This window comes from Bidens hawaiensis, unplaced genomic scaffold (genome assembly GCF_021521415.1).
Source record: "Bidens hawaiensis isolate Kalapana, Puna unplaced genomic scaffold, B.hawaiensis_p1.1 tig00029082_1, whole genome shotgun sequence".
NCBI classification, from domain to species: Eukaryota; Viridiplantae; Streptophyta; class Magnoliopsida; order Asterales; family Asteraceae; genus Bidens; species Bidens hawaiensis.
This window is the reverse complement of record NW_027494798.1, coordinates 150,567-222,655: the sequence shown is the minus strand read 5'-3', so window position 1 is coordinate 222,655 and position 72,089 is coordinate 150,567.

Genomic DNA, 72,089 nt, shown 5'->3' with positions numbered 1-72,089 from the left:
TGTAATTAATATTTTCTTTTCTTTTATTTTAACTCAAGAATTCCTTTCAAGTATATAATTTTTTTCCTTTCTTCCCCTATCCACTCATATCATTTCTTATTCTTATATTTTAAACCCGGGAATGCAGTGTTAGTGTTGTGTTGATGGCCGTGTATTCAAAAAAGATGACGACTTATAACAACTAAAGCAAAGTGTACAACTATAATGCACAAAAAGAGACCACCGACTTTTGAAATTGTAATATATATAACTAGTAAATTACCCGGCGCGTTGCGCCAGGACTGGTTAGATATACTTACATACATGTCATGTTACTCTAAATCCTAAGACACAAGCGTTAAAACAAAATAAATATTTGAAACGACATTTATTTGGCCGTTAAAACCCGAACGTTGGTAAACCCGAGCATTGTCGGTACTCGGCGTTGTGACGTTAAGTCGACACGAATTTGGTCGGTTTCAGTTACGGTACAAAATATAAACAATGTTGGTAAAGAACCTTAGCATTAACGGTACCCGCGTTGTGGCGGTGAGTCGACACGAATTTGGTCGGTTTCAGTTATGTTGTTACGGGACTGTATAAACAATGTTGGTAAAACCTAAGCGTTTAAACCCAAAAAATAAATTCGTCAACTTAACATATAAAAATATATAATATCTAAAATGTCGTTTATTCGGTCGATAAAACCCGGGCGTTAAAACTCGAGCGTTGTCGGTCCCGACGTTACGGTGGTAAGTCGAAATCAATTCGGTCGGTTTCGGTTACGTTCTTTATGGTTCCGGAACTAAAACAAAAATGCCCTTAAAATCCGGTCGTTGGTAAATCCCACACGTTGTCTGTTCCAGACGTTGTAGTGGTGAGTCGACACGAATAACCGTTTAATCATCAAACTTAAACAAAAACTAAAAAAATATATAATACTTGGACAATCAGGCGTCGCCAAATGGACCAATCATAGTCCAGCGGCGCCAAACTTCCTTTCTATTATATATAATAATAATATCTTTTGAAAAAAAAGGTTTATTTTAAAACGAAAGGCTGATATATGTATTAAGGCAATTTCAAAGTGGTGCTAGTTGTGGAGCATTATACAATATATACTTATTTGAACCAGACAAAAGTTTATAATATTTTGTTTGTTCTCATTCCTTTTTTCTGCCGTAGATAAAGACTTCGACCACAATTCTTTCACTTTCAAGAGAAAATAGGCATATTAATTTAACAATAATGCATATACATTTGCAAATTAATGAGAAGCATAAGAAGGTATGTATAGAATTAATTAAAGGAAATATCATAGAGAGATGGTATAATGGTATCAAAATTTTGGAAAACGATTAAAGTCAAGTCCTTTATAAGAGTTAAATGCGATATGAATACGAGAGTAAAGCTTGGTGTCTTCAACGTGTCCCCTTCAATTTTTTCTTCATATCTAAAAGTAAAAAAGTTATAAGTTATTAGAGTTTCAGAGTTCTTTCTTTATTCTGGCCTCTTCTGATTGTCCCAACCTTGAACTTAACTGTTTCGGTGCCATGTCTGGTTTTCATGGTACTTTTCCAGAAAAATTCAGCTCAAGGCTTGGCGGGAAGGATCGAACTAGATCTTAGCATTTAATGTCATTGACCTTTGTGAGAGAGGCCTATTGTGATGACTTCTTCTCCGGCGTGTCTTACCACATCATTTAATTCTCTAGTTCCTTCCGTGTTTCTTCTACCGAAAACCATGGTTTCCGATTTCGTGGTTAGCATATGGATTGGCCCTGGAGCTCTTTGAAAACTTGCATTGGGCTCATTTGATGCGAACTAGGCCTGTTCATCCAAACACAAGAACATCTGCTGGTTAGAGGGTAGACCTCCTTTCACGTGGACCCGACAGGAAATTCAAGGGAGCCTCTTTTTTGTCGAGATCCCCGCTCGTTTTAACACATCAAAAAGAACATCCTTGACCAAATCATGTCTATATTTAAACTCCGACAGCTTCTTGCAAAGAACTACATATTCACCAAAGGTATCTAAACGAACTTTACAGCAGACCGGACATAGCTGATCAATTAGGAGCATGGAGATCATTAAAGGATAAGACAGTTATTTCATATTCGATTTACCAGTTTTTGCTTGATTTTGCAGTGACATCCTATTGCCAATAATTATAGTTAGGGTTAGGGAAAATACAGGAAAATGAGTTATCTTTGGAAAATCTAAGAATAGTGATACCACACATTTTAGGTAAAAACTATTCGTGATTCTCAAAATAACCAACAATTATTAGTTTCTAAAAAACATGGCGGTTTATACATATTGTGGATGGATTTTACCCTCCAATCTATGTTCAATTCAGCATAGATATATTTTGTGAGCACATGCTTCTTTGTTCTGATTTTATAGCTTCTTAGTTCTTCACTCCTTTTACAAATGTACTAAAACATTTCATGTAGCTCAGTGATTTTGTTATTTAATAGACAATAATATATTCGAATTCCTAAAGTTTAAAGATTTACACACGGCACATAAGGTTTTATGAATTTGAAATACTATTTCGGGTGATGGTCAGCCCATTTCCTTTTTATTTACAATTTTGTGACATAAATCATTAGACCCGTTAGAGATAGAATTTGTGACCCAGTTGTATGTTATCTGGATGCAAAACAATAAGACCTAAATTTTTGTTTCTACACGCATCAATTTGCTATTCTTTTTTTTTTCCTTTTAGTAAGTGCAATTGGCTTAACTGGCATGGGGTGATGGTGATTCAGGTCTGTAGCGTCAAAATCAGTATTGACGGTTGGCATCCCATCTAATGAACTGACTCACTAGGGTACTGGGGTAGTTCCAAACGCTATTAAATAAATTATAATAAAAAGAACAAATAAGTTCAATTTAAATCACATAAACAACAAAGCATATATTTATCCTTTTGATTAGTTTTCAACAATTTATGTATCTTTTGTCTTTCATCATCCCTCAACTAATGAACACCTTTTTTTAAGATCTAGTACATTAGGATGATACATCAAATTCACATTTTATCTGTATAATAAAAGAATAAGAATATAGTATTTATATAGTCATGACACCAAGCCCAATATGACGTGTACCCAAAAGAGTAATGGGCTTGTTCTTGTTCGCAAACAAAGAGAAGACGTGAAGCTGAAGGCCAATATATCAAGGTTTTGTTTTTTTGTTTTTTTTCCTTCTAAGCACTTTTATTTTAAACCTTTGTGGCTAGAGCCGAAAAAAGGGGCTCTGAAACTGGAGCCCGGCAAAAAACCCGACTGGAATTGTTTGGGAACCGATTTCGGCTTGGAACCGACCTACTCAGGTATAGACTCGTTTCTATTTCATGGGTGTGGAACCGGTTATTCCGAACCGGGTATGAAACTGTTCCATAATGGGTTATTATGGCTAAAATATAGTTTTTCCATATAGTCGTCATTAAATGTCTTTATAGTCGTTTTAGCCATTTTTTTAATGTTTTTATACCCTTCTGTCCAATGTTTTATAAACCGGTATTTTACTTATACCAGATTAAGCTAAAAATGGGGTAACCGGTTGAATCGGGTTATACTGGGAAGTTCAACCGGTTTAATAATATCCCTATATAATTTCCTATAATTTCATCTTCAACTCCAAAAATAACACAAAATTAAATGATTGCATAACAAAAAATAATCCAAAAGTTAATCTACATTAGAAAAGAATAAAAAAACACTCAATTTTAAAAAATAGTCATAAAGTTTACACGTTTGAATGTTAGTATTGGGTTAAAAGTAATTTTAGAAAAATATGGACCACAAATATAAAATATTTCTCGTACTTATAACCAGTTTGCCGGTAAAAACTGGTATTTTGGAAAAAAACCGCCGGTACGATATTCTAGAAAACGGCAAAAAATACCAGACTCAAAATATCGGCCTGCTGCGCGTAATCAGGTTTAACGGGTGAACCGGCCGGTTTAAACCGGTTTTTAAAACACTGTTTCTGCCCTCATGTGTTAGTATAAATAGATATTGTATGTGCTGGTTTAATATTTTAATCACAACTTATTCTCTTTGATATATAAATGAAAAAAACATAACACTCATTCTCTTAAATCTAAAGAACGACCTAAGGAAAAAAAAAAGAGAACACTCCTTATTCTCATACTGGATGTGCTGGTTTAATATTTTAATCACAACTTATTCTTTCTGATAATTTTTGTTAAAAAGAACAATCTTTATTCACTTAAATCTAAAAAACGATCTAAAATGGTGAAAAAACACGGATCTAATCATTACGGAGTTAGATCAATGAGTCCACAGGGTACGGGTCGAACAATTACCAAACTAACGATATAAGCTCAATCTCCCAAGTCCAATGACGAAAACCTGCAAAACAACCACCGTGAGCTCGTTACGGGAAGGACAAGAGGGGGGGGGGGTCTTCCCGTAACCACCCTCCGGCGTGAGAATAAGTACACTTCCGGTTGAGAGAAAAGTATTTTAAGTATTTAGAGTAGATAGTGGGGAGTGAATGAATACCTTGTGGAGATGGTGAGAGTATTTATAGCCGAAGGGTTTAGGGAATATTATTGGCCCAACTGTCCTTCTTCTAGAAGATGTTTGTTATAACAACCTGGACACGTGTCGGCCTATGATAATACGAGCTAAATAGCCATGTGCATGGTTATAACAACCTGGACAGGTGTCTGCCTATGATAGGACGAGCTAAATAGCCATGTGCGTGGTTATAACAACTTGGCCATCTGTCCTCTTTCTATTGGCTGTTGTCTCTCGTGCTTTCCAATAAATGATCTTGATAAATTTTCTAGAAAGAAGTTGGTTAATTACAGCTTTCCTCTGATGTCACCTTCTGGTCATCCTTATGGGTGAGGACAGTACCCTGCGGATGACTTTAGAGGGTGTAAGGATCCTCCCGCAAATAGTCTCTGGATCTACTATTGTTCTTCCTCTGACTTTTGTTATGTGGGAGATTTATATATCCCGCGGGTGCTTATTGAGGGAGTCCTCTTCCACCTGCGGATGGTCCTTATTGGTATTTGGGTCTTTTGTTACGCTACCTCTATAAGTCTCCCTGTCCATTGTTTCTTCCGCATGAAGTTTTATGTGGGTGAAATTTTGGACTTAAGATATTTTTTGGGGATATTTTGAATATTTTGCGGTTGGTGGAGATATTTTTTTTGTGAGGATAACTATGGAAAAGGACGACGGGACGGTCTACAGTGGTTGCACAGTTGAAGCGACGTTTATGCCGGCTGTCAACTGTACGTGACTGTACACTTTTTCGCTTTCTCAGTTTTCCCAAGTGATGTGGCATATTTCCATTGGACCCCCCGATTTCTCTCTCCACAGTCAACCTCTCATCGCATTAATTGCGATGGGTATAAATCTAGCCGTTCCCTTCATTTTTAACCTTACATTGCCTTCGTTTTCTTCCTTTATTCTTCAAGCAGATCTGAGCTCTTACATTATCCACCATAGCTCGCTGCCTTCCATTACCATCGGAAATTATGGCCGGTGAGAAGAAAGGAAACCCGTCAATAGACAAGATTGTCGTTAGTTGGAAAGAAATAGAATATGAAGACATCGTTACGTATATGGGCTGGCTCCGGAGTGGGAGCCGGAATTTCCGGTTGCAGGGTCAACCGCGAATAAGTCACCGAAGGGCAAAATGGCTCTCTATGCCGAAGATTTCACGACCGGGAATCTTCGATTCCCTATCACAAAGTTCCTTGGGAGCATTCTAACGAGCTATGGGGTTCATCTGCCCAGATGCATCCATTCGGATTAATGAGGATCCGTCATTTCGAATTCTGTTTTCGTGCCAACAATTTGGTGTCGTCTATTGATAAGTTTGCCGTTTTTTACAAAATGGCAAGCCGTGGTGGGTGGTTCAACTGGTCAACCACGGGCAAGGGTTTTATCGGGACCGAGCCATCACGTAGTGCGTATGAATGGCGCACCAATTTAGTCTGGATTCGGGAAGATGTCATTCCATTTGCGATGGTTCGTCGTTCCTCGAACGAGAGGTTACTGGAGATACACACTGCCGCACATGCAAACCTCCCGTGCTTTGTTACCATGACCCGCACACAAAATCCTATGCGAGCGATAAACGAGGGTGCTCTCGTGCGTGCTGGCATGAGCCGCTTGTGGCCGTTCCCGGAAGAAGAACCGTTCTACCAGAAACCTGATGAGAGTAAGTCTGTCTTTTTATTTTTTGTGGACTTTGTTTGTGTGCTAACTGCTTGGTCGTACAGGTGAGGGATCGATCCTATGCGTGTTGCTGGATCGTGTGTCGGCGTTCATGGCACGCCGCCCTCGAGATCCTAAGGCACTTCCGTTTCTTGATCACACCCGCTACAATTTTTTATTTTTTCCGCTTTGCGCCCGGAGCCTGTGGTATCTGAGGCCATGTTTGCCAAAGGTGAGGGAGTCTTAAATCCTCTCCCTGTATAGGTGCTCACTTCTAGCGGGGTGATCGTGCTTCTGACTTCTAGTGATGAGTCATCACCCTGTGAAGAAGAAGAGTCATCCGTTGATACTACTGATGCTGAGGGTATCATGAATACTATTGCAGGTCTAAGCCGAAAAAGGAAACAACCTTCCTCAAGCAAGGTGATGGACGAGGCTAAGAATAACTCCGAAGCTGTGACAAGTGAAGATGAACACGCCACCTTTGATCCAGATATTGTTGATGTTGATGCCCCAAAGCCAACTGGGAAGGGCAAGTCATGTTTATCCAAACCTCCCGTCCTAAAAAATCAAAGAAGGTGCGGCTAGGGGATCGCATCAACCTTGTTTCCTCCACCAAAATCATTACAGGTATCACATTCTTATAGCATATGTACCATTATCATGTGTTTGGAGTAATACGTTTTCTAATTTAGCGTATTTTCACAGATTACACTAAAGATCATCCCAAGGATCCGTTGGACTAAGGGAAAGTATCTCCGCCTGCTTCTCCACCTGCATCGCCACCAAAATCCCTTTTTGAGCCTCCGCCCAAAGCTCTACCGAAAATGTTGGAGAGACAATTATTTCAGGAGATACTCCGGGCGAAGGTGAGCAAGGGGGTAATTCACAATTTTTAAGGACCCTTTTACTATTTCGCCTCCCAACTCTCCTCCTCGCTCTACAGATCAAGGGGGCCAAAATATTCTTTCTACTGGTCCTCAAGCGTCTTCCTCTCAATTCAATGAAGACAAGGGGCTTGCGGGATATTATGGCCAAACAAATCTTCATGAGGATCCACTAATTCACCACCCGCACTGGTCTGTACGCCAAGGCTCACTCTTCACTGACAACGACGTATGTCATGAATTCCTTCAACAGGGAATTCCTCCCGCGGAGAGACAACGCCAACGCAGGCGTCCTCGTTACGAATTGGCAAACTCTTTTTCCAACAACTTGGCTAACGTAATATCCACTAGTCAGGAGATATATCGAGACTGGTTAGACATAACTGACACATGGGATGAGTTGGAAAATGGCATCGCGACAGCGAAGAAGGAAGCGGATGAATACCGTGTAGCTGCCAATACTGCAAAGTGGCAGTTAAAAGATGCTGATAAAGCCTTGGAGTCTGAAAAGGCCTGGCAAGCTGCTGCTACCAAGGGATGGGAGGAGGCGTGCAAGCACCAAAATGACATCCTGGAAGCTTCTCACGAGCAGACCCGTGCTAAGGAGGGTGAGCTAGTGCGGGCTATGGAGGTTAAGGCGGTCTTGCATAAGCAAGTGAATGATCAAAACCATCTTATCTCTTCTTATCTTGAAGAGATAAAAACTTTGAAGGTTGATGCGTCTAAGAAGGATGACCGCATCACCAAGCTTGCTGAGAATAATAGGAAACATGCCTTAGAATGTGCTGAGCATAAGATGGCTGCTGCCCGGGCTCTGGCGGATAAAAAATGGTTGATGTCAGAAGGGATACCCCAAGTAGCACTTTCTTTCTTTTGACAATTTGAATTGAAAACATTCACTTGAATTACTTTCTTATATTCATTCTCCATAGGTTATTGAGAACATTCGAGACGGTGCTGAGCTTGGGGACTGTGTTACGGAGTTACTTGTTGCATCATCCCAAGCTGGTCGGAAACCTAGTTTCCAAGAAGGTCTAAAATTTGCGGAAGAAAAACGTCATGTTGAGGAGTTTGACTTATATGGCCAAGATACCGCGGAACGCAATGCTGAAAAGACTAAAGCTTTCGACAACTTGACATTCCTGATTCAAGAGGCGGTGGAATAGCTTGCTGACCAAGACGACAGTGTTGAAAAGCTAAAAGCATACTTTGCGATTGATCAAGAAAATGAAGATGTTGAAGATCCAGTCGATCCGGATGTAAATGATGATGATCAAGATCGTCCTTTGTAACTTTAGATTGTAGTTTTTTCGTTCTTTTTTGAAAGTTCTGTATTGTAAACTTTTCCATGTCTTATGTAACCATCTTTTGAATAGTACAAGAAGTTTTTTTATCCTTCTACACTTTGTTTTATAAATAATATAAGTGCTATAACTTAGGATCTTCTTGTGTTTCAATAAAGAGTACTACTCATTATCACTTTGTTTTGACCTGCGGGTCACTTCTGGCACATAGGCCAGGAATTTGTTTGATCCGCGAGTCACTTCTGGTGGGTAAACCATGAGTTTCTTTGTCACGCGATTTGCTTTTAGCGTGCAGGCCAAGAGTAAAATTTAGTACTCCCACATCGTATGTTTCAACTTAATTGTTTGCTTTGATAGATATGGCACGCATGCCTATTAGATTACATCATTCTTTACTAACTATCGGGCAAGCATACCAAAAATGAAAAGTTATTCAAAGTACGATTTACATATAACATCTCTTCAAATGTGCAACATTCCAAGTTCTTGGGATTTCTGTTCCATCTAATTTCTCCAACTTATAGGCGTCTTTCGATAATACTTCCTTTACCTTGTAAGGCCCTTCCCAAGTGGGGCTAACTTTCCTGATGGTTCTTGCCCCGATGCCTCGTTGTTGTGAAAAACAAAATCTCCTGCATCAAAGTTACAATTCTGAACCCTTGAGTCATAATATTTTTGCAATTGACGTTTGTAATTGTGCTCTCGGATGAGTGCCAATTCTCGTCTCTCCTCAAGAAGGTTAAGAAATTACCCCAAGCGGGTGCATCACCTCATACCCAAAGCCGGACGCAGGCGCATGAATTGGTCTCAGCCTCGCCTTGTCTTCCTCGTCCAGTTGTTCAAAACACTGCTCGCACATTATATCTGACGTACACCCCGTATCAAAGAAAACATACTGTGAACGATAGTGACCTATCAAAGCAGTGATTATCAATGGATTTTTGTTACATAGACCTCCTTTGACCCCCTGGAAGATTACAGGTTCACTCTTCCATTCTTCCTCATATCACCTGTCTTTTACCCCAGCTAACACGTCCTCCTTGAATCATATGAATGTTTAAGTCTCTGACCTGCTTTTTAGGCGGACCAGGATTGACTTGTGCGGGGACCTTGCTAGCTCCTTGCCTCACGTTTTTGACTAAGTGTTCTAGCTTTCCAGACTTGACTGCCGCTTCAGTCTCATTTTTCAAAGTTATACAATCATTAGTGTTATAACCGATGTCATCATGAAAAGCACAATTTTTTTAGGATTGAGATGCATTCTCTTTGCGAGTGGATGGGGGAAAATTCACATTCTCTGTTGTTAAAATTTCAGAGGGAGTTTTTGTTAATGGAGTCCAACTATTGGTATTCTTCGTTGAAACATTTGCTTTATTTTGTTGCCATTCAGTGATCTTGCATCGAATTGCTTCGAAGTATCCGTAGAAGGTTGAAGTCTTGACCAGATTGATCCTTTGGCTTGCCTGTTCGGCCGCAGATTCTGAAATTCTACCTTCAACGTTTGTTTAGGACTTTCTGACCCCAAGGTTTTTTCGGTTCTTGCAAACAATTATGCAACAGACATTATGTCGTCCCACGCTTTCGGCATTCCATCTTTGCCGATTAAGTAGCGGATCAAAGCATTACTCCGCACGTTTTTGCGCAAGAGTCCTCTCAACATGTCCTCGCAGATTTCTCCAATATTTAGGCCTTCATCATTAAATCGCGAAATGAAGTCTTCAATAGACACATTGTCGCGTCTAACAACGTCTAAGATTTCTGAAGGATCACGGGTGTGCTTCTTTTGTTGACTGAAATGTTGAGAGAATTTAGCCACCAGATCGTCCCAACTCTTGATTTGTCCGTCGGGTAACTTTTCAAATCCCTCTCGTGCCGCCCCAGTCCATGTTAATGCGAACATATGGCACCAATAGGGGAGGGTCCATCCGCTGACTCCTCCGACCGCCACAAAACTGAGTAAGTGGTCACTAGGATCAGACATCCCGTTGTATTTCCCTAAAGTGGTTGGTATTTTCGCGTTGACTGGGAATGGAGCTGTTGCAATGCGTGAGATAAAATTTGACTTCTCGGCAAACGCTGCGGGACGATATGGTTTCGTAAAATCTTCTTCCGCATCGCTGTGATACTCGGTTTGACGAACTACTGCACGCGGGCGGTTAGTTCCTTCTTTTCCAAGAATTCCGCTGTCACCGTTACGTCGGATCATAACTTTCGTATTCAATTCTGTAAGAAGGCTCTCGCACAACTGGGCGAATTCGGTCATGTCCTCTTCTTTCAAAATCATCCTCGGAGAACCTCTCAGTCTGAAGACTATCACGCATCTGGCTCCTTCGCACTGTTGTAAGAGGAGATGGAGATCTCGGAGGGATGTCATCATAAACCAAAGTTCGAGCACGAATTCTCTCTTCACGAGTCATGCGCTCATATTGAGCCAAAGCATTCTCTTGTAGTAGGCGCAACCATTCTTCAGGAGATTGGACTCCCTCAGATGTGAGATTAGTACGAAGAAATCTCGTCGGAGCAGAAGTACCATATCTGTCTTCCAGATCTGCATCCATACGGATTCGACGAGTTTCCGTTGTCACGTGTCCCAAGTCGCCTGGAGTAGGACTCCAGGTGCTCCGACAGCGGTGGAACGCCTGACTGTTGCAGGAGTTTCCGCCGGCCCTTGAAGAGATTGACTCATATCGTTCAGAACAACAAAAACTCTTACGATTATAGCACAAACACGGATGATGCCAATGAAGAAACACGGATCTAATCCATACGGAGTTAGATCAATGAGTCCACAGGGTACGGGTCGAACAATTATCAAACTAACGATATAAGCTCAATCTCCCAAGTCCAATGACGAAAACCTACAAAAAAACCACCGTGAGCTCGTTACGGGAAGGACAAGAGGGGGGGGGGGGTCTTCCCGCAACCACCCTCCGACGTAAGAATAAGTGCACTTCCAGTTGAGAGAAAAGCACTTTAAGTATTTAGAGTAGATAGTGGGGAGTGAATGAATACATCATGGAGATGGTGAGAGTATTTATAGCCGAAGGGTTTTGGGAATATTATTGGCCCAACTGTCCTTCTTCTAGAAAATGTTTGTTACAACAACCTGGAGACATGTCGGCCTATGATAAGACGAGCTAAATAGCCATGTGCATGGTTATAACAATCTGGACACGTGTCTGCCTATGATAGGACGAGCTAACTAGTCATGTGCATGGTTATAACAACTTGGCCAGCTGTCCTCTTTTTATTGGCTGTTGTCTCTCGTGCTTTCCAAGAAAGGATATTGGTAAATTTTCTAGAAAGAAGTTTGTTAATTACAGCTGTCCTCTGACGTCACCTTCTGGTCATCCTCGCGGGTGAGGACAGAGCAGGTGATTTCTGAGGTTGTAAGGATCCTCTCGCATATAGTCTCTAGATCTACTATTGTTCTTCCTCTTACTTATGTTATGTGGGTGATTTATATGTCTCGCGGATGGTCCTTATGGGTATTTGGGTCTTTTTGCTACCGCACCTCTGTAAATGGCTTCCGAAAGTAAGCAATCTTCCATCAGTGAATGTCCTGACTACGAATAAATAACCAACGACGACGATTAATCACGGAAAAAATAAAACATATTTGTAATTTCTATGTTTGTTTTAAGCTTTTCAAATTATACTTTTGTAATTTCAAAATCAAGTAAATAAAAACCAATCTTTATTTCGTTAACCTCTTTTTATGTTAAGTAAATGAATTAATAAAAAGAGAATAAACAGTTCCAGACATGTTATATATGTCTGATCCCCTTACACTTGATAACCATGTAAACAATGATGAATATGGTCATATGGGGGAGTTTTGTCTTTTTTTAATTAACTAAAAAATAAGTTTAAGTTTTGTTTTATATACAAAAAAGAAAACAAGAAAGAGAAAACAACATGATACAAATGAAAACAAAACTTGACCCGGACTAACATGATCTAGACTAACATCCGGAGGAACATGATTCGAACGAGATAGATGACACATACAAGACAACAATGCACAAGTTGACAATACATTATAGATTTTGTACTCGTCGGACTCGAATATAATATCAACAATTTTTGACATAGTGATGCTAGAGTGAGACATAATTAAGAGGTAGAATCACATCTAACCTAATAGTTTATTCTTTAAATCTATTATTTTTATGAGCAATTTCTTATATACCCTTACAATTTTTAAAATATCATACATATCCCTAATCAATATATTTCATTATAAACAATTCATAATATAACAATTTTACCCTCCAAATAAAAAACCCCGAAAAACTAACATCCCCACCCCGCCCACCGCTAAAAAACCTAACCCCATACCCCGTTAAAAAACACTAACCTAATACCTGTTTCACATATCAAGCCGGTATTTTGAGCCCGATATTATTGGACGGTTTTCTAGAACATCGAAACGACGTTTTCCCCCCCCTAAAATATTGGTTTAAACCGGCAAATCGGTTTGAAGCCCAAGAGATTTTTGATACTTTGCGGCCCGTATTTTTAAAAAAATTACTTTTACTTAGCGATTAACATTGAAATAAGTAAACTTTTGGATTATTTTTTTGACAATCAAGTGTTTTTGTATTATTGTATGATTATGGATTAACTTTTAAATTATTGTCTCATCTCTCTGGTAAAGGTAAATGTATCCTTATTGGTGACATAACAATAGATCAGAAGTCGTTGCAAATCAACACATCTTGTCTGCATTTATGCAATTTAGACACGTACAATTTCCACCAAGGCAAACTCCATGAGTTGCAGTTTCACCTAAGCAAGTACGGCAACATGGGACATCTGCCTGCTGGTTTGCCGCTTGACCACATTTTGCATTATAGTTTTTGCTTTTCCATTGTTTAGTACAGTTAACAGGTACCAGTATGTAGAGATGTTCATTCAAACCGGTTCCTGGAACCGAACCGGTGGACCCGAACCGGAACCAAACCGGTTCCTACCCGTTTTTTGTAGGAACCGGACCCTATCTGATTCAACCCGATGATCCGTGACCGGTTCTTGCATTTCTGAGTGGGGGCGGGTAGGAACCGGAACCGAACCGGAACCGGTTCTGGAACCGGAACCGGTTCCTAACCGTTTTTTTGGCCGTTTTTTGACCGTTGGGGTCAAAAATAGCCGTTTTTTGACCGGTTACGGTACAGGAACCGGGTTAGGAACCGGTAAGAACCGGTTAGATAGGTTAGGGGTCCGATTCGGTTCCCTAACCGGTTCGAGCCTGGAACCGGTTTAAAAGGGGGTTTTGAATATAGGAACCGGTTAGGAACCGGTTCCGGTTCCTAGTCCCAAACCGTTTTGAACATCCCTACCAGTATGTGGTATTGGGCTTTTGTTATCCCTACGGTTTACAAACAAACATTCATTAGATAACACAACCATTATCAACTATTAAAAGAAAATGCAAGAAATGATGCAATATACAATATTTCAATCTAATTTTAAAAAAACTAAAAATAGTTAAAACTGAGACCAGAAATGGTGATGACAAGGACCAATATAAGTGTTATAGACCATGAACGTAATGAAAGTGGAAGATTCATAATTATCTCAAGCAAAGACGATGATGTAGGCATTGTGTTTTTTTATTTTATTTGTTTTATTGGTTTAATTGTATATTTATAGAAGATTAGATGAAAATTAAACGTTCAATATTACTATAGCTAGACATGCAAATGGCATGAACAGCTTTTTACAGTTAACTCGATACATACAAATTTTGAATAGATAATTAAGGTAATCATGCATGCGGTACAGTAATCAAATAACTCGTGTAATTTATTATAAAAAATTAGTTGCGTTCAAATAAAAAGTATGGTTTTCCTAGAATAAAAACATTACATGTAGAAAAACCAATTGAAAATCCTTCATCTTCTCCATCTTCTTCCACACTACCATCTACTCTGCCGCCGCCACCTTCTTCACCGGAGCCTCCACCCTTTCTTACACAAAACTCAATCTCACTCCGACGGGCTAAAGATATAGATTTGGATTACCACTACATCTTTGAGCCATGTGGCTTCCTGAAAATAGTATACTTCTTTTTTCCAACCAAGCTTTAGGTGGCATATATATTTACTAAAAGTCTTCCAAAACCTCACTTTGCATTCTTTCGCTCAAGACATCACATAGGTCCACCACTGTTTCGCTTGTAGAGGGACGTGAATAATGCCGAAAAATTGTATATTGCTTTAGGTCTTGCATTGTATATCTGCATTTATGTATATCCATGTATTTTGTTATACTTTTGATGACTGTGTTGTACCGGTCATGCAAAAACCTAAATTTACCTATAGATAGGGTAAGTCATTTATCAAATCCAAATGATCACGTGGTCAACATTATACGTTTGTTCAATTATTTAATTATATTTACAAAACAATTATATAGAAACAATTATGAAGTTTTTATCCTGGGTGCTGATCACACTAGCTAGCAGGTTTTGTTTGAATCAACCGAACACTTAAACGACTTTAGCAATTAATGAGAATAGAGTCCTACTTGTGTTTCAAATTTTTGAGAAACTAGAATTAACCTACACGAATGGTTTGGTTTTAATAAAGCACAATTGATATTCTAGGTTTGCTAACAAGAATTCTAATCATAGGCATCAACAATTGTCTATCATATGTAACTGGTGCAAAAAAAAGAAAAGAAAAAGAAAACATTCACTCTATGAATTAAAGAAAATTGTATGCTTCATAAACTAAGAACAATCAACAAACCCTAGAACGAACGCATCAATCCTAATAACAGTAACATCTCACAATATTAATGATGCAAGAAAATCTAGACTCTTGTGAGTTCAAAACAATACTAACAATTGTATGCATACAACTTTAGTCAAATGTTATTCAATAGTTCAAACCGTACGTTAAGAAATTAATTAAACCCTAGATCCTACACACGGGAATGATTCGTGGTGGTTAGCCACACATGGTCTTCTTTTAAATCCTGATTATTATTGAATGACGTGCCAAACCAACATAGGCAAAAGGTTGTGTGCCTTCTCTTCTCTCCGTCTCCTAAAACTGTATAACGAAGTTTTTTTTTTCTCCAAACCTCGTATTCTCTATTTCTTTTTCTTCCAAAGATGGGCTCATTGTGAAAATATTGTAGAGTGTGGGCTGCTCCACCATTAATGCGTAGCCCACCATAATTCGTGTTCGGTTTCTTTGTACGCAAAATAGCCACTAACATTTTGGGTCAATTTATTCTATCAAGGAAAACAAAAATAAGAATGATGAAAAAATTTTTTAGAAAAAAAAAACACCTAAAAAATAATGAAAAATTAAATAAAAAAAAATACTCAAACTTCATAAAAAAACAAAAAATTTAAAAACGCAAAATTTTTCTGCCGTCTTCCTCATTCTAAAACAAGCAAACTTTGAAAAAGACACACTGTTAAGGAAAAAAAATATAATTTTGCCTTTTTATTTATCACTGTGTTATGTATTTATTTTCGTCATTAATTGTGTTTTTTTTCCTTAGCATTGTGTTACATTACTTAACATTGTGTTATATTTTTTCGACGTTGTGTTAAGTTTTGCGACATATTGTGTCTTTTTTTTTATTTAGCATTGTGTTGTTTCTTCATTTTTTTTGTGGAATGGGAATGACAGGGGAAACATTTTGGTTTTCATTTTTTTTTCGTTTTTTATTTATATTTTGAGTTATGGTTTTTTAATTAATTTTTTCATGAGTTTTTTGTGTGACCACAAATCATTTTCATACTTCTCATTTTTGTCTCCCAGAAACCGGATAGGAACCGAGTTTTCTCTGAACGGGTTTTTTTGGGAACCGGTTCTTGTCAGTAGGAACCAGACCCAACCCGACAGCCCCATATGACTACCTACCGGAACCAAGTAGGGTAGAACCGGGTGTGATTTACCCGAAAATCGGTTCGTACTTCTTATTGTTTTTTAAAATTTAATCAAATAAGTCTGATCGTTGAAACCGGTTCCAACGGTAATATAGCCAATTTTTTGAATGTTTGGAACTGGTTTTGGGCCATAACACACACATACATACAATAAATAGATATGTTAGCTTTAGGTTTCATTACACCACTCGTCTAACTCTCAAACACACTTTAAACACAAACCTGTTAGCAATGGCAAACAATGATGATGTTATCATGGTGATTGAAACACCAAGATTACCGGAGGTTTGGACACACTACGACTTGTCTGTTATGGCAGACGCAACGGAGATGGCTCAGTGCAAATACTACGGGAAATTTCTCAAAGTGGTGTCAAACTCCACTTTGAGAAAACATACCAACAAGTATTCCCGGAAAAAAAGTGTTTAGATGCACTCAAAGCATGATAATCGTCCCCCTCCGCAAGAAACCAAGCCTAATGGAGTAATGGATAATCGTCCACCTTTGAGAACGGTGTTTGTTATTTTACTTTTCATGTGTATTAGTGTTTATCGCTGTATAATAAACTGTTTCTCATTATGATAATGAAATAAAGTGATTGTTTATTATGTTATTGTTTGTAATGTGTAAATATAAAAATTGAAATTTAGAGGGACATAAGAGCTGGTTCTAACGGTTAGTTAATAATTCATTTATAACTATTGGTTAATAGTATAACTCGGACCATTGGTTAAAAGTTTGAAATTTGAATTATTGGTGTAAGGAACCGGTTCCGACAGTTATGTATGGTATAAAAGGAACCGATTCCATCCATATGTTATACACTTTTACCACCCAAAAATTTACTTCTCACGAGGAGGAGGTATCTTTTGGAAAAGTGTCTTCAACACGTTATGAATGATATTCAAGGGTTAAAGCATAAGAACCGGGTCTTGAAATATGGGACCGCGTTAAGGATAAATTTGTTGAGGAGATGTGGGTACAACCAAACATACTAGGAGTCAAATACTGACAAAGTGTAATCGTATAATAAGAATTCTTGAAATGTTTCAAGAGGTGTATTACGCGCGGAGGTCCGAATTGGGATTTGAGAAAGGTTTGAAGGAACATCGACCCAGTATTATTGAAGAAGCATGTGCGCTTTATGCAAGGGAAAATGGAAAGCTTTTTGGTAAATTAGCTATTTGGGAGTTGTTCGGAGGTTGGTAAACTGAGAGTGGTTTGAAACTTTGAATGTTGTTTAGTAGTTGTTTAAGTTGTTTTAAATTTAATTTTAATGTTGTTTAGTAGTTTGTTTAAGTTGTCTAATTTTAAGTTTGAATGTTGTTTAGTTGTTTGTTGTATAATTTTAAGTTTGAATGTTGTATGTATTGATTAATTTTTAGAATATAGTAACTCTATTGTAAAATATAAAATTCATTTTTTTGTTATCGATTTCGGATAAGATTTACAAGATAAAAATATTAAAGTAAAGTACTTGAATAAACATTACAACTTAAATAAATCTTCATTCCTTCTAACATCTTCTGTTGTTTTCAAATCTTTGATCGTCTTCAAGTCATCATTCGTCTTCTTCTTTTTCGTTTTCTTCACCGGATAGGCCGGAAGATGGTCCTTTCTCCATCTCTTGATCGTGAATCAGTCATTCAAGTGGTATTTCGTCTTTGAAGTTTGCTTTGTCTTGTATATGATCTACCGCATCCAAATGATCCTTTAAACAAATTCACATCTCTAACAATTCCAGAGTGAGTTTTGTTCTTCGAATCGATATTACCCTACCACTTTCAAACTCCGACCAAAGGCGGCGTAACATGCCGGGGTGCAACGGATTGCTCAAAAACACATGACACTATTAAATTGACTATATTAAAAAAACTCATTTTCTTCATTTAATCAAAAGTAACACAACATCATTCATACAAATGCAAGAAATAAATTGTGCATTCTTGTAACAACTCGGATTTTCGTTTAACTTATTTATACCCGACCCGCTTTTGTACTCGGAAAAATTTATCAATAAAAATATTACGTTTATCGAGTAAATCATCTATTATTATATAATTGTTTAATTATTTATATAATATATATGTATAACTTTCAAATCATGACAAATATTACCCTAAACTAAAGTTTTGTCCAATAGTGATTCCATTTTCACTCTATAGGGACTAATCTGCAACATTAATATAATATAACCCATCTTCCAACCCAATACCCATAACCAGAAACCCCTGACCCAGATTCGTTGATCCGTAAACCCAAACCATAGACCATTTGATTTCTTGAAGCATAGTTTACGTGATAAACTTGGAATTGGTTTTAGGAAATCGTGCAATTAACCCCAGCGACCTACACCGACACTTTTATTAGGGAAAACAAGATCTAACTTATTCAGATTAGCAATTTTATAAAATCATTATTAAGAAAATTGGTTTTCACACCTAGCGATCATAATAATCTAATTCCTCTCGTCTGCACCTTATTCTACACCTCGCGATCCAACCCCTAAGTTGAATTGGATTATAACAAGCTGTGAATATCCAAACCCGATGATTTTGGCCACCGTCCCCGTCTTCGTCGTTCTCCATCTATCCTCAATTATATTTGGTAATTAAACTATGTACCCTGGTCGCATAAATCTATACTACAATAACCCTAACATTAATTTCCTTATACCAGCCCGTAATGGACTGTCCATACGCTTGTTGAGCCGTCTATCGAAGTTCGCCATTCATCATTGTATCGTCGACGTTTAAGGTAATTGATTTCATAGTTTCAATCGTCGTTCCTCATACTACGTTAACCCTAACTTTAATCGATCAATCTTAAACGGGTTTGGGCAATTGCAGAATCTAGGGTTTATAGCAAATTGGGGCTAATAATCAGCATCTGTATATAACAAACTATTTACGTTAATTAATCAAAAAGCAGTTAGCCCAGTTGGTAAGGTCAGCTTGTTAGGACCTGGTGGTCGTGGGTTAGAATCCCACTACAAGCGGTTTTAGTTTTTATTTCTTTTTAGCTATTCTTATATTAATTAATATAACTAATTTTAATAAATGATAATCTAATAATTAATTGTAATTAAATAATGAAAACCGACATCATTAAGTTATGTCTTTTGTCAAAATCTCGTTAAAAGTTCTCGTTTACGTGTGTGTGTATATATATATATGTATATGTATGCGTTATAAGTATTTTTTAATAATAATAGTTAATGTAATTCTTTTTATTTAAAATCCGACACTTTGATTTACGTTTCGTCATCATGGAACGTATTTATAAACTTGTTTATATATATATATATATATATATATATATTAATAATAAGTGTATCAAATAGATTTTCGTTAAAAGATTTAAACAAAATATTTAATTTATATCTTAGTACTAATTGTATTAAATTATCTACACGTTATTATAATTATATATTTATTTACATATTAGTAACTTATTTATTTAAATAATTAAATGTAATTTCAATTAAATTATTTTATTTAGTTTGTATATTTAATTATTTATTTATTTATATTTTATTATTATAACCATATCTTAATTATCTAAATTATTTAAGTATTAATATTATATTATGGGTAATTATTGGGGAATTTATAATTAATAAGATTAATAATAACAATGACCGTAGAGATTAATCAATCAATTAATAAACATCTTAATCTCAAACGTAACTCAAATCACATTAAAATCTTAGTTCATTAAATTATGTTATATCATTTATAATTAATTCTTATTAATATTATTTAACTAGGAATCCTTGATCCCGAAGGGGTCATTATTCTCACATCCGCACTTGTATTTCGTTCATCTTATTAGGTGAGTAATCACTCCCCTATTTTTACTTGTTTTCAAATGTTTTGGGGACACTTGCGTACCATTTATCAGATTATTTATCTTATTATTTCTCAAATGCAAACTGTGATCTCTGTGCTGTGTATCAATCGAATGATAGTCTGTTACTTGCTATTTGCTTACTTGTTTACTTGAATCGCATTCGGAGAGGTCCAACATAATCTCATTATAGTATGATCATACGACCGTCATAGTGGCCGGAGCCCGATCGCATTGGCAATGGTTTCACCGACACCTCATTTTTGGTAACCAATGCCCATTCGCATGGCAACGGTTTAACCCTTTATTTATGGTTGATTGTTTATGTATGCGCTATGGTTTAATTGTTTATACTCACAGATAACAGTTTGGCCTATTATTTTTATTCACTTATATCATTATATATTATTACCATTTTTGTTTGTGTCAAAACTGGTGATCTACTCACTCAACATGTGTTGTTGACAAACATATATTTTGTACGCATTTTTAGGTTATAGATTTAGATTGCTTATCGAACTGAAGCTCACATAGAGATGACTTTAGGATAAAACATATACAAGAATATTTGGTTTTGTATTGGTAATTTTCTTTATTTTTTGTTGTATATGAATGTTGTTTGATAATAAATAAATTAATTATATATTGTCGCTTTATAATTTCATGATAGTAACCTTGTGAGCTATGACAATCAGTTCACGCCCCGGCATTTCCGCCGTAGGTTGGGGTGTGACAATTCTTCTAATAACCTAAACGGTCTCAAATAACTTAGCGTCTTCCAAACTCCAATCAACCAATAATCAAACCTGTAAAAATGCAAAAAATATAATTTGTCAACATGTATGTTGGTGAGCAATTTCATAGTTCTGAGTATATATAATATGAGGCAAAATCTGCAACTCGTATATGAAACTATAAATAAAAGCAACAATTGCAATATATAAATCATAAATAAATGAGGATTCTTTCAAATCGGTAACAACCAACATACTAGGATAATGAGGCCCTATTCTACTAGCACAAGGCTAAATAGTTAGGGGTGCATATGATCATACTTATTGAGGCTCAACAACAACAAAATAAACACTCGTGCACGTAAGGCATATGAAACATATAACACACAATAGGGCAAGTGTTCTAAGTATCATACCCCCTAGAGTTTGTGGTTTGAGGATCGAGTATATTAAATCATTCTTGTTTTGAATAAGTATGCATGTTACCCCCAAAGTATAAAAGTGAAAACGGGGGGATGAAATGTACTCACGTGAAATAAGTAACTTGAAGGATTAGTTGCGAATAAAAGGAAATGTAAGTTCAACGAGCAAGACCTAGATTAAGAGGGTCTTGATTTAGTAGATGGTCTTAAAAGCTTTAAAGTAAAATAACATAACAAGTAAGATAAATAATTAAAGTTTGAGGGTTAAAGTGTAAATACATAAGAGATTAAAGTAATGGTTTTTGAAAAGTAAGTTTACTCGAAATCGGGTCTCGGTATTCTATCCATTATTTTTACTTAACCTTTGTTAAATAAATATTGGAGTATAATTGCGATATTGCAAGACCCTTTTCAAATAGATACTAAGATGAGATTTTACGAGTGTTCGGATTTGTTGGTTTGAGTCTTGATAATTGGTCAAGCCCGATGCCAAGATTCCAAAGTGATAAATGTTATGAGATAACTAAACGAAATTAAAAGAAACTTAACCAAGTGTGTAGTTCTATTAGGAAGAACCTCAATGTCCGTTAAGCGGGTGTTTGGCTTTGTTGGTCCAAACTTGTTATAAGACCAATTTGGATCCAACATGCCAAGTGTTTTGAGAAAATAATTAAAATTAGTTTATAACATAATTTTAGAGAAAAATACAAGATTCGGTGGCCCAAAACACAACTAGTGTGTCTTAAGCGAGTGAACCTGGTTTGGTTTGGTCTTGGTTCGGTCCTTGACTCGGAATAAGACCGAGGATGGTTACCACATACCCAATACCATAGAACTTATTAAAATATTTAGAAATGATAATACTCAAGTCTTACATACACCATGTTAATAATAAAGTATTTAAACAAGAGTTCGGTTTTGGTTCGGTCCTTGACTCGAAATGAAACCGAGGATGGTTGCCACATACCCAAATACCATTGAACTATTAAAATGATTTGGAAACTAAAAGGACTAGAAACTAAACAATTATAATAATCTTAAACAAATTTAAAGTGTTAACAAGGACTATAATAGTCCTCCATGTAGCTTTGCCTAGCAATACACCTAAACCGACCATGGCCGGAGAATTGAAAGCCAAGGAAACAAGGGAAGTATGTTTTAAACAAACTATAATAACAAGCTTTTATTAACAAGAACTAGTTAGAATAAAGATTAGCATTAGTTTGACCTTGAGAAGTCAAACTATCAAGAGTTTGAAAGATGAATACTTAGATCTAGATTGAGAGAGTTTTGAGGAAGAATGAGCAACAAAAATGGGTGCGTTGGACTTGTATTTATAGTGGAAAATTCGAAAGCTACCCATAAGAGTTATGCATGCATTTTGATTGGTTAAAATGGTCAAACAAGGTGGGTGGTGGTGGAAAAAGTAAGGGTTATCCATTAGTTTAAAAACACCCCTTTAGCTTTGGTTGTTTGGCGATTTGGGTCCCTGAAGTTCATTTTAAGTCGTTTTTAACAATAAAAGAGTGTTTTAAGGCACCGTAAATGGTGTTTTATTGATTCGACAATTGTGAAACATAAATGAAATATAAAACCCAATATTTTATTAATAACGTAGGATCCGAAAGACAAAATGAGTCGGGTTTCCGATACAAATGAAAATATAAGTTAAACCGAAAATGACGAATGTCACAACCACTAAGAGAAAAAACAGGTTTTTAAGCTATCATGGAAGTTTGGTCGGTTAGTGAATCACGAGCCATAGCAGAAAGAACTGAAATTACTTTTGTGACATTCGTCAATTTCGGGTTCTATTTGTATTCGTTTGTGTATTCGTTTATCATGTAAACCGACCCGATTTATATCCCGAACATTAAAAATATATAAAATATTGGATTTTATGTTACTAAATCATTACCACATGTTCAATTTGAATAACCTCTTTTACGGATTCAAAAAAGGCTTTAAAACGAGCAAACTACATGAAAAACGAACTTTCGGACGCGAAAAAACCACACTAGACGAGCAAACTACATGAAAAACGAATCTCTTTCAATGCCCCTAAAAGATGTAGAAATCAATGAAAATTTAAAATTCATAGAACGTCCCATCCAAATTGAAGATTCGAAAATTAAGAAACATAAAAGACGAACCTTGAAGATCGTGAAAGTAAGATGGGATTCCCAAAGAGGACCCGAGTATACATGGGAACTCGAGTCTGAGATGAGAAAGAAATATCCTCACTTGTTCTCATAAGCAATCTCGAGGACGATATTTATTTCAAGGTAGGGAGGATGTAACATCACTTAAATTTCGGGCCAAAAATGTCAAGTTTTCAAAGTCGAGGGACCAATTTAGCCAAATTCCAAACCTCAGGGACTAAAATGAAAATTCTGAAAATACTGACCTATCGCGCTACGCGACAGATCAAGGGAGTGCCCCATCGCGTACCGCGATGGGGTGTTTTAAAATAAACAAACGTGTTATGTGTAAAACTTTACATGAGGCTATGTGTCTCTAAAACCATTATAAATAAGAGTATAAACCTAGCCCTCAGGCTGTGGTATACGTTTGTCTGGATCCTTACATATGTGGTATGCGGTGGGAACATCGCACCACGCCTGGTCATGACCTCCAGCAACGATGGGCCGGACCCAAGTATGTACGAGTGAGAATGACGTTGTGTATATTTATGGTACCCAAGTATGTCGGAACGCTGCGGTGTTCTGCTGAGGTGACCTAGTGTAGAGACTCGAATTAATGATGATTGTTTAAACTCGATTATTCCTAAGCCAAGATGGGCCGAGGCTTACGTGGTCTCGAGGGGTAATTAAGTAAAGAAAATATTTTGCGTCAGCATATTCACCAGCATTCGTTGCTGACGTATTTTAATAACATTTTGCAGGTAACCAGGAATAGAGCTTGCAAGACGAAGAAGCTCAAGTATCCGATGGCTCGGATAAATTTTCTTGTATATATTAAAATATGGTGATTTTGTAAAACTTATAAACAAGTAAACTAAACGAGATTTTCGTCTCGTCTTTTTTATTGTAAATATTTTATAATATCGATCCTTATGTTTTTATAAAGACTTCCGCTATAACCCGCAACTCTGATTTATTTACAAACACGATACCAATTATGGCGTCACGCTCCCAGGCCTGGAAATAGGGGTGTGACATGAACCACTTCCACCAGCTTCTTTCCTCGGCTCACTGCTATATAGGAATCCATGAAGCTTTCCTTGAGCTCTGACCCTTTAGGCATCAATGACTAGATTGGCAACAACTATTCGTCTTTCATTACTCTGACCAATCCTTGGCTCATTTAAATGTAGGAAGGCTTAGAAAGTTTCCAGCAGATGAGTCCTCAAGTTATTCACATCTTCGTCAGTCAAGCGCATTACCTCGATAAATGCAAGGTAATGGTTGACGAGGGACTCATTCACACGACTCTGATTGTTGTTGAAGTCGTGTTGATATTCAATTTCACTTTCAAGCTGCTCAATCATGTTCCGCAGCCTTATACTTTCAACCATCAGTCTGTCAATGTTCCTAGAAGAGCTAGACCCACTCTCCAATAATCCAATCTTGAGCCCATACACTCAAAGTCTATCCACACGCGATCAAGTGTAGAGTCTAACTCTCTCCTAAAGTTGTTTGCAAAGTTTGAGGATGAGGGAAGATCAGACTCTAAGCCAGAGATTCTTGACCGTAGCAGCTCAATATCAACATGCTTCTCAGTGTTTTGCAAAGAGTTTTAGTTAATCAGCTCTTGTTGATTGTTGACTCATTTTTGTAAAGTCTGAATCCATTCACGTTGACTTACGATTAGAGCACTATCCAGATCTCTATGTTATTTCAATTCAGCCACTCGTGTGGCTAGAGCATCCTGCTGTCTGGTCACGTCTTCATTTATTGCTTGTTGATCCTTAACAAACTTGATTAACAAGAGCTCACGTTTTGCTCAGTTCTCATTTGCTTCCTCTAGTGCTCTAATCCTATCGAGGATAGGGTCTCGATACACTGGGGACTTCTTCGACTTGCCACTTGAGATAGGAGTGGCTGCTATGATATGACTCTTTTGGGTTGAGGGAGGTGTGGTTGATATGGTTGATTGAGGTGTGGTAGGAATAGGCATGGTCAATGTAACACTCAGTTTTTTTCCACGTAATAATTTATACCTGTTACCCGACCCGTTTTTATATTCGGAAAATTTATTCGTAAAATATCGCGTTTATCGAATTATTATTGTTATCTTAATATTATTGTTTTAATATTTATTTAAAAATTTAAAACTACTTTGATTAATATACATTTTTAACCCAAATCTAAACTTTAACCCTACTTTGTTTCCACCTAAATAATTCAGGAACTAAAATGCAAAATATGCATTATTATTATATTATTATATCTCTAACCCATTTACCCTTTAACCCTTTAACCCGTTTCCATACCCAAATAATAAACCCGAAGACCCGTTTTGTTAACTTGGACCTAAATCCTCGTCTCAATCTTGGAATCAAATCGTTCATCATAATATACATACCTTATCGATCTTGCCGTCACTCGTAAATAGGAAATTGGATAATATTTGATTCGTATTTCGTATTTAAAAACGAATCATCTATAACCCGTCTATGAATATACATTAAAAACGATCATTATAATTCGATTAATCTTTCACACAACATCCTCTAAACCTCGCGAGCAAAAGCCCTATACTTAATTGGATTGTTACACCCTGCAATGCCCTGTTCATCATCATTCGTAGCCGTCCACTGTATCGAGCAATACACCGTCAATCGAACATCATTTAATGTAATTAAGTAGTGTAATCGGTTCGTTTTTGATCAGGAAACATTAACCCAAAGTTTAATTAAACGACACATTAACAGATTTGATAATTTCAGTTGTTAGGGTTTCTAGTTCATATGTTTAATGTCTGTCAGTTTAAAGTATTCGTGTTCTGATGATTGAACCAATTAAGATGTTATAAATATTATAAAACTCATATCTAATTTATATTTTACTTAAAACGATATATAAACTGACCACTTTTTGGAACTTTGGTTAAACACCATATAGATTTTAAAAAGGGTTTTAAGTTATTAAATATATTTTAAATTTACCATGCTAATTAATATATTATGTTCAAATATTTTATAAACGGTTTTATTTTATATTATTCTTTTATTTATTATTTACCATATAAATTTAAAGGAAATCTTTATTAAATAATAAAAATGCATATAAATACATTAAACGTATTTGTTGTTTTAAACATTTATAACACACCTTTTTATATAAACTATAAAGTTTTACAAATATTTATGTAATTGTTTTGAGTATTTTATATAATTAAATCATATTATTTGATAATAGAATTAATAATAAACCTATTAACATTTAACTTTCGTAAGAGTATACCCGATCATCAAATCTTGAACCTCTATCTAGTGTTAGCTTAGTTATTCTATCCATATTTATTTCCTCAATTTTTGTAAATAGGATTCTTGTCGGTAAATCCCGAAGAGCTTGACTTGCCTGTTTCTAATTTAATCAGTATCTCTTGTTTAATCGCTAAGGTGAGTAATCACTCCCCTTTAACTTATATTAAATCTTTTGTGGACATATGCATATTTAAAATATTTATATAATATCTAGTATTCAAAACCACAAGTGTTTAATCCTTGTGTGTATATCAGTGTATGCCTAACTTGCTATTTGCTTACTTGCTTTATTTGAACGCATTTTTGTGAAGTTCCTTATTATAGTATGATCATATGACTATCTTTGGCAACCGATGCCCATTTTTATGGCAACAATTTAGTCATTGCTTGGTAACCAACATCCATTTATATGGAGTTGGCTGAGCCCTTTCTTTATGGTTTGATTGATTGTTTATGTGATATGGCTTAACTATTTATTCTCGCATGAACAGTTGCATCTTTCGTTATTTATTATATATAATTATTGTTGGGTCTTAAACTGGTGTTTTACTCACTCAACATGTGTTGTTGACAAACCTTCGTATTTTATACGCATATGTATGTTATTGTTTGAACTAGTTGCAGAATTTGGTGAAGACTTAGTGAAGAATTTAAGTTAGAAAACTTTTAATCAAGATCATTTGTGATATAAATTGTATTTTTGTATGATTATAGATTTTGTACTTGTACTTGAATTATTTGAATCATTTAATCGAATTAAATAGATATTGCCATTTTTAAATATTGCATGATAGTACCTTGAGAGCTCTGAGCAATCAGCTCATGCCTCAGCGTTTTCTTCGTAGGTTGGGGTGTGACAGTCAAGGTTTGAATTGGGAGGGATGTAGGTATGGCTAAAGGTAGGCTTGTAGGTTTGGTTGAGGTTGCTAAAGTTGATGTGGTGGTTTGTGATTGGATGGATGTGGTAACTGTAGAGGTCCAAAATGATGTTACTCTTATCGGTGAAGTAAATTGATATGTGGGTGAGGTAACGGGTATTGTGGTCCTAGGTGGTGATCAAGGGCAATTGGTTCAGTCTAGGCTTGGGTAATCAAGGGCAAGTTTTCTAGGACTGAGGGCAGGCGCTCATCTAGTCTGCTAGGTGAGGTTTCGGGTGGTTTGATAGGTTTGTCTCCATGTGTTGAGGTTTTTGTTATGGGCTTGGCTTTGGTTTTAAGTATGATTCTAGGTTTGGTCTTAGTTCGGGATTTTGATTTGGTTTTGGTTTGAGTTTGGGTGAACTTGATTTGTTCGGCTTTAAGTTCCTTAATTGTTTTAGCTAGAGTGGTAGGTGATCCTACATGTGGGTCAGCTATGATGGTGGTTTGTAGTGTGGTGGATTTTGTGGTCAAGGGTGTTAAAGATAGGGATTCACTAATCATAGCTGCAATAAAAGGAAAACATACCTTTAAAGTAGGCAACTTGGAAGACAGAGACTTCTTGGAGTCCTTTTTCTGTTTTGAGCGTTTCAGCGGATGCTCTGGCTCTTCTTCCTCAGTGTCAGTGGCAGCAGCAGGCTTTTTCGATGACTCATCGGATTTTCTTTTTCTTTTGTCATGCTTTCAACATTTCCTTTATGTTATTCCTCATATCCAGATTACCTTCAAATTTCTCAACCAAGGCATCCCAAAGTCCTTTGGCCATTGTGTGCTCTCCCAAAGTTTGAGGTATATCAGCAGACAAACACACACAACACATCAAAAGCTTTTTCATCTCCAAGAAGTAGTTTCTTATCATCATCCACATAACCTTCAAGAGGGGTATCAACAGGTCCTTCAAGTATCATAGTTGTAGGCTTGTGAGGACCATTTTCAATGTATCTAAGGAGAGCAAAGTCGGTCATTCTTATGTAGTTTTTGAACCTCCATTTGAAAGCATCAAATTTTCTTTCAAAGGACATCAACTTCGGAGGTTTTGTGGTGGTTCCAACCTCATTTTCTAACATTAGATAACTTTTGAACATCTCGGGATCGTTTGCCATTTTCTTAATCAAGTTAGGAGTGAAGCAAATTTTGTTCAGAAGCTTAAGTACAAACGGATTGAGTTTCAACTGAATCGAATCAAATAGAAAATGAATCGAATCGAATTACAAATGAATAGAATCGAATAGAGACTCGACTCGATTGGTTTGAACTTTCGATTCGATTGGTTTCTAATCTCGATTTGATTGGTTTGAATATCGATTCGATTAGTTTTGAATCTCGATTCGATTGGTTTGAATCTCGATTCGATTGGTTTTCCAGAAAGTACAATTTTCACTTTTTGCACGGATTTTCACACAAGTACATTTTTGCCGTTTTTGGAAACTCGATTCTATTACAGATTTTGATACACACCTTAACAACTTGAAACACAAGCTCCAAGCATAAACAACCACACTTTTCAAACCCAAATACCTTTAAGAACACACAAATACACTTATTTGACCAATTTTGTAACATCACGTAAATTTCGGACCAAAAATGCCAAGCTTCCAAAGTCAAGGGACCAATTCTGCTAATTTCCAAACTTCAGAGACTAAAATGAAAAATCTGTTTTCTTGACCCATCGCGCTACGCGACAGGTCAAGAGAGACACCCATCGCGTATCGCGATGGGGTGTCTGACAGATTGTGACACGTGTGCCACGTGGCACACGATGGCAACGGTTGCTGCCACGTGGCAACACGTCCGCCATGTGGACTCGGAGCCTGCCACGTGTCAACACGTGGCAGGTCTATTATCTGTCACAGCAGGCCTATATCGCGATATGCGATAGGCTTGCCAAGTGACCCATCGCGTATCGCGATAGGGTCCGATTTCAGCCTATAAATAGGCAGCTCTAGGTTTGATTTATTCACACCAAATTTTCACACACATACTCTCTCTCTAGATTCTCTCACTACCTAGTAAAGCATGCCATCGATCCACTTCGTTAAACGTGTCCCGAAACCTCGTTTTTCCGTGCCCGTTACCTCGATTTCCGTGCTACTTTCCGAGTTAAGAGGAGGTGCTGTCCGACGTCCCGACGTTTACCTCGAAGTACGTGCAAAGGGTGTTGGTGTCTCGAAGCGTGCCAAGAGTTAAACCAAGCGAGTGTTGATAAGAAGGATATAGTCGAAGTACTGCCCGAGGGTGAAGGGCATTTCTAAGCCAAGCAAGGTAGGCATAATGCCCGACTAAAATAATATTAAAATATTGAAAGGGCTTAATACCCTAAGTCGAAGTTATTCTCGATAATCAAAGAAAGGTATAACAAATAAAATAAAGAAAAGAAAAGATATATATATATATATATATATATATATATATATATATATATATATGAATATGAATATTCTTTGTTATAAAATATATTATTTAAGTGTAATGAGTATACTTAAATAATAAAGAAAAGAATACGTTTCTTAAAGAAGAAGAAACGTTGGGTTTTATAAATAAACTAAAGGTTTATAAAGATTACTTTGTAACTAAGGTTTTAAAGTAAAATGAAATAATGAACTAAAGGTTCATCGAGATAAATAAGACTAAAGGTCTTAAGCCGGATCGTGTATCCGACTTATGAATGTTATACTCGTACTATAGGTGCGAGATAGCGAAGGAAAGACTAACGGACGGTGTTAGAAGCCGATCCCATTGAAAGGTGAATACGCCCCACTTTTACAAACTTGTTTTCAAACGAGTCAACTTGATTATATGAAAAACTTTACATGAGGCTATGTGTCTCCAAAAACATTATAAATAAGAGTATAAGCCAGCCCTCAGGCTATGGTATACGTTTTTCTGGATCCTTTCATATGTGGAACGCGGTGGGCACATCGTACCACGCCTGGTCACGACCTCCAGCCACGATGGGCCGGACCTAAGTTACGTCCGAGTGGGGAATGGCCATGTGTATATTTATAGTACCTAATTTATGTCATAAACGCTGCGGTGTTTCGCTGAGGTGACCTAGTGCAGAGACTCGAATTTATGATGATTGTTTAACTTGATATTCCTAAGCCAAGATGGGCCGAGGCTTACGTGGTCTCGAGGGGTAATTAAGTAAAGAAAATATTTTAGCGTTAGCTTATTCACCAGCATACGTTGCTGACGTATTTTATTTAACATTGTGCAGGTAATCAAGATTAGAGCTTGAAAGAACGAAGAAGCTCAAGTATCCGATGGCTCAGATAGTTTTATGTAAATATTAAAACTTGGTGGTTTTGTAAAACGTATAAACAAGTAAAACCAAACGAGAAAGTCTTGTCTTTTGTATTGTAAATATTTATAATATCGATCCTTATATTTTATAAAGTCTTCCGCTAATAACCGTAACTCTGATTTATTCACAAACATGATACCAACTATGGTTCATACTCCTAGGCCTAGAATGGGGGCGTGACAACTTTCAAGCTTGCAAACATACTAGTAAGCCCGATATCCACTTTAAACACTTGAAAACATGTCTTAGACACTCAAACAAGACAAAAATTCAAGGTTGTGACCCAAGAACTACAACTAGTAGAGCCAAAAGCTCTGATACCAATTATAGATCCTTCAAACGGATCACACAACAAAGTTCTTGCAACAAAGTTCTTGGATCAGTCTTCTTATAATTTAGCGAAAGTCACTTACAAGTTAACCGAGATCTCGAATCTTGTTGGTGTTGGTTATTACCCGAAATGTTAAGAAGGAGAGAGTGTAGGGAGAGTTGGTGAGAGGATAAAATTATGATTTTTCAAAAGGTTAGTTCTAGCATGTGCATGCTTCAACTTTTATAGGTGAAGTCATGCCATGCTTGCCATATATTTTATAACTAGCCCAATGGGCTTTCGTTACAAGTCTCAGGCCAAAAGATACAACAAAATAAACCGACAAACCAACTTGATACATCATGAATAGAATAAACAAACAGAAAAGACTGTTTAACAAACCGGGACGCTACACAAGTTTGTTCACACCTTTATAAATTGATGTTACAGGTGAAATATAAATTTATTTGTCAGCCCGTCCACTCTCTTTATTATCTATTTGTATTTTATTCATTTTATATCAATTAGTTTTCATGCAATTCTTTATATTATATTTTTAACATAATATTATATTTTAGTATTCATCATGTTAGAACCGAGTCAAGAGTCAATGCAGTCAAGTGGAATTAGAAAAAGTATCATACTAATCAACTAGATTATTAATCCTATCTCTAGTGATGTGGTTGTTGGAATTATGGACCGACTCGGTTAAGTCAACGCGGCCGACCGGGTTGTGACCCGTGAGAGTTACACCTTGGGAAACGAACTAAAATCCGCTTAAATTGGTTAACTGGTAAATGACGACGAAATTATTATTTATAATAATAATAAATAGTAATTTAGTTTATTTACTAGTTAGATAAACTGTTTCGGGCTTCAAACGAGAGTTAAAACGAGCTGGGCATTAGGCCCGTTTAGAATTTGTTGATAAGTTTAAGATTATTAATATAATATTAAAATATATATATAATATTCAAAACTAATGTTTTCTTGAACTTTACTCCAAGAAACTGAATTGGTGGCGACATACACATATATTTACTCATATATATTAGGGGAAAAAGAATAATAAAGTGTGCAGCTATTTTATAATATCAAAATTGGTTTCATAAAATAAGTATTGTTGGCTGCCCGATCGAAGCTACCTGACACCACCTACGATGCCCCGTATCCCGTGCCGTCTTGTGTTGCTGCCACCGAGCATCGCCGCTACCCGCAACCCGTTTGTTTCGGTTTGTCAACTAGGGTTTGTTCGTTGAACCTTGGTGTCTCAACCGGTTAATCATTAACCGAGGTAAACTTAAATATTGTCGTTGTTGATTTATATTTAACTTGGTTGTTTTGACTCGTACTCGTACTCGTATCGTTTGTAACCAGTTCCCGTACGGTTTCCTTTAATGGTGATTACTCATTTTATATTCCGCTGCGTAATCTTTAATTAATATGATTAATAACTATGAAACCTTTATAATTAAAACTGGGTTTAATTGTTAAACCGTTGACTGATCACCACTGAACCTGACAGTGATGTCAGAGCCTTTGTTACAACATACGAGTTGAATCCGGTATTTTCACCGGATCTAAAACATAAACTTCAAACTAGTTGAAGTTTTTGGTCTAGATATGTTTTTTGAGCAATCTTGGTTTGGTCAATTTTTATTTATTTCATTTGACCAAAATATTGCTCAATTTATATTTTATTGAATATGTAAATCTGGCTCGACCTTGTGTGATTGATTGTTTGGTTTTGATTTTGGTCATATGGATGGTTCAAAGTTGTATTTTATTTTTTGGTTTTTAATGGTTTTTGGCCACTTTGATGGTTCAAAATTGTAATAGATAGGGTTTGGTTTTTCATTATATGTATTTTGTAATAATGAAGAAGACCCGAAGGAAAACCTAGGACGAGCTCACGGAGTTCTTGAAGTCAGTGGGAGTTAGCAAAGATGACGGGATGCACCAAGAGTCCATCCATGTGGTTGTTTTTGTGTTGTGACCCCTTGACCCGATTGGTCTTGCTAATAGGCTCTAGCAAGACCAATCACCTTTTGGCCATTTAAGATTTACATATTCTTGTTTGCTATTGTGGTTGCTTGCTTTATTATAATAGGTTATAATACCACCAACCAAATACCAAATATGTTAAAATAAATTTTAATCAACCAATTGAGTTTTTGCAAAATTAAATTAAATTTGATTTTCCAAAACCTTATAACTTAATAGTTTAACTATTAACTTAAAATTTCTTAGTCATATCACGAAAAACTTAGTTTTAATAGGTTATTTAAAATTAAGTGTCATGAGAGATGAAAGGGTTCATCATGTTGTCCCGATTAATACAGCAAAATTGGTCTTTTACTCTATTCGGTAAATTTTAAAATTAATCCCAATTATAAAATCAATAGTTTATGCCATCCTACTATAAGCCACACTTGAGGCATACTGCGAAATTTCAAGTGTTTGAAGCTACAATACTGCACTTGTTTTCTAGCCTATCCCTTCAAGGTGAAAGGGTTTCGTTGACACATCCGGCCCTTTCACACGTGTCTGTACTAGGGCGACTATTACTTTACACTTATGTTACGCGCTACAGCTGTCTGAAGACTAAAGTGGGCATAGATGAGGCTAAACGTGTCTACTTAGGCAAATGTTGTCTTAATAGGCCTCATAACTGAGAGTTGTGCTTTATTCACAATTGGCAATCGTTGTCAGTCTGCCTAACCACTTACTAATGTTGTGTGCTACAGCTGCCATTACTAACTGGAAGCCAGATTCTCAAATCATTATTTTGTTAATGTTAACTGGGTCATTAATAATAGGATTATTACATTGCAAATACTAATTAAATTATTTTTGCTTATTTAAACATATGTCAACTGATAATACCTCATCATTCACCCCCAAGACTATTCTTGAGAAAGAAAAGCTGAATGACACTAACTTTCTTGAGTGGCACCACAATTTGAGACTTGTTCTCAAAATGGCTAAGAAGCTCTATGTTCTCGATGGACCGGTTCCATTAGAGCCTGAAAACAATACAATTGCTGCCAGAAGGGTTCTTGATAAGCATAATGACGACTCCACTTAAGTCGCTTGCATTATGCTAGCCACCATGTCATCTGAGCTTGCTAAAGGCTTAGAAGATCTTGGTGCCTATGAGATGCTTGAGCAACTCAAGGGCATGTTTCAGAAACAAGCCCGTCAAGAACGTTTCGACACCATGAAACAGCTTATCAGCTGCAAGATGGAAAATGGATCCCCTGTTAGTGCGCATGTCGTCAAGATGAAAGGGTACATCGACCAACTAAATAAACATGATTATCCCCTGTCAGATGAAATGGCTGCAGGCTTCATCTTGAGCTCTCTTCCCAGCTTTTACACCCAATTGGTAATGAATTTTAACATGAATGCACGGGTGAAGACAGTGCCGGAGCTTCATGGTATGCTCAAACCTGCTGAGATGAACATTCCTACTAAAACTAATCAAGTTCTGATGGTTCGATCTACTGGTGTCAAAAAGCATAAACCCAAGAACCGGAGTTATAATGGTAAAGACAAGAAGAAGGTTACTGTTGCTGCCAAGCATGCCACCAACACTAACAGGAATGTTGCAAAGGCACCACCGCCGCCTCATGATGAGCGCCAGTGCTACAAGTGCAACAAAATGGGGCAGTGGATGCGTAACTGCCCCGAGCATCTAGCTGAGCTAGCAAAGAGGAGGGCCAACGGTGAAGGCTCCTCTAAAGGTATTTCCATATACGTTGTTGAACTTTTCATTGTTTCTAGCAACACATGGGTATTTGATACCGGATGTGGTTATCACATCGTTAATGTCTTGCAAGAGCCCGAAAACTGGAAGAAACTGAAACAAGGAAGAATGGAGCTCATCGTTGGTGATGGGAAGAGAGTCCTAGTTCTTGCAACTGGCACATATCATTTTGCTTGTCCGTATGGCCTTGTAGTTACTTTAAACAATTGTTTGTTTGCACCTGGTTTGACCAGGAACATTATTTCGGTTTCTTTACTTCTTGAACAAGGATTTAAGTACGCTTTTAATGGTATTGCTATTTCTGCCTATTTGAATGATATCTATTATTTTGAAGCTAAACCTCGAAATGGTATTTATGAGATTGATGTTCAAATTAACAAAAACATATTTAATCTTTCTAAACGTATCAGATCTGGCATCAATGATACATTTCTATGGCATTGCCGACTTGGCCACATAAGCAAGGCACGAGTTAAAAGACTCCAACCCGAAGGGATTCTTGAATCCACAGGACCAGACTCTTTTGACGAATGTGAGTCTTGTGTAGCTGGCAAACTCGCCAAGGACTCCTTTACTCATAAAAGTGAACGAGCAAAGGATCTGTTGGGACTTATACATACTGATGTATGTGGCCCTTTCATAACCATGTCTAGAAACCATGAAAGATACTTCGTTTCTTTTATGGACGATTATAGTCGATTTGCTTATGTGTATCTTGTGAACCACAAACATGAAACTCTTGAAAGTTCAAAGAGTTTCAAAACGAAGTGGAAAACCAACTCGGAAAAATTATTAAAATTCTTCGATCAGATCGAGGTGGAGAGTACCTCAGCTTAGAGTTCATCAATCATTTAAATGAGCGTGGAATTGTTTCACAACTCACTCCACCCGACACACCCCAAAATAATGGCGTGAGCGAGAAGAGAAATCGAACCTTGCTAAACATGGTCCGATCGATGATGTGTAGAACTAACTTGTCTCACTCCTTTTGGAGCTTTGCCCTAATGACCGCCGCCTGCATTGTTAATCTGACTCCAACTAAAAAGGTAAACAAAACCCCATATGAGATATGGCATGGGCGTAAACCCCATTTGTCTTTCCTTAGAGTATTGGGATGTTATGCATATGTCACCAGTGATTCTGATGACAAACTCGATCCTCGCGGCGTAAAATTTGTTTTTCTTGGATACTACAACCAAAACGGATATTATTTCTTCCACTCTGATACAAATTTGATTCTATCAAAAGTAAGGGCCACTTCCCCGAGAAATAAATTCTCGATCGAGAAACTAGAAATAATATTGTTGATCTTGAAGAAATTCGAGAACCACAAACAACTGTTGAGGAAGTTGGAGCGTCTGATCAACAAGGTGTTGTTGCTGATACATCAGACATAAACACAAGCGTTCGCAGATGTAGTAGAACTCCCAACCAAATCCTAGATACCTATGGCATCTGGATGGTCCCGAAGTCCTATTAGTAGCCGAGTCAAACGACGAACCTACTAACTACAAATCCGCTATCTTAGATCCGGAATCTAAGAAATGGCAAGAAGCCATGAAAGCTGAGATGCAATCTATACATGAAAATCAAGTCTGGAACTTGGTTGAGCTACCCCCGATGGTCGGGCAGTAGGGAGCAAGTGGATTTTCAAAAGAAAAACCGACATGCATGGAAATGTACAGACCTATAAAGCACGGCTAGTAGCGAAAGGTTTTACTCAAACTCACGGAGTTGACTATGATGAAACCTTCTCGCCCGTTGCTATGACTAAGTCAATAATGATATTACTTGCCATAGCCGCGTAATTTGACAACGAGATATGGCAAATGGATGTCAAAACTGCTTTTCTTAATGGACACCTTTCAGAAGATGTCTATATGGTTCAGCCTGAAGGTTTTGTCGATCCCAAATATACCAATAGGGTGTGCAAACTGAATAAGTCCATTTATGGGCTCAAACAAGCATCTCGAAGCTGGAATATACATTTTGATGAGAAAATCAAAGAGTTTGGGTTTATCAAAAATGAAGATGAGCCTTGTGTTTACAGAAAGGCTAGCTAGTGGGAGCATTATATCATTCCTCATCCTGTATGTGGATGATATACTGACTATTGGAAACAATATTCCTATGCTTAAGGAAGTTAAGCATTGGTTGGGATCTTATTTCGCAATGAAAGATCTTGGTGAAGCTGCTTATATTCTGGGAATCAAGATCTACCGAGATATGTCTAAGCGGCTTCTAGGGCTAAGTCAAAGTACATACATAGACAAGGTCATGGCACGCTTATCAATGGACAACTCCAAGAAAGGAGCTGTTCCCATTGCTAAAGGAACCGTGTTAAGCAAATCACAATCTACAGCAACGAAAATTGAGAAAAAGCACATGCAAGCAATTCCCTATGCTTCAGCGATTGGCTATATCATGTATGCTATGTTATGCACTAGACCTGACGTCTCGTATGCTTTAAGCATGACTAGCCGTTTCTAGCAAAGTCCTAGCGTTGCCCATAGGACTGCAGTGAAGAACATTCTAAGGTACCTGAAAAGGACCAGGGACATGTTCTTAGTGTTTGGAGGAGTGGAAGAAGAGCTCACTGTAACGTGTTACACTGATGCTAGCTTCCAGACTGACCGAGATGATTCTCGCTCACAATCAGGATTTGTATTCACTCTCAATGGAGGAGCTATTTACTGGAAAAGCTCCAAACAGAGTGTGGTGGCAGATTCCACCACTGAGTGTGAATACATAGCTACATCAGATGCTGCTAAGGAAGCTGTTTGGATGAAGAAGTTCATCGCTGATCTCGATGTGGTTCCAAGTATTCGTAAACCAATCGAGGTGTTATGTGAAAACACAAGTGCTGTTTCTCAGGTCAAAGAGCCCAGATCTCATCACAGAGCCACGCACATTCTAAGGAAGTTCCACCTCATACGGGATATACTGGAACGAGGTGACATCATAATAAGCAAGGTAGAAACAGATCACAACCTAGCAGACCAGTTCACTAAGCCGATGACTCAGGACACACATGACCAACACAGGGATGCTATCGGTCTTATATTAGCTAGTAATTTGTTTTGATTTAGTATTTGGATGTATGAACATTTAAACAGTTATACTTTTGATTTCACTTTTGATTTAATGGTTAAATGCAAACGTTGAATATTATAACTGTGTTCATTTTAATATGTTTAATCCATAAATATTGTATTCTAAATTATCCGTAGTCGGTCAGACTCGTGGGAGTGATTCTGAATTAAGACTATTCTGACTTTGGACTCAAAGGGTTGACTTCAAAACTCACAGACCTCATTATGAATCTTAGTCATAAGATGCATTTTATATTGGTATGCTCATATAGTATCCTTAGACCTGAGATGCATATTAGAACTTTCGTTTACTAAAGGTATTCTTTGATGAATGTCAACCACTGTCGCGTAACTACCAGTAATAAAGGCATTGGTTGGGAATATTCTGAATTTCAGTGAGAGTTTGTATGTAATCAAGATGGGATTCTGTACTCTTACATGATTTGTAACAGTTAGACATCTTGGCGCATTCGTTGATTCAAACTGGTAAAGTGTGAGTCCTCACCCAAACTTAACGTGTGTTTGATTGGACCACTTTGACTAAAGAACGAAAACGATAATGATTGAACACCATACGAGATTGATCTGATCCATGTCTCATTGTTCAATTGGTGTCTTATACAGAAAGGATAGATGACAACTGATGTCCATAAAATTATACATCTTTTCGGTATCAAATAATCTCTAAAAACTGCAATTTCTATTACACAACATAGCATAAAAGGCTACTTATCATAATAATATGTAATTTCAGGTGAAACCAAGCCCCAAACAAAGAAACAAGCGAAAAGACGGAGAAAAACAGAAGAAAACATAAGAAAAACAAAGAAACACGCCCCCATGCTTCTGAAAACCAGAAAAGACAAAAACTGGGAACAAAAGCACGACGCCATGCCTCTATACCACGGGGTCGTGCCTCTCAACCACGGGGCCATGGTCACATTTAAGAAACGAAAAAATGAAATTAGCACATGTCACAAAAAGACACGGGGCCGTGCCTCAGGAAGCACGGGGTCGTGGTGAGTCATCATGTACGATCTGACAACATGCAACTGGGACACGTAGACACGAGGCCGTGCTTAATAAAGCACGGGTCCGTGCTTCTCTCTCCAGACAGCCTATAAATAGTGGCTCTTGTGCCATTTGAAGAGTGTACCTTGAAAAGAGTTCTATCCGGTTTTCTCTTATAAAAACACACACTAACACTCACATAGAAGATTTAGTGAAGAGTTTGAAGGCTTGGAGGTCATCACCATCAACCATCATCATCATCATCCATCATCGTCATCATCATCATTAAAAAGGAAGATTTATCTACATTTGGTTAGATTGTTCCAAGTTTAATCATGTATTTGTCATCATCATTCATCTTAGTGTTTACCATCATGCTCATTATGAGTTAAACTCCTTTTACCCTCTAAAATCTATGAAGAAGCCTTGTTTTACTTGATAATTATACAAAACATGTGGTGTAGTCTAGTAAAGTACATGGTTATCTTACAATTATCTTTTGATGAGAAATGTTTCACCATCTTAAATCACTAATTCAAAGTTGGTGGTTGTCAATTCTATTGGCAATCGTTCATGTTCTTGAAAGATAGAAATACGTTGATACATTATCGAAACAGGGATCCTTATATTGTACTTAGAAATGATGAGATATAAGTTATGATGTATTTCTCTAAGTCTTGGTAATCCGAAAATGGCTTTGCTTAGGATATCATGCTAGTTAAAGAAATCATATGTTAATGGAATGTGTAATTATAACCCACATAAATCCATCAAGGGGAGGTTGTGTGATTAAACTACAACCATTTGAAGTTGTTAGAATTGGTATTTGAGAAATCGAAGTCAATCCTAATCTTTCTACTTTACGAAACTACTTGCCAACTTAAATTGACATCATTGAGGTGGCATGACATTAGGAAAGGGTGGACTTTAAAATGTGCATGTTACCTCCTTAGTGCCTAAGATGCTCACTTAAGGTTTAAGGAGCTATATATCATATATTGCTATGGCAAGTTTACCACATGCTTGAATATTAATTACAATGTTAAAATAGAGTGGATTCTTGATCTTAGATGGTAACCTTCGCATAATTGAACAACTCGTTTAGAATCTCTCGTCTTGGTCACCTATATATTATATAAAAGTATTTATATTTTATAAAGAGTTCAAAAATTAACCCCAAAATGATTAAAACCTCCGATTAAAATAAAACAACGATTTAGCATTAGAAACATTTGTGTCCATGGATCGATACTTGGTTCTTATCAATACTATTCTACATATACGATAGGTACACTTACCTCTTTGTGTGTGTTTAGTCTTTGTAGAAATCACTTTTATAAATTTAAAACACGATCTTGTGCAAAAAGTAAATCATTCCATCTATTAATATTTAACCGCAACGCACATCACACATCATGTTTTTGGTGCCGTTGCCGGGGACACGGTACGTTTCTAAGAACGATCCAAGTTTTAATTTAATAATTGTCTATAATTGTACAAATTTTTCTTAACTCTTATTTTATTTCATTCTTTTTACTAACTACTAAATATATAATTTTACGGCTAGCCTACGTTTTACCTTTATTTACCTAATTTTTACCTTAGCTTAATTAATTTAGACCATAGTTTAGTTTAAAGTAGCTTAGCCTAAGTCGTAGTTTAACTTAGACTAATCTTAGCTAACTTTTGCTTTAGTTTCCATTTTGATTTAATCCCATGTATGTCCTCTACTTCTGAGCCTGAGCTTGTTTCTCCAATTTCTGAACCGGAACGACTCTTTCGTCGACGAACTTGTAAATGGGCTACAGAAACCACCGAAGAAATCAAAGACGAATCAGTAGACGCCACCACATCAGGAGAAAATCAAACCGAAGAAATGAATGCGGCCTAGAACAATGAGCCGAACATGAGCCAATATGCCAAGCCAACTCTCGAAGGTTATGGCAATGGAGTGGCTCCACCCGATATCACCGAAAATTTCGAAATCAAATCAAGCACCATTCACATGGTGGAAAATTCAGTTCAATTTCACGGTCTCCTCGACGAAGACCCTCTTTCTCATATATCTCGATTCCTACGAATCTGCGGAACCTTTAAAATTCAAAACTGTTTAGAAGATCAAATCAAACTCAAACTCTTTCATTTCTCTCTAAGGGGTCAAGCCTTATAATGGATAGAATCTCTTTCCTCTGGTTCCATCACTACCTCGGACCAGATGGTTGAATAGTTTCTCCTCAATTATTTTCCGCCTGATAAAACTGCCAAATACCGAGCCAGCATTACCGGATTCCGGACCGATAATGATGAATCGCTACACGCAGCATGGGAAAGATACAAAAGTCTTCTGAGAAGATGCCCACACCATGGACTGCGCGTATGGTTACAAGTACAAACTTTCTTTGATGCACAATCTAGTCAAAACAAACAGGCCATCGACCAAATCGCTGGTGGAGACCTGGGATCCAAATCACCTAACGATGCATTTGAAGTCCTGGAGAAAGCCGCAAAGAAGAGTTTCGCTTACAACCCACCAAGATCTACACCTACCCATAAAGGAATACACCACATCTATTCTAACACTCTTGTCACAGCACAGCTTTAAGCCCTTTCTAAAAAATTCGAACAACTTCAAGCCGAGCTATCAAAAACCAGACTCACCTGTGACACTTGGGGAGGGAGTCATAAGACAAGTGACGGCAAACAAGTCATTATGGCCATGGAAGAAGTCGATTTCATTTCTCTTCAGAACAACGCTTTCAGCAACAACTACAATCCAGGATGGAGAAACCACCTGAATTTCAGCTGGAAAGACGGAGGTAACGCTCAACCTTTACCAGGATTCGAAAAAAGACCGATAAATCAATCCTTCCATCCTAAACCTCAATTTCAAGATCAAAGTTCTAGTAGCCATCAAAAGACAAGCTACTCAAGGATCAAAGAAATGTTAATCCAACTCATTACCAAAACAAATGAAGCAGAAAAGAAGGCCGACTCAAGAGCTGTTGATATTAGCGAAGTGTTGTTAAAACATGAAGCTGATCTCAAAAGTCAACAAGCATCACTTCAGAATCTAGAAACTCAAATCGGATAAATTGCCCGACAATTATCCGAAAGACCACCTGGCGCTCTTCCAAGCAACACAATCACCAACCCGAATGCGACAGCTAACGCTGTTACACACAGAAGCGGTACAACTACTGTTACCTCACCCACTTCAGAACCAGTGACGGAAAAGCAGTCTCCTAATGAAACGCATGACAGACTAACCTCGACGGGCACCGTAACACCCAAGGAGCCAGTCCGAAATTGTGTTCCACCTATTCCATACCCTGGAAGACTGAAGCAGGAAGATTGGAAGCTCAGTACGGGAAGTTTTTAGAACTCTTCAAAAAACTCCATATCAACATCCCTTTTGTCGAAGCCATCACTCAAATGCTAAAATATGCCAAGTTTCTCAAAGAAGTGCTGACAAACAAAAGAAAGCTGGAGGAACTCTCACATGTAACCCTAAGTGAAGAATGTTCAACAATCCTCCAAAGCAAGCTGCCAGCAAAAATGATCGATCCAGGGAGCTTTACTATCCCTTGTCTCATAGGAAATTTTTCTGTTAGCAATGCCCTGGCTGACCTAGGAGCTAGTAATAATTTAATACCTTATGCGGTTTTTGCCAAACTAGGGATAGGAGAACCAAAGCCCACCCGCAAGAGCATTCAATTAGCTGACCGATCTGTTAAATATCCTCGGGGCATTGTTGAAAACATGCTTGTCAAGATTGACAAATTTGTTTTCCCAGTAGATTTTGTGATTTTAGACATATATGAAAACAAAAGTGTACCTCTGATTTTAGGAAGACCCTTTTTAGCCACCGCAAAGGCTATTATTGATGTTTGCATCGGCAAGCTCACTCTCAGGGTCAATGAAGAGGCAATCACTGTTGACATAGAAAAATCTATGCAATACCCGCAACAACATGATGACACATTATACTGTGTTGACATCATAGATTCCATCGTAAGTTGCTATATGTGAGATTCCTCCATTAATACACCACTAGAAACACAAGTCTTAGACAAAACACTCAACATACCCATGTTAGGAAACGAAAATATCAAAGATGATTATCAGGAAGCATCAGAAGTAATATATGAAATCACTGAATACAATGAAAAATCAAAACCATCAATCAAAGAACCACCAACCTTAGAATTAAAAGAACTACCAAATCATCTCAAATACTCCTTTTTAGAAAAAGATTCTCAACTCCCAGTAATTATTTCATCTCACCTTTCTAAAGAAGAGAAAGACGAACTTCTTAAGGTTCTCAAAAACCATAAGAAGGCCATCGCATGGAAGATCATTGATATCAAGGGCATCAGTCCTTACTTTTGTACTCACAAAATTCTCATGGAGGAAGAATACAAACCCATGGTCCAACATCAAAGACGTCTCAATCCCAACATGCAAGATGTGGTGAAGAAAGAAGTAATCAAACTACTTGATCCCGGATTAATCTACCCAATCTCGGATTCACCTTGGGTAAGTCCCGTTCAAGTGGTGCCCATGAAGGGAGGAATGACGGTCATAATGAACGAGAAGGATGAGCTGATACCAATGAGAACCATCACAGGCTGGCGAGTTTGCATTGATTACCGGAAACTTAATGACGCCACAAGAAAAGATCATTTTCCACTTCCTTCTATCGATCAAATGCTTGAGCGATTATCTGGAAAAATGTTCTATTGTTTTCTTGATGGATTCTCCGGATATTTCAAAATTCCAATTGCTCCTGAAGATCAGGAGAAAACCACTTTCACATGTCCATACAGAACCTTCGCCTACCGAAGAATGCCATTTGGATTATGTAATGCTCCAGCCACCTTCCAACGTTGCATAGTGGCCATATTTCATGAAATGATAGAAAACTCGATGGAAGTCTTCATGGACGACTTATCAGTCTTTGGAGATTCCTTCGATCATTGTTTAAACAACCTCGACAAAATGTTAATCAGATGTGAAGAAGTAAATCTAGTGCTCAACTAGGGAAAATTCCACTTTATGGTGAAGGAAGGCATTGTTCTCGGTCACAAGATATCCCAAGCAGGACTAGAAGTTTATAGGGCCAAAATAGAAATCATATCCAAACTTCCACCGCCAACTTCAGTCAAATCCATTAGAAGTTTTCTAGGTCACGCAAGTTTCTACCGCCGCTTCATGAAAGACTTTTCAAAATTTCTAGACCTATAACCAAACTTCTGGAAAAAGACGCACCCTTCATCTTCTCTGAAGAATGTGTTGAATCATTCAACATATTAAAAGACAAACTTGTCAACGCACCAATCATGACTACACCCGATTGGACCCTTCCATTCGAAATTATGTGCGATGCAAGTGACTTTGCAGTTGGAGCCGTACTTGGACAACGCAAAGAAAAACACTTTCACCCAATTTACTATGCGAGTAAAACTCTTAATGATGCACAAGAGAATTACACCACAACAGGGAAAGAGTTACTAGTAGTAGTTTTCGCCTTTGAAAAGTTTAGATCCTACCTATTCCTTTCCAAAACCATAGTTTACACCGATCATGCTGCCATACGTTACCTCTTTAACAAACAAGATGCCAAACCCAGACTTATCAGATGGATTCTACTACTCCAAGAATTAGACATAGAAGTCAAGGAGAAGAGAGGGGCAGAGAACGTAGCCGTAGAACATCTCTCACGCTTAGAATGCCCAGCTTCAGAGGAACATCACGAGGAAATCATCAATGATAATTTTCAACATGAAGTTCTCATGCATATTCAAGCAGTCATAGAGGCACAATCCCTTCCCACTAACGATGCTCAAGTTGTTGTGAGATTCCTGAAAAGGTTATTTTCACGATTCGGCACTCCAAAAGCCTAATCAGCGACAGAGGTATCTATTTCTGTAACGCTCTGACAGACAAAGTCTTAGCAACATATGGGGTTCACCATCGACTGGCGACACCATATCACCCTCAAACTAGTGGGAAAGTAGAGGTCTCAAATCGAGGAATTAAAAGGATTTTAGAAAGAACTGTAGGAATGAATCGCAATAATTGGGCAGAAAAGTTAGATGACGCGTTGTGGTCCCTCAGGACGGCTTACAAAACTCCCATAGGAACGACACCCTTCAAAATCGTATATGGGAAAGCATGTCATCTACCAGTAGAATTAAAACACAAAGCCTACTGGCCTCTCAGAGCAGTAAACTTTGATCTAACGTCTGCCGGCATAAACCGGAAAGATCAAATTCGCAAGCTCGAGGAACTGAGAACATTGGCCTATGAAAATTCCTGGTCTTACAAGGAAAAGACTAAACGCCTGCATGACGCCCATTTAAAAGGAAAAAAGAAATTCCAAGTTAGCGACCGTGTACTGATATACAACCCTCGTTTACGTCTTTTCCCAGTAAAATTGAAATCTCGATGGACAGGTCCATACATAGTTGAATTAGTTTTTGACTATGGGACAGTTGAGATCTCAAATTCAAATGGCCAAACGTTCAAAGTAAATGGACATCGATTAAAACCATATATCGATGGACCATTTGAAGAAGTTCTGGAGGTATTAATTATGTTTAATTATGTTTTTTATATTTTATGTTTTATGTTTTAATGAAATTTAGGACTTTTAATTATTATCTTAAACTAACCAACAAAGAAAATCAGTTAAAAATGAACCAGCTTGACGAATAAGCAAAAATGAAAAGAATTATGCCTGCACAATGCAGCACGGTGCCGTGCTTGTAAAAGCACGGCACCGTGCTTTTGACTCCAGAACAGTTACGATTCTTAAAATCATTAAAATAACTTTTCCCAAACATCAACCCTAACATCCACTTCGTTTCTGGACGAAAAACGGCCGACCATTCCATATTACACTAATTTCTTCATCAATTCTTCAATTTCGAACCAAAGGTATGTAATTTAACAATTATATTGTTCAAGTTCATCATTCTAGGTTTAGTTTAACCCTAAAATCTCTCGAATTGACCAAATCAGGTCTAAACCCGAAAATAATATGGGTTACTCTATTAGTATAGGATGATTGGATTGTTGAAAGTTTGATTGTTAATGTTTAATTGAAAGGAACAATTCGGGTTTTGGATCTTGAAATAAATATCCAACAAACCACTAAACCCAATTGTTATAACCGGTTAGAAACGAGAGTTCGAATCCGAATAGGGTAGAAATTAGTGTTAAAAACACGAGCCGTGCCCGAAACAACACGAATCGTGGTCAACCATTAGTCAACTAAAAGTCAAAATCAACAGGAATTGAACAGCAGCAACAACACGGTACCGTGCCTCTGAAAGCACGCCGCCATGCTTTGCTCTCTGTTCTAGCAAATTGAAAATTTTTAACAAATTTTGACTAATTTGGGTATGATTTGCAGATGGACGAGTATGAAGACGATGTTCATGCATTCTTAGTCTTTTCTGGATGAAGAACAAGGGACAGACAGGCGAATGCAAGACTAACCTACCTAAACAGACGATTCCCAGAACCAAACTTCTACGCTTGTCAAGATACAACACATTTGTGAAAGGACCATGGAAAAGGGTGTTTGAACAAACGGGAGAGGCAGTGACAGAACTGACAAAGGAGTTTTTTGCCTCTTTCAGCATAAAGAAGAAGAAATTTGACATGTGGGATGAAGATGCAATCGAGTTTAGATGTGGGGGTGAATGGCATACAACTTCTGTCACCCAACTGGGAATTAATATGGGAATCTACATGACCGAGGAAACTAACTCAGACATTTGGTTTGCTGCTAAAACAAAATTTGCAGATGAAGAAGGTGATGAGAAAGTATAAGCTGGAAATACACAGGTACGTGTATGGGAACTATTGGGCTTTTGGGATGAAGCAAACAGCGCAAACAGTTCAAGAAGCACAGCCCTACGAGACCCACTCATGAGATATATACACCAACTGCTGAGCCAAACAGTAACAACACGCAACATATTTAAAGATGTGGTAAATCTAAGGGATTTGTGGGAACTTTATTGCATAAAGAATAGAACCGCTTTCAATATTACTTATCTTTTCTGCCAGCTTTTCAGAACAAATGCAGATGCACAAAGCCCGAATACCCCAATCTTTAGCGGTGCATGGATCTATAAGCTTTATGAGGCCTATGGTGTAGACAGGGAAGGGACACAAAGCCCTGAACCGATAGCTCTTGACCTCAGCTTGTGCAGCAAAATGCAGATAGCCCGACTTCTAAACACAAGACCAGAAATCTGGAGTTTCGTCTACAACCGGAATCAAGTTTGGGACCCGGAAAACCAATTAGAAATGGAAATGAATGATGAATGGAAGGACCAAATAGAAGCACTATGAGAAGCTGAATATGCACGAACAAGGCTTCGTAAACCATTCGTCCCAAACACGGGTAACTGATGATTGGCATCACTGGTAGGTCGGGCATGGGCATGGGCATGGGTTGGTAGTACTTTATGACATTATTATGTGTGTTTTTAAACAATTTACTTTATGTCGTACTTGTTTGTTTGTTTATTTGTTGGTTTGGATACTTTTATGCCCATAGGGGCCAAGAAATTATGGTAGGTACTAATTTAGCCCGATAAGGCAAGGGATGGATGATTCCATACCCAATTTTCAGCAGTTATGCTTGTTTGTTTGTAGTTGTTTGTAGTTTTATATTATACAGGTACAAAAACAGGAAAACAGACGATATACAGGGGACGCTCTGTCGAAATTTCGTTAACCCGTAGGGAAGTAACTCTCCATTTTAACCCATAATACTCAATCAAAATTTTTATCTTTTTCATGAATCTTTTCACATTGAGGACAATGCGAGATTCAAGTGTGGGGAGGGGAATTACTTGACCAATTATTTGTTCAACTAATTATAAAAATTCTCTAATCAACAAATATTTTTGCAGCAAACAAATATTATTTTTAGAAAACAAGAAGAGAAATCCAAGAATTTTTTTTTGCAAATAACCAACTAATAAAGGAAAGTGAAAAAGTAAAAAAGAAGTTTTGTAATATTGCGAATAAATTTATGCAAATAATGGCGTTAATACCCAATTCCTCCGTTACTGCGAGATAAACCTCATGCCATATAGATATTTTTTTGGAAGCTTTGAGTGAGTCACATGTTTCGTGTGATTTAGAACTTGTCGCAATTATTCAATTCAAGACCGCACGAAGCATTGTGTAAAGAAGAAGGTAATATTATCACAATTCCATCAAACCACTCTCCAAATTACAAAACCCAAAAACCTTAACCTAAACCCTACCACTTTATCCATCTCACCGGTAAAATACAACACTGGTCTTTTATCGGCAGACCCTAAAGAACTGGAAATGCACTCTTTCGATTTCAATTTCCTTTGTTGCGTACACTTCACAAAACCTAGGTTTCCTCCAGAACTTAGGGAGAGAATATTACTCTTTAGAAATGAGGTGAGGAAAAAGTGGGGCCAAGACGAACAAAGGCCACCATTTTGTGGAATTTCCAAAAACGCAATGAAGAGAAGAGCAAAAAGATACGAATGATGCTTAGGTTGCGGAAACTGGTCCCACGAAGGAAGATGTAGAAAAAGTCAAACTCAGTCTCAGCATGAATATACCGAACTAATGAGGGTGGGGGCTATTAGGCTCAAAGCCGAACGATCCACTAGATTTGGAAGTTATGTTCAGAATAGGATTAAGGAAGAACTGATCCACATCCTCGACAAAACTGGTCTTGACGATCTGACCTTAAAAGAGTCACTAGGTCTCTAAAAAAATCATCGGGATGAAAAGCTAACCATCGAAGACATCTCAGAATCCCCGATTACCAGAAAATTTGTATTTACCATACTCAACCAAGAGCCCTTATCTACCACAGAGTACCCAACTCACACAAAACCAACCCGTATTACCTTCTGATTTATGCAACCCTTCACAAAGGTGGAGATTTGAACTTGTTACAAGCTTATTTATCACATGTTGCATTCTGACTAAGAGTGTTCACATACATACATCACAGGTATGATCAGATATAAAACTGAGTGTGAGTGAACATTGTGAGAACATGACGTTTTGTATAAATAGAGACTCATAAAAACAAAATCTTTTTTTTTTCACTAATTAAGAATTGGTTATTTTGTTTTCATTTTCTCGGAGCTCGCTTGAGGGATGGCTATAATCCAAATTTGCTGTTTTTAGAAAATATTTATAAAAAGATTTCTTGAGGAAAAGCAATTTTCAAGTGTGGGGATGTTTTATGTACATAAAATTATACATCTTTTCGGGATCAAATAATCTCTAAAAATTCAATTTCTATTAAACAACATAGCATAAAAGGCTACTTATCATAATAAAATGTAATTTTAGGTGAAACCAAGCCCCAAACGAATAAACAAGCAAAAAGATGGAGAAAAATAGAAGAAAACACAAGGAAAACAAAGAAACGCCCCCATGCCTCAAGAAGCACGCCCCCATGCTTCTGAACACAAGAAAAGACAAAAATCTACAAGAAAAGACAAAAACTGGGAACAAAAGCACGAGGCCGTGCCTCTCAACCACGGGGCCGTGGTCACCTTTCAGAAACGACAAAATGAAATTAGCACATGTCATAAAAAGACACGGGGCCGTGCCTCAGGAAGCACGGGGTCGTGGTGAGTCATCAAGTACGATCTGACAACATGCAACTAGGACACGTAGTGCTTAATAAAGCACAGGGCCGTGCTTCTCTCTCTAGACAGCCTATAAATAGTGGCTATTGTGCCATTTGAAGAGTGTGCATTGAAAATAGTTCTATCCGGTTTTCTCTTATAAAAACACACATTAACACTCACATAGAAGATTTAGTGAAGAGTTTGAAGGCTTGGAGGTCATCACCATCAACCATCATCATCATCATCATCCATCATCATCATCATTAAGAAGGAAGATTCATCTACATTTGGTTAGATTGTTCCAAGTTTAATCATGTATTTGTCATCATCGTTCATCTTAATTTTTATCATCATGCTCATTATGAGCTAAACTCCTTTTACCATCTAAAATCTATGAAGAAGCTTTGTTTTACTTGATAATTATACAAAACATGTGGTGTAGTCTAGTAAAGTACATGGTTATCTTACAATTATCTTTTGATGAGAAATGTTTCACCATCTTAAATCACTAATTCAAAGTTGGTGGTTGTCAATTCTATTGGCAATCGTTCATGATCGATTTATGTTCTTGAAAGATAGAAATACTTTGATACATTATCGCAACAGGGATCCTCATATTGTACTTAAAAATGATGAGATATAAGTTATGATGTATTTCTCTAAGTCTTGGTAATCCGAAAATGGCTTTTCTTAAGATATCATTCTAGTTAAAGAAATCATATGTTAATGGAATGTGTAATTAAAACCTACATAAATCAATCAAGGGGAGGTTGTGTGACTAAACTACAACCACCCAAAGTTGTTAGAATTGATATTTGAGAAATCAAACTCAATCCTAATCTTTCTACTTTATGAAACTATTTGCCAACTTAAATTGACATCATTGAGGTGGCATGACATTAGAAAAGGGTGGACTTTAAAATGCGCATGTTACCTCCTTAGTGCCAAAGATGCTCACTTAAGGTTTAAGGAGCTATCTATCATACATTGTTATGGCAAGTTTACCACATGTTTGAATATTAATTATCAATGTTAAAATGGAGTGGATTCTTGATCTTAAATGGTAACCTTCGCATAATTGAACAACTCGTTTAGAATCTCTCATCTTGGTCACCTATATATTATATATATATATATATATAAGTATTTATATTTTATAAAAAGTTCAAAAATTAACCCCAAAATGATTAAAACCTCCGATAAAAATTAAACAACGATTTAGCATTAGAAACATTTGTGTATACGGATCGATACTTGGTTCTTACCAATACTATTCTGCATATACGATAGTTACACTTGCCTATTTGTGTGTATTTAGTCTTTGTAGAAATCACTTTTATAAATTTAAAACACGATCTTGTGCAAAAAGCAAATCATTCCATCTATTAATATTTAACCGCAACGCACAACACACATCAACAACGATTACTATAATTTCATTATCTTGCAATAGTGTAGTCCCAGATCTTTTGGTTAATGAATTTAAAATGTCATAACCTGTTGGGGGCAGCCATGTGTATCTCGAGCACCGCTGGCTGTCAGCGTTGATCAACTTAACCAGAGACCGTCCATGGAGGAGACTGTTGGAATTATGGACCAACTCGGTTAAGTCAACGCGGCCGATCGGGTTGTGACCCGTGTGAGTTACACCTTGGGCAACAAACTAAAATCCGTTTAATTTGGTTAACCGGTAAATGACGAATATAGTTATGACAGAATTATTATTTATAATATTTAAAAATTGTAATTTAGTTTATTTACTAGTTAGATAAACTGTTTCGTGCTTCAAACGAGAGTTAAAACGAGTCGGGCATTATGCATGTTTATAATTTGTTGATAAGTTTAAGATTATTAATATAATCTTAAAATATATATATATATAAATATATATATATATATATATATATATATATAATATTCTAACCTAATGTTTTCTTGAACTTTACTCCAATAAACTGAATTGGTGGCGGCATACATATATATTTACTCATATATATTATGGGAAAAAGAATAATATAGTGTGCAACTATTTTATAATATCAAAACTGGTTTCACAAAATAAGTATTGTTGGCTGCCCGATCGAAGCTACCTGACACCACCGTACGACGCCCCGTATCCCGTGTCGTCTTCTTTTGCTGTCACCGTCACGCCGCTGCCACCGTGCATCGCCGCTACCGCAACCCGTTTGTTTCGGTTCGTCAACTAGCGTTTGTTCGTTGAACCTCCGTGTCTCGACCGGTTAATCATTAACCGAGGTAAACTTAAATATTGTTGTTGTTGATTTATATTTAACTTGGTTGTTTTGACTCGTACTAGTACTCGTACTCGTATTATTTGTAACCACATCCTGTACGGTTCCATTAAATGGTGATTACTCGTTTTATATTCCGTTGCGTAATCTCTAATTAATATGATTAATAACTATGAAACCTTTATAATTAAAACCGGGTTTAATTGTTAAACCGTTGATTGATCACCACTGGAACCCGACAGTGGTATATACTATATGAAATAAATAATATTATCAAAGATGGGATCTACGTACTAACTCGATTTTAATAACATACGTTGACTTCAAAATCAACAATACACTTTTGCGAAATAGAAATTGTTTTTAACCGTGAACATGTTAACATATATAGTCTGAATTCAAGTATCATTTGTTGAGTTTATGAAGAATCATGGATCCGTTCCCCAATTCGGGTCCTGGATCCAATGAGTCCACAGGGTAGAATATGATAACAACTAATAAAGTATGAGTATAACTTCCCAAAGTCCAATGACCGGAACCTACAAAACAGACACCATGAGTCTTGTTACGGGAAGGACAAGAGGGGGGTCTTCCTGTAACCACACTTCGACGTGAGAATCAGTACCGTTCTTGAGAGAAAGTACTAAGTAAACAGAGTAAGTATAGTGAGAGTATGCGAGTGAATGTGAATGAATACCTCATGCAGGTTGACAAGGTATTTATAGCCGAAGGATGTAGGAAGGTGATTGGCCAGCTGTCCTCTTCTAGAAGATCTTGATAACCCCTTGGATGCGTGTCCCTTTGTGATATGTTGAGCTATACGTCCCATGTGCATGGGTATAACAACCTGGACACGCATCACCTTATGATAGGACGGACCACACCCTGGCCATATGCACGGTTATAACAACCTGGCCAGGTGTCCTTCGCTCATTGGCCAACGATTCATGTATTCTTCAAGTAACAATCGTGGATATTCTTCTAGAGGGCAGATAGTTAATGACAGCTGTCTAATTGGCATTGCCTTCCTGTCATTTTGGCGGGCCGATGTCCTGTCCCGCGGATGACTTCTATGGATGCCTGGATGCTTCCGCGTGTGGTGCAAGGACGTTCTTCCTCTACCATGTTATGCGGGTGATAAATCTGTCCCGCGGGTGGTATATGAGGGGTTCCTTTACGACCCGCGAGTGGTACTTAAGGGTATTTGGGTCTTTTTGGTACCCTACCTCTATAAGTCCCCCCGGTCCAGTGTTTCTTCCGCGTGAAGTTTTTATGCGGGTGAAATTTTGGACTTAAGTTAAAATTGGGGGTTTTGAATTTTGAAGTTAGGTAGAAAATATCTTCTGTTGGTGTGGATAATCATGAAAAAGGACAAGTTGACCACTCGCAGGTGCGTGAACAAAGGATGGGATGTTTATGACGATTGTCACTGTACCCGACTGTGCAACTTTTTCTCTTTTTCAAATTTCCCGCGTGACGTGGAGACCTTTGATTGAGTGATGACTTTCTCTCTCCACTGTTCATATCCCATCGCATTAATTGCGATGGGTATAAATAGTGGGAGTTTTCTTCCATTCGAAGTTTTATCGCATTTGATTTCAAAGTATTTTTCTGCTTTTCCTTCTTGAGACTTCTGATTAATCACTTAATCTCCTTTAATTTTCATTGTTCTTACTGTAATACGATGGCTGGTCAATCTGAGGTTGACGAGATAGAGATTCAGTGGGATCAGTCTGACTTTAAAAAGCTGAATGGGACTTATGGTATCCCACCGGAGTGGGAACCAGAGTTTCCCTCCCATGCTTCCATAGCCAGCCTGCCACCTCCTGGCAAAATGGCTGTGTACTCTGATTACTTCGTTTATGGGAATTTCCATTTTCCACCACGAAGTTTTTTATGAAGATTTTAAGTGCATATCAGATACATTTATCATAGTTGCATCCACGTGACATCATGCGAATTCGCCATTATGAATTTGTGTGTACAACACATGGAATGCTACCTCACTTTGACCGATTTCCCGTTTTCTACCGACTTGCCAATCGTGGCAGCTGGTCTACGTGCCAAGGGTTGTCCGACAGGAGTATCGGTTACGAGGTCGAGAAAGGATCAAAGTATTGGCGTAGCAAATTTTTCTGGATATCTGAGGACGTGGTGCCTGTTGCTATGACCCGCCGTCCGATCAATGATGCACTCCTAGACGTTGTCGCGGCCGTCCATGAGGGACGTGATTGGTTTCACGTCCTAATGTCAGAACCGACACCGATGCATTGTAGGTTCCCGGACGGATCTTACACGGGATATCGCTATCTACGTAGGTGCGGAATCCCTGCGTAGGTAGTTACGAGCGTAGAATACGTAAAACAATCACACGCGATACAAACGAACACGTTATATATTATAACTTGAAACACGTCTATTACAGACTCTCGACACATTCACTGAACTCAACAACTGACTCCTCTCTCGTTACCTGAACAAACCGTCGGCTACAGTATATATAGACACGACAACTTCGCCCGATATGTTCAGGCGAAGTTGTCCATAACTTCGCTCGTTCAACAAGTTCGCCTAGGCGAACTTGTCGACAACTTCGCTTGTTCAACAAGTTCGCCTAAGCGAACTTGTTGACAACTTCGCTTACATACATAAACATAAACTTAAACATAATTACATTACAGACTCGATTACAAACGCTAGACTATGAACTACTGACATTTATGTACCAACAGACTCCCCCTTGGCAGTAGCTTCATATCTTGATCTTCAAAGCTTGTGTCTTGTAATCTCTCGTCTTCTCTCTTCATCTCTTCAAGCATGCACTCCCTGTCTAACACATACAGAAACCAACTTATGGTACTTCTTAGCTTCCTCTTTCCAAGCAGGAATGTAGAAAATCTTCTTAGCATGTAGTACCTGCAAGTCAGCTTGAGACAGATTGACTAAGTGCATAGGATCATACACTCTCATGATCTCTTGCTCATCTTCATCCTCCATGACCGCTTCAGCAGTTTCACAATCCACGTACCACCACTTCAAGTCTTTCAAGACGTTCTTGGGCATCACCTTCATCGGCACTTCTTTTAAATGACGGACTGGTTTATACTTCATAACCATCCATGGTTTGCCGTCTACCCTCATCCCTCTATCTTTGTCTTCTACTAACTTCCCTTTCTGAGGCTTCAGAAGTTCAACTTTTTTTCTTTAATGGCCTCCTTCCAAACAATTTTCCCAATTACTCTCGCCATGTTATCATCACTTCTGTTTATCATCCCCAGTCTTGCTAAGTCTTTCACCTCACACTCCGGTAAGGTATTCAGGGATCTTAACATCTTCTTGAAGTACTGAATGCCGTCGTAACGTTTGATCACAAATAGTTTCAACTCTTCATCGTACAACCAGCATATGATTCCCTTCTTTGATTTTGCATATCCCTTTATATTATACGACTTTTTGAACATCGTCGGTACTGCTGGCTTCTTCGTCTTTACAAACCACTGAGCGCAGCCTTCCTTACAGTTTGGCTGATCTTCCCACTCAGTGTTGTCAACCACAGCATCTTCACATATAGTCGACTGTTCAACCACAGGGATCTCATGCTCTACATTTTCTTCAACAATCTCTCCTTCTTCTATCACATTCTCAACCACAATTTCTGCACCAATCTTTTCAATCTCATCGATTGGCAGAACATCATCTTCATTTATCAACTCATCATCCTCTAACATATCGTCTATCTCTTTTAGCGCATCAATCATATCATCAACAATCTCAACATCTTCAACCACATCCACATCATCACCAACAGCAACCACATCATCACCAGATGCAGACTCCCCCTCAGCTGTGGAAGCCCCAAGAGCTATAGTAGTTCTTGGCAACTCACCACCTGCACCTTCCGGTGCATTGGGATCATCGTCTTGGTCTTCTCTTCTTTTGGTCCTCAGCTCATCTCCTCTACAGCTCATCTCCCCCTGAGATGCCAAGAACACCTTCAAGGCATCTATAACTTTCCCGTGCTCAACCAGGAGGGATGCCTGCAGTTGATTTGCTTCCACTAGGCTTTGAATAGTCTTGGACTGCTCAGCTACAATCCGCTCTAGTGAAGCTATTCGTTCCGAGTCTGAAGTGGGCGTGTCCGCAGGTGGTACCGTACCCGATAACCCTGCAGTAGTGGTAACCGTAGACTCGACAAATCGTGCTACTACCACCGATGGAGTAAGCGTTTGAGGTGGTAGAGACACAATTGCTGGAGTCGACGTCTGGACGGCCGTGATCGATGGAATGTCAGCCGACGATGTAGTCACTACGGGAACAACCGTAGCGCTTGTACTCGATACCTGCACAGAGGTAGGAACAAAGGACATACCAGACAGGGCAGGTGGAGCAAAACGTACCAACCGTGAAGTCTCTCCAGCTCCTACACCCATACCTGTCGTTTCCCTTCGTGAACGCTTTCTCACCAGCTGCACAGCTTCTTCTTCATCATCTTCCTCGTCGTCGTCGTCAACAGTTCTCTTTTGTTTACCAACCGTTCTCTCATGCGTTACCATCATCCTTCTAGCCTCTTCCATCACATCATCAAAGTCAGCCTGTGGACCCGAGACTTGAATATTCTCTTGAGGATCAACTCGGTCCATATCAAACATTCCTTGGCCTCCCAACATGGCATCAAGGTCAATCTCTGCAGCTGTCACAGCAGCAGATACAGCAGGCGCAGCTGATACAGCCTGGGGTGCTGCCTCCTGTTGTGGTCTTGGGTCTCTGAACTCGTCCCCTGCCGCAGGCACATACTCCGGGTTTATAAGGTACCCAAAGAGCGGAGTATGCCTGGGACGCAGCTCAGGCTTGCTTCGTGCGCTGGAAGTGCGACACTGTGCAAAGATACGTTTTGTCACACTTTCCACGTATCGAATAGGGCGTCGTTGAGGCAGCGTCGGAGCCACATGATTGAAAATCATCTGTAGGAATCGTGGATACATTGTAAACCGCTCACGCGCCACAGCCCTTCGTTGCCTATCGATCTCGTAAAAGATCATCTGGCTGAAAGAATATCTTTTATTATAAGTCAACGCAGTCATAGCAGACTGCATTGTCGCACCCATACCATCAGTGCCTGCCTTCCGTCCTGACATACATACGATCATGACGTGCATAAGGAAGCACCACTGATCTAAAAGGAATCCCTTCCTCCATTGAGTGTCCCCTAAGAGACCAGAATACCCCATCCTGAGGAACGCCCCATCACGGAATGGCGCAACAAACTCCGTTGGGTCATCCCTCGTCTCTTCACCAAACTGCAACGCCACCCGTATTTGTTCAGAAGAAAACTGAACGACTTGACCGTTTACGGTGGCTCGCATAACCGGGGGCTCAACCCGGCAATCGTACTCTACCGTCTGCCAAAAGTCTTCAATATTCGGTAGGGAAATAGGCAGGGTAGTAGTTATTGCATGATATATCCTTGAGCGCAGGAGAAAAGTAATTATCTCCCTGTAGTCCTCCACGCCCTTTGCATCTGGGTCAAGTGTTATGAACTGGTTATGAGCTGGGAAGAATTGTCTGTGATCATCACCGTCATCACCTGCACCTCCTGCACCTCCAACAGCAGCCATATCTGCACTAAACGAACCAAGTTAGATAAACATTTAAGTTGTACACAAGTTCGCTTGATTACCAGGAGCGTAGTTGTGATCAAACCTGTATAGGCGAAGTTAAAGGTGAGGCGAAGTTGGGAACAACTTCGCTTCATCTTTAAGTTCGTCTAATTAATTTTAAGTAAAATGGTCTGGGCAAAGTTAGTGATAACTTCGCCTCTTCACAACATCGCCTCAGGCGAAGATACGGGTTAGGCGAAATTAAGCCTCAGGCGAAGTTGTGGATAACTTCGCCTCAGGCGAAATTAATCGTCAGGCGAAGTTGAGGATAACTTCGCCGAAACCCTAACTTCGCCTGAAATGAGTCGGCGACTGTTAGGATTCTAACAGCCGGAATCCGATGATTCGGCAAAGTTTGACGATCCAGGAGGCTCTAACACATGATATTACGGATGGTTAGATGAAAAGATCGTCCATGAACACGTAATACAAGTTTGTAAATATCGGTTTTGAAAGGTCACCGGACCGAGGTCACGAAACCGTTCAAAACGACCTATGAAAAGCATCACTGTCTTTGGAGATACGGTTAATCGATAACACACACCTTGAATCTATGAACGAAACTGAGAAAAAGGATCGAAATCGGAAACGAATCAAGTTCGCCGGAAAAGATATAAGTTCGCCGGATATTTCGAATAAGTTCGCTGGATTTTCTGATGAATAGTTTTGACCCTTAATATCCTTTATATAGAGGCTCTGTTATACAGGCGAAGTTACGGATAACTTCGCCTAGGCGAAGTTATTCACAACTTCGCCTGTTCAACAACATCGCCTAAAATTTCAAAATTTAACCCTTAAGATTTTAACAGTTGTCAATTAAGTTAAAAATTGTCCTTTAAGAAATAAATAACATGATCAATTCTAAGTAACCAGTTAAAAAATCATAAAGCTATCTAAGTACAAAAACGTAATAAATTTAAAGTATAAGGGATCAAATTTTAGTCTCGATAGGGACTGCTACGTTTTAGAAAAGATCCGAACAGGAATCATACTAACTACGTGACTGTCACATAGATTCGTGTTTAGCTGTATTATGACATATAGAGACAGGTTGTAAGCAGGTAATATGCTTAAGATGGTTTTCATCGTTTCTGTGATACGAGAAAGGTTCAATTAATTCTTAAAATTTAAGTGGGCAACAACTCAGAAATATTGATGCCTCCTATCTATCCTCAAAGCGTATTTGGCTTTCCCCAAGTCACCCCGAATTGACTTCGACCCATAGTGTCTGATTAAACTGTAAATATTCTTGATCTGTTTCCCGTTCTTCTTTCTTACTCAATGATTGAGAAGTCTCGATATCTTGAACTCTCGAATGTTACAATAACTTCATAAGTACTAAATTTTTTTTTTTTTTTTTTTTTTTTTTTAACAAACATACTTATAGACTTCAGAGTAATAAACAACTGCAAGTCCCGAATCTGGATCACTGCAGTGTCTTGAAACGCTTTCTTCACGGGAATCAGAACACTTACGGGCTCGTGTATGACTGGGTAATCACTTTTCTGCCTATCATTCGGAAAGATATACATGAAGACACGCAAAACTCTTATGGAGTTTCCACATAAAATCAAGTAAAATTTAATTTGTATCACATCTACTTTTACGCACCATAAAAAGTTACCATGACATACAATGATTGTCCTAAAGCCTTTTAAGCCTAATAACTTCACTAGTTAAGCACACAAAGTTAGTATATCTATCATTTTCCATCGTTGGATCAATTTTCCGTTCAACATAGCTAACTAACTTCTTACGAAGTAACAGACTTGAAAAATAATTTCATTTCCCATAAGAAATTTTGACTTCAATCGCCCCGATCACGTCAAAGTCTTTAGGTAAACGGCAATCCTGAAGATCCAATGGATCAACTGGACCGACCACATACAAGTATGTGTCCTTCTAACTAAGTATGACCGACTAATTTTCAGCGACAGAAAGAAAAACACATCATAACCGCCCCGGTCACTTTCAGTCATCTGGTTAATGGCGACCCTCATTCTCTACAAGTAGAAACGAGGACTAAAACATATCCGAGGATATGTCCATCAAACTGAGGTAACCGACTAATTTTAAGCAAAAGTGACGTTTTTTTTTTTTTAAATAAACACAAAAAAAACATGGTTACTCGGGATTGATCATCCCGTTCAGCTCAATTAGGTTTTGAAATCTGGATTTATCAAACGCTTTTGTAAATAAATCAGCGAAATTTTCTAGCATATCGACCTTTTCGACCTTAATCAGTTTCTTCTCAGCACAATCCCGTAAGAAATGATGACGAATGTCAATATGTTTAGTTTTACTATGTTTCACGGGATTGTTAATTACTGAGATGGCAGCAGTGTTATCAATAAAAATAGGAGTGAGTAAGAAATTCAGACCATAGTCGCGCAATTGTTGCTGAATCCACAAAACCTGAGAGCAGCAGTTGGATGCTGCCATATATTCAGCTTCGCACGTAGAGATTGCGACTGATGTCTGTTTCTTGCACTACCAGGAAACTAATCTTCCACCGAGAAACTGACATCCTCCTGTTGTCGACTTCCGACTCTGATTGCACCCTCCATAATCAGAATCCGTATAAGCAACCAGTTCCACGTCTCCTCCCTTCGGGTACCACAACCCTAGCTTCGGCTTGCCTTTGAGATACCGCAGAATCCTCTTCACACCCTTCATGTGAGATTCCTTTGGGTTTGCCTGAAAACGAGCACAAAGACAAACAGCAAACATTATATCAGGCCTAGAAGCAGTCAAATACATCAAAGAACCTATTATAGCCCGATACTGAGTTGGGTCCACATCTGCGTCACCGTCTATTTCAGCTCCCAACTTGTGGTTGACGCAAATTGGAGTGTCAAATGGAGAAGAGTCCTCCATCTTGAAGCGCTTGAGGACATCATGAACATATTTTGTTTGATGAATGAACATCCCATCCTTCTTTTGATCAACCTGCAAACCTAAAAAGAACGTTAGTTCACCCATAGCACTCATCTCAAATCTTTTCTTCATGACGGCCTCAAATTCCTGACACATGGAGACTCTTGATGCAGCAAATATGATGTCATCCACGTAGACTTGAACTAGCAGGAAGTCACTTCCATCTCTCTTCACAAACAGTGTGCTGTCAATCAAACCCCTTTCAAAACCATTCTCTAGCAAGTAGTCCGATAACGTTGAATACCAGGCACGAGGTGCCTGATGTAATCCATACAGCGCCTTGCTCAACTTGTACACGTGATCAGGAAAGTCTAGGTCAGGAAAACCCGGAGGTTGTTCAACATACACAACCTCATCAACTTTCCCATTGAGGAACGCACTCTTCATGTCCAACTGAAACACTTTCATCTTCTTAAAAGCAGCAAATGCCAAAAACAATCTTATCGCTTCCAACCTGGCCACCGGAGCGAACACTTCATTATAATCTATCCCCTCTTGCTGATTAAAACCTTTAACAACCAGCCTCGCCTTGTTTCTTATAATAATCCCCTTTTCATCTCTCTTGCACTTAAACACCCATTTTGTGCCTATCGCATGCACATTCCTTGGTTTTTCAACCAAAGTCCAAACTTCCATCTTCTTAAATTGAGCCAACTCTTCTTGCATGGCCTCAACCCACGAGCTGTCCTTAAGAGCTATTTGATAATTTTTCGGTTCAATCTGGCTAATAAAGCATGAGTACAAACATTCGTTCATTATACCCGTTTCCTTAATGCTTGTATAAACACAGGTGTGCTCATTCAAGCTACTTCTGGTTTGTACACCGGAGGACACATCACCTATAACATTCTCCAAAGGGTGATCTATGTGAATTCTCGTGGTCGGCACAGCACCGACATGCAAATTATCTTCTAAATTAGTAGAGAGCTCATCAATGGTTGTTTCTGGCTGAGAGTGAAATGGATTGATAAACTCTTCTTCAGGAGAGACAGCAGGGGAACCGATAGAATTTGATGAGGAAGGTTGACAATCATCAAATAGCTGTCTATGAGCCAAATTTTCCTCCTCATCTAGAATCATCTTCGTAGCAACACGTTCTTCTTCTTCTGTACAAAACAAATCAGGTATGTTAAAAGACTTGAAGAGCCTATCATAGTCGAAAATCCCAGGAGGTCCGATGCTCGGTCTTGGCGATCAGTAACTCGTAATGTCGGTGTTACATACCACCTCAACCTTGCCGTTCGTTGTATTAAAGACACGCCTGTTGGGAGTCCCAACTTCATAGCCGACTAAGATTCCTTCAGCGGCTGCTTCACCAAACTTTGAATGTGCCTTTAAAATTGAACACGGGGACCCGAAAGCTTCAAGTCCACACAAATTGGGCTTTCTCCCATGCATAAGCTCGTAGCATGTTTTATTAAGTCTTTTTACCGTTAAAACTCTATTCAGTACATAGCAAGCTGTAGAAACAGCTTCAGCCCAGAACACCACCGGAAGCTTCGAATCAGCCAGCATAGTTCTGGCTCCTTCAATTAAAGTTCTATTCTTCCTTTCAGCCACTCCATTCTGTTGCGGTGTATACGGAGCGCTGAATTGGTGTTCAATCCCTCTTGACAGACAGAAGATCTCCATTTCAAAATTTTTAAACTCGGAACCATTGTCACTTCTGATGAACTTCACTCGTTTATCCATAATGTTCTCAACTTTGGTAATCAGATTCTTCACCATTTGAGCCGTTTCGTCCTTTGATTTCAGGAAGTATACCCACGAGTATCGTGATTAGTCATCAGTGATCACCAAGCAATAAGTTGTACCACCTAGACTTCTTACATTCACAGGACCGAAGAGATCCATGTGAAGCAGCTCTAGTGTACTGGCAATTGAATTTACTTTCTTGGTGAGATGGGACTTCTTGTGCTGCTTTCCCTTTTTGCACGCAAGACATTTGTCTTCAAAATTGAAACTTTTTAAGGGAACACCCAACACAAGCCCATGTCTGACAATATGGTTCATCTTCCGAAGATGAATGTGCCCCATTCTCCTGTGCCACAGTTCAGATTCCGATTCGCTTGCAAAAAGGGTGGTACGTGGATTCGCTTGCAAAAAGGGTGGTACGCTCGCTCTGATACCAATTGTAGGTTCCCGGACGGATCTTACACGGGATATCGCTATCTACGTAGGTGCGGAATCCTTGCGTAGGTAGTTACGAGCGTAGAATACGTAAAACAATCACACGCGATACAAACGAACACGTTATATATTATAACTTGAAACACGTCTATTACAGACTCTTGACACGTTCACTGAACTCAACAACTGACTCCTCTCTCGTTACCTAAACAAACCGTCGGCTACAGTATATATAGACACGACAACTTCGCCCGATATGTTCAGGCGAAATTGTCCATAACTTCGCTCGTTCAACAAGTTCGCCTAGGCGAACTTGTTGACAACTTCGCTTGTTCAACAAGTTCGCCTAAGCGAACTTGTTGACAACTTCGCTTACATACATAAATATAAACTTAAACATAATTACATTACAGACTCGATTACAAACGCTAGACTATGAACTACTGACATTTATGTACCAACATGTATGCGCTGCCCGAGGAAGCTCTTGTATGGGCGGGCATGAGCCGCCTATGGCCATCAGAGTTTTTGGAGCATGTTTTTATTGGCTTGGACGAACCTAAGTTACTTTCTATGATTTTTCTCTTGCTTTGAAACTTTATAACTGATTTTTTATGTTTTTCTTTTTCAGGTCAGGGTCCCATGATAAACGCTCTTTTCGAGGATAAGGGTTGTGTCCGAAAACGAAAGACCGATTCCTTTTTCCAGTAGAGGTGTGGGCTGAACCCTTAGTTTCGGACGCGACCTTCGAATCAGGTGCGCACGTTTTAAACCCTCCTCTCCTTAATGCCCTCACTTCTGGTTGGGTGATCTCCATTCTATCATCAAGTGACGACTCCGCCACTCAAGAAGAGTGGAGCTCTGATGACAATGCCTCTGAATTTTCCTCTGTCTAACATCTGTTGACAGAGCTGGAGAAGAAGAGGGCTTTTAGGTTCTTTCAGGCGAGTGATGCGGACGCAAGTACCGTGGACGCCGGAGAAGAATCATCAAGGAAGAAGCGGAAGACTCACCGTCCCAAGAAGCCACAGTACAGTCTTGCTGAGCGTATGGATACAGTAGAAGGTATGTATTTCATTTTCCATACTTTACTGCTTTTAAATGTTAGCTAAGTATGACTTTCTTGTGCAGATCCATTGATCTTTGGGGATGATGTGTTTGAAAAGTTACCATCGGCAACCCCCTTAACTAAGAAACAACCGTCTCCTCCTCCTGAGAAGACAACAGAAAATAAGCCGCCTACTCCTCCGGTTGAGGCTACTACAGAGGAGCCCATCGTCCAGTCTGGGAATGATAGTTCTTTTGACTATCTTTTTCAATCTGGGACTGCTACTGGTTTCCAGGGGAGCGGCCCGACTGTGAATGCGGAGGGTTTCAGGACTGAGGAATCTCCTGTTCGTCCTCCTCCACAACCTTTTGCTACTTCTACCCCTTTAACTGCTGGTGGGGAAGGAGATCTTCAGTTTGGGCAAACATTCCGAGGTGCTGGGGAGGCGACAACGCACAATGCTCCTCAACAACCGTTCTCGATCTCCGTTCACCTCGAAGCTTTAGGTTCTCGTTATTACGGGGATGCGAACTTAGGAGATGAGTATGACCTGTTTGTCCCAGCTTGGGACATTTTTAATGGGTCTCGGTTTTAGAACCCAGATACCTGTATGAGTTTCGTCAAACACTGCGTGCCACCTGCAGAAATGGTGCACCAGCTTGACCGTTCCCGCCATGATTTTCATACCAATTTGTCTTTCTCCTTGGCTAACACTTTGGCCTATATCCAGGAGATCTTACGCGAATGGTGTACGATGGGCGGGAAACTGGGTGAAGCTTCTCGAGAAGTCGAGATTGCGAAGAAAGAAGTTGAGTATAACCGTTTGGCAGCTAGTGCAGCCAAGTGGAAGCAGGCGAATACAGAGATCGCCCTTAGGGGTGAACAAGAACGAAATGTTGTTGCGTCCCGTCAATGGAAAGAAGCCTGTGAGAGGCAAAATGGTGTCCTCGAGGCTGCTCGTGACGAAGCTCAGAAGAGGAAAGATGACTTGGCGCCGGCCCAAGAGGCAAATTCAGCTCTGGAGAACCAAGTGACTCTTCAAGGTAACAGAATCCAATAACTCAAGGCAGAGCTGAAGTTGCAAAGGGAGCAGGTTGAGCTCAAAGACAAGAGTGCTGCTGAAATACAAGCTGCCTACGACTCCCTTTTGCAAGCTCGCAAAGAGGCGGAAGCCCGTGCCACTGCGGCCTTATGAGAGAAGCAACATACGGCTGAGGAGTCTCAAGAACTCCGAGAGAGAGCTGAATGTGCGGAGCAAGACCGTCAGTGGTTCCTCACTCGGGGACTTGATTCTGTAAATTTTTCCTCATTTTTTGTTTACCATACACTTCATGCCTTGATACTTAAACAAATTATCTTTTTATTTTTCCAGGTCATCCGTCATATTAAGGGAAGCGCAGAGCTAACTGACAGCTTTGCTAACTTGATGACCGCCTCGTCTCAGCTTGGTCACGTGAGAGGCTTCAATGAAGGGATGGCCTATGCTCAATGTAACCGTTCTTTTAGAGATCATCCGCTTCATGGCCTTGATGTTAAGCAGGAGCGAGACATGCGGATTAAGGAACATGATGGTCTGGTCTTCCCGCTACAAAATATGCTTCCGGAGTTTGCTTCAGCCAATGATGGCGTACAACAGTTGAGAAATTATTTGAGCGACGAGTCTGAGGACGACACGTCTGAGGATACTTCACCAAAAGCTCCGGAAGATATTGCAGCCTCAAACCCATAGAATGGGTTTAGACGTTTAGTATTTTGTAATTGTTCCTCCATATTTTTGTAATCATCCTTTGATTTTTGTTGTCTGAGAATATTATATTGTTTGTGTAAAAATATCCTTGAAAGATATTTTCAAAATTTGAAATTTTATAAGTTGGATAATCGTGATGACGTGGTGGAGAGAGAAACTTTTAAGGGACAACTAACAAGACGTGTATGACGCCTTTGACAGCCTGTTCGCACTTTCTTGAATCTCCCGCCTGACAGCCTGTCCGCAATTTCTCTCTCCTCTGACACTTCATCGGTCGCATTAATTGCGATTAGTATAAATAGATCACTCGCGGTTTCCATTTTACTCTTATCTCTTCCAAACTCTTTCTCTCTCAAATCTTCAAAACTTGAACCTTCTGAGATTCATTTCCTTCTTATTTCTGATCGAAACGTATTAATCTGATGTCTGGGGATAAGAAGAGTGCTCCTGCCATTCATGAGGTCGTTGTGAACCTCAAGAAGAAGGATTATGATGATCTTGTTAACGTATATGGTCAGGCATCTGAGTGGGAACCATAGCGTCCAGCGAGTGGTTCCATTGCGACCAGTCCACCTTCGAGGAAGATGGCTGTTTATGTGGACCATTTTACGACGGGAAACTTTCGGATCCCGGTGACGAGGTTTTTCTAGTCGATCTTGACAACCTATGGAGTTCACATATCGCAAATCCATCCTCTTGGGATGTTAAGGATTCGACACTTCGAATTTTGTTGTCAAACTCGCAACTTTGAACCATCTGTTGGCATGTTTGTCGTTTTTTACAAGATGACCTTCCATGATGGGTGGTATAGCTTTGCCACCACTGGCAAGAAGGTTATTGGTACGGAGTGGATCCGTAGCCTTCATGGCTGGAAGCCGAAATTTTTCTGGATCCGCGAGGATGTTGTTCTTTTCGCGATGACTCATCGCAAGGCGGAGGACGCGATGACGGCGGTCCCAGCCACTGCTCATGAGGGTCTCCTGTGGTTCATGTCACTGACCGCCACACCAACTGCCATGCGCCCTATACACGAAAGGGCAATGGTGAGTGCTAAGATGAGCCGTCTGTGGCCATTCCTTAACTTGGAACCTTATTACGAGAGGATCAACAAAAGTAAGCTTGGTGTTACTTCAATTTTCTTCTTAATAAGTGTCTGATTTCTGACTTTTATCATTTTTTGTATAGGTGAGGGTTCCGCCTTCGATACCCTGTTGGACCATGAAGGGGGCATGATGGTTCGCCGTCCAATCGATCCAAGGGATGTGCCCTTTTTGGAACGCACGAGTATCAACTTCCTATTTCCCACCGCGTTTCGTTCGGAACCTGTGGTTTCCGAAGCGATGTACGCTAAAGGTGAGGATTATGTATACGAATCCATTCAAAAAGGTAAGGGAATTTTACAACCCCGACCCGTGACTGCTATTACTTCCTGCGGAGTGATTGTGCTCTTTTCATCTAGCGAGGAGTTATCACTCTGCGAAGGAGAATTAACAGTAGGTTCCCCTAATCTGTAATGTTCACCTGTAGGTCTAACCCGTAGGCAAGATTCAAAAGCCACCACCAATCCGCCGACGGGTGATGAAGATAATCACCAAACGGTTGGTGATGCTAATGTTGAGGAGGATCTTCAAGCTGCTGGTACGGGTTCTTCTAGGGCCGCTGGCAAGCGTATAGTCCGACCCGCGAAGGCTGCTCCCTCCAAGAAGTCGAAAAGGCGAAAACTGTTGATTTGGAGTCACGCCTTCAGCAACTCGATTCTGAAGATGCTTCCTTGGGTGAGTTTAACATTCTTCTAATTTGTTGAATATTGTAATCAATCGTAAGTCTGACGTATGATTATCATTCTACAGTGTGCTAAAAGACTTTTCTGAAGATATTTTAGGTTTAAAGAGTTCAACTCTGCCTCTATCTCCACCGCCTAACACTGCCAAAGATCCAGTTATTGTTGCGGATGATTCTCCCTTGAAGAATAAGGAGGTTGATGATACTGATCATGTTAGTATGTCGCCTTCCTTCAATGTTCATCGCTTCAGAGACCAAGGAGGCGTTAGTACCTTCGCCTATGGGCGTCAGACCTCCCCATCTCCTCATGAGGAAGACCCTTGTCCACATCATCCACGTTGGTCTCTCCGCCAAGATTCCACATTCAACGACGTAGATGAATGTTTTGAATATTTGCGGGAAAGTCTTCCTCCCGCAGAAAGGGAGCGACAGCGTCGTCGTATTCGCCAAGAGTTGTTAAACTCAAACTCTTATCATATGGCGAATACTATTTCCACCAATCAGGTGATAACCCGGGACTGGTTGGCGATGAATGAGGAGTGGGATGAACTGGCGGCTTCAGCGTCTGACGCTAAGGAAGAAGCCCTTAAGGCAATAAATGAGGCCAGAGAAAGCCGCCAGGCGTTGGAAGCAGAGAAAGCTGCTCATTTCGTCGCTGAAGAAGCCAAAGCTGTTCTTCAAAAGCAACTAGATGAACAAGGTGAGTTGATAAGGACTCTTTAGGCTGAGTCAGCGGCAAAAGACAAGCGCTTGACTGACCTTGCTGCTAAGAGCCGTGATCAGGCCTTGGAATGTGCAGGTCATAAGATGGAGCTTGTCCGCGCTCAGGCGGACATGAAGTGGCTGTTGACGGAAGGAATCCCCGAGGTAATTGTGTCTTTATATTCTCATGATTATTTGTGAAAAACTTGCTTATAATTTGTTTGCCAGGTCATCACCCAAGTCCGGGCGAGTGATGAACTCGGGAATTGTGTCGCCATACTGCTAAACACGTCCAAGCAAGCTGGCCGCCAAGTGGGCTTCCAGGAAGGTTATAAATTTGCCTCAGAATCTAAGCTTTCGGAAGAACACATTTGAAGTTTTCTCTCGCAGAGCAGATATCCGAACTTGCGGACAAGGAGGACGGCGTTGAACAGCTTAAAGACCTTCTTGATCTTGATGAGGAAGAAGATCCAAATAACGCGGAGCATGAAGATGTAGCGCTATAGATATATTTTTTCTTCCTTGTAATTTAAGATCTTTTTGTAATCCCTTTTGAGAAGTAATAAGAAGTTTTTGTTGTCCAGTACACTTTGTTTTATTCTTCATAATATAAGTGTTTGTCGGACCTTCTTTGTTTGTCAATAAAGGATTACACAATAACACATATTACATGCTTGAAATAGTATTTCCAAAGATGAGGCATAAGCCGAATTACAAAATATGAAATTACATAACTTTGCTAGTCTATTTAGGCACGCAGGCAAAAAAAAAGACATATTATATGTAACACTTCTTTAATTGGGCCCCGTTCCAAGTTCTAGGAATCTCAATTTCATCCAACCTTTCTAACTTGTAGGCACCTTTAGATAACACTTTTTTAACTCTATAAGGTCCTTCCCAATTCGGGGCCAATTTGCCTGGAGGCTCTTGCCCGGAGGCCTCATTGTTGCGGAAGACAAAGTCTCCCTCATCGAAGTCGCATTTTTGGACCCGCGAGTTATAATACTTTTGCAATTGGCGTTTATAATTGTGCTCGTGGATCTATTCCAGTTCCCTCCTCTCCTCGAGGAGGTCAAGATTCATCCGGAGTTCATGATCATTGTCATTAATCAACAAAACTCTCGCGGATGGAATCCCAATCTCGGCCGGAATCATGGCTTCTGTGCCGTAGATTAAGCTAAAGGGGGCCTCATAATTACTAGAATTCTTTTGGGTGCAGAAGGCCCAAAGTACGTGGGGCAATTCGCCAACCCAACCCAACCGTTTAGTTCCTAACCTTGCTTTGATTCCTTCCTTGATTGTCCGGTTGGTTATCACAACCTGACCGTTTTCTTGAGGGTGGGCTACGGATGTGAAAATTTGAGAGATCTGCAATTCTTTCAACCATTCCTGTAGCCCACTATCCGCAAACTGAGTACCATTATCACTAACGAGTTCTAACGGAAGACCGAACCGGCAGATTATGAATTCCCATAGGAATTTCTTAACGCTTGCCGCTGTTATGAAAGCAACCGGTTTGGCTTCCACCCACTTCGTGAAGTAGTCGATGGATACTATTAAAAATTTGGCACGTCCAGGGGCTTCAGGGAAAGGTCCCATTATGTCGATAGCCCATTTCTGGAACGGCCAAGCTGAAGTGACTGGAACGAGCTCGTTCTTTGGTCGTGGCGTGTTAGGAGTGTTGAGTCAAGATTTGACACAAAACTGATCAGATGGAAGATTGAAATCTTCTCAACCTCCTCAGAATTCTCTAAGTATGGATCCGGGTACACCTTAGACCTCCGAGCATGCTTTTACTTAGCCGGGTACGATATTTTTTCTATCGGGCAAAGTTATCTTCACTTAGTCTTCTTTAGTGAATATCCGAGCAGGGTTTGCAAACTAGTGCATTATCGGGTATGGTTCACTAGTATATGCAAGTCCGGGCAAGGATCACTTTATCAAGCAAGATTGTTCTTCTTAGCCAAGTAAAGTTCACTTCCGAGTAAGCTTTAGGCTAACCAAGCTCATGAAGCCAAGTAATTGGAAGACCGGGCAAGGTATTCGTTAATAAGTATGGTCCAGGTAGGCTTGATGATCTAATGATATATCTCAAGTATCATCGGGAAAGGTTCAACTTAAGAAAGGAACAGTGCAACCGAGCACACTTTTCTAATAAGTTATTTTCTAACAAAGGGTTGAAGGGACCATTGAAGAACAAGGTTGCTCGTAAGGGTTTGTCGAGCAAAGTCTGGCAAAGTAAAAAAGATTGAAGTCTACCCGGTGAGTATTTTACTTGGTAAAATACTCTTCAAGTAAAGTCTACCCGGAAACTGATCCTGAGCACACTTCTATGTTACCAAGTTATGAAGGATGGCCGGGCATACATGGAAAGACAAGATTGATGCAAAGCCTACCTGGAAGACTTGTTTTACACTTAGAATATTTCTGAATATGTTATATGAATATGTATTATCAGATAGGGTTTCTAGAAGGAATGACAGCTGTCCACATGTGTCAGGCCTATAAATAGAATACTTTATGGCACACCTGGGGACACACACACATAACAAGGAAGACAACCACATTTATTAAGAAAGAATATTGTGTCACGGCTGTCCTTCAAGAAACCCTAAATTGATTATCCACTTTGTATGATTGATATTATATGAACGGAAATCTTTTGAGTAGATTCTTGTTTGTGTTGATTACCTTTGAATACTGATTTAGCAACCGTATGTTTGTTATTGATTCCGCCTTTAACAAACGGTAATCTTTCTAAATATAGCAACCCGTCATTAACTCTCTTGTCAACACATTTACATGTGTGAGTTATGACATGATTTGAGTAAGATCCAGCTGAAATCGGGGACCTGATAAGTGGGATCAGAGCTCGTTGCTGCTATTTTGGAAAGATTCTTGTTGCTGATTGAAGATTTGAAGAAAGATGACGTAAGCAGCTCTGTTTTTCATTTTTCTTCCAGATCTACAATATACCGGTGTTTTCTCTTCCTTATTTCAATTAAAGCTTTAATATTTATATCTAAATCTTTCTCTAATCATATCAGACACATCAGATCTGAACAACCTGTTTTCAGATCTGATTATTTTTAAAACTTTGATTTTTACTAAGAAACTGATTTTTAAGTCTTTGAAAAATGTCTGGATATGAGGAACAAGAGGTGTCTACTAACAAGATAACAAGATTGTATGGACAGGAAAACTTTACCAAGTGAAAAGTGTTTTTTGAAGCAGCGGTGTGAAAAAGAGAAGAAAGAAATGATATTTTAAACTAAGGGTTTAAAATAAAGAAAACATGTTTTGAACTAAAGGTTCATAAAGAAATTAAAAACGAGGTAAAGATTTTTGAACTAAAGGTTCAAAAGAGGACTAGATATCCTTAAGCCGGATTATATATCCGACTAACAAAAAAGTTATACTCGTACTATAGGTGCGAGATAACAAAGAAGAGGGAAAGGACCCTCGGACAGTGTATTTGAAGCTGATCCAAAAGAGAAGGCTATACTCGTATATAGGTGCGAGATAGCAAGGGAAAGACCCTCGGAAGGTGTTGAAGCCGATCCCAAAGCGAAAAGGTGAATACGCCACCAAACTTTTATAACTTATTTAAAATGATTCAACATGTTATATGAAATTGTTTACAAGGAACTATGTCTTCCTAAAAACCGTTATAAATAAGAGTATGAACCTAGCCCTCAGGCTGTGGTATACGTGTGTCCTGGATCCTTACATAGGTGGTACTATGCGGTGGGCACACCGCACCACCCTTGGTCGTAGGACGCTCTCCTGCAGGGAGTACGACCTTTGTGTATATTTACGGGTACTATAACTAAGTCGAACGATGCGGTGTTTGCTGAGGTGACCTAGTGTAGAGGCTCGAAATTTATAAATGTGTTATTTTACTTTGTTATTCCTAAGCCACGATGGGCCGAGGCAGCCGTAGCCTCGAGGAGTAACAAAGTAAAAGAAATATTTTTAGCGTCAGCGTATTCACCATCATAACGCTGACGTATTTTTCTAACA